The sequence below is a fragment of the Glycine soja genome, chromosome 1 (genome assembly GCF_004193775.1).
Source record: "Glycine soja cultivar W05 chromosome 1, ASM419377v2, whole genome shotgun sequence".
Classification (NCBI taxonomy): domain Eukaryota; kingdom Viridiplantae; phylum Streptophyta; class Magnoliopsida; order Fabales; family Fabaceae; genus Glycine; species Glycine soja.
In genome coordinates this window covers 15,063,720-15,135,808 of record NC_041002.1, presented here as the reverse complement: position 1 = coordinate 15,135,808, position 72,089 = coordinate 15,063,720, and positions in this window count along the sequence as shown.

Sequence of the window (72,089 nt, the reverse complement as noted above, 5' to 3'; positions counted from 1 at the left end):
AAAACTTTTCCACTTCCACACAAAAATGTAATTCTAATTCTATCACTTGTTTTTACTGTGGAAGAAGAGGACATGGCATATCAACTTGCTACTTCAAGAAAAATTACAGTAATATTAAAATGATATGGGTCCCAAAAGGATCCTCAGTTAATACTAACATGCAAGGACCCAATAAAATTTGGGTACCTAAGTCAAAAACTTGATTATGCAGGTATCTTTGAGAAAGAAGTGGTACATAGATAGCGGATGCTCAAAACATATGACTGGAGATGCATCAAATTTTACACACATATCTCCAAAGAAAAGCGGGCATGTAACATATGGTGACAACAACAAAGGTAGAATTCTTGGAGTGGGTAAAATAGGTACAAATTCTTCAAACTCCATTGAAAATGTTCTACTTGTTGAAGGCCTTAAGCATAGCCTGCTTAGCGTTAGTCAACTATGTGACAAAGGCTATCTAGTATCATTTGATTCTCAGAAATGTCTTATAGAACATAAGCATGACATTAATATAAAGCATGTAGGACATAGAGTCAATAATGTTTACATGATAGACTTAAGCATAAAACAAGAAAACAATCATTGCTTTCTTAGTAAAGATGATGATCCATGGTTATGGCATAAAAGAATTGCTCACATAAACATGGATCACTTAAATAAATTAATTTCAAAAGATTTAGTAGTTGGTTTGCCTAAATTGAAATTTGAAAAAGATAAATTATGCGATGCATGTCAAAAGGGCAAACAAACAAGAGTCTCATTCAAATCTAAAAATGTTGTTTCAACCACTCGACCATTACAGTTATTGCATATGGATCTATTTGGTCCATCTAGAACCATGAGTTTTGGAGGAAATTACTATGCTTTAGTTATAGTTGATGATTTCTCTAGATATACTTGGACATTATTTATTACACATAAAAGTGATTCATTCCATGCATTTAGGAAACTTGCTAAAGTCATACAAAACAAGAAAAATCTCAAGATTGCATCCATTAGAAGTGATCATGGGGGTGAATTTGAAAATAAAGATTTTGAATTATTTTGTGATGAACATGGTATTGAACATAATTTTTCCCACCAAGAACTCCTCAACAAAATGGAGTTGTTGAGAGGAAAAATAGGTCATTGGAAGAAATTGCAAGAACTTTATTAAATGATACTTCTCTTCCAAAGTATTTTTGGGCTGAAGCTGTCAATACTGCATGTTACATCATGAATAGAGCCTTGATAAGACCTATTTTAAAGAAAACCCCATATGAGTTATTTAACGGTAGAAAACCTAATATTTCTCATCTACATGTTTTTGGTTGCAAGTGCTTTGTACTTAATAATGGTAAAGATAATCTAGGAAAATTCGATGCAAAATCTGATGAAGGCATTTTTCTTGGATATTCTTTACAAAGCAAAGCATATAGAATATATAATAAGAGAACTATGAATATAGAGCAATCCATTCATGTTACCTTTGATGAATCTAATGCTATATTGTCAACAAAGAATATGCTAGATGACATTGCAGATTCTTTAGAACATATGAACATTCATGAACAAGATTCCAAAGGAAATGACAAAGGAAACAATGAAGATCCTCCAGAAGAAGGCAAATCCAATGATGCACTCCCAAGAGAATGGAAAACTTCAAGAGATCATCCCCTCGACAACATTATTGGTGATATCTCAAAAGGGGTAACAACTAGACATTCTCTTAAAGATTTATGCAATAATATGGCTTTTGTATCTATGATTGAACCTAAAAATATAAAAGAAGCCATAGTAGATGATAATTGGATCATTGCCATGCAAGAAGAACTAAACCAATTTGAAAGAAACAATGTATGGAAATTAGTAGAAAAACCTGAAAATTATCCTGTCATTGGAACAAAATGGGTTTTTAGAAATAAATTAGATGAACATGGTATAATTATTAGAAATAAAGCCAGGTTAGTAGCAAAAGGGTATAATCAAGAAGAGGGGATAGACTATGAAGAAACATATGCTCCTGTTGCAAGATTAGAAGCCATTAGAATGCTTTTGGCATATGCATCCATAATGAACTTTAAACTTTATCAAATGGATGTTAAGAGTGCCTTTCTAAATGGCTTAATTCAAGAAGAGGTATATGTTGAACAACCCCCTGGTTTTGAAATTTCTGATAAACCAAACCATGTTTATAAATTACAAAAGGCTCTTTATGGTTTGAAACAAGCCCCTAGGGCATGGTATGAACGATTAAGTAATTTTCTTCTTGAAAAAGAATTCTCCAGAGGTAAAGTGGATACCACATTATTCATAAAGAGAAAGCATAATGATATTTTGTTGGTTCAAATATATGTTGATGATATAATTTTTGGATCCACTAATGATTCATTGTGCAAGGAGTTTTCCCTTGATATGCAAAGTGAATTTGAAATGTCAATGATGGGAGAACTAAAGTACTTTCTGGGATTACAAATCAAGCAAACTCAAGAAGGTATATTCATCAATCAATCCAAATACTGCAAGGAATTGATCAAAAGATTTGGAATGGATAGTGCAAAACACATGTCTACACCGATGAGCACTAATTGTTACTTAGATAAAGATGAATCTGGTCAGTCTATAGACATAAAACAATATCGAGGTATGATCGGATCTCTTCTTTATTTATCTGCTAGTAGACCTGACATTATGTTTAGTGTATGCATGTGTGCTAGGTTTCAATCCAACCCCAAACAATCACATCTAAGTGCAGTAAAGAGAATCATGAGATATCTATTAGGAACAATCAATATAGGATTATGGTATCCTAAGAATTCAACATGTAACTTAATAGGATATTCTGATTCTGATTTTGCCGGATCTAAAACTGATAGAAAAAGTACAAGTGGAACTTGTCAATTTATTGGATCGGCTCTTGTCTCATGGCATAGTAAGAAACAAAACAGTGTTGCTTTATCTACTGCTGAAGCGGAGTATATCTCTGCCGGTAGTTGTTGTGCACAAATTTTATGGATGAAGCAACAATTATCTGACTATGGCATCATTCTTGATCGCATACCTATTAAGTGTGATAATACTAGTGCCATAAATCTATCCAAAAACCCAGTTCAACATTCAAGAACTAAACACATAGAGATTAGACACCACTTTCTTAGAGATCATGTCTTAAAGGGAGATTGTGTATTAGAATTTGTTGATACTAAGAATCAACTTGCTGATATTTTCACTAAACCTCTCCCCAAGGAAGTGTTTTTCTCTATTAGAAGAGAATTAGGTCTCTTAGATGTAAGAGATTTAGAAAAATAGGAATTGATTGGTTGATTGATTGGTTGATTGATTGGTTGATTTACTTTTTACCTTTTGATTGTAGATTATTTTGTTTGATCTTGTTTGAATTCTTGTTTTTATGATAGAATTTATGATTTCTTGTGTATATAGTAATTGAATGATTGAATTTAGTGTATTAGTAGTGAAAATTAGACATATAGGATGTATTTGAGCATAAATATAGATATTCTCTTAGAAACTAGCCTAGGATAGGCTCTGGTAATCGATTACCAATCAGTGTAATCGATTACACATGAACAGGCAGCCTGTAATCGATTACAACATCCTGTAATCGATTACCAGAAGGCTTATTGGGCATGTAATCGATTACCAATACCTGTAATCGATTACAATGCGTCATCTTCTATAAATACTCACGAAATCAGAGCTGCTGCGCAGCCAAAGCTTCCTCCACGTTTTCCTCCATACCTAGAACTTCAAACCTTCGATTCTCACTCAATTCTTCACCAAATCACGTCCCGTAAAGCCCAATCTTCCTCTTTTTCACTCCTCTTTCACTTCCACCGATCAAAATCCAGAAAAACTTCATCAAATGGCAGAGCCATCAAAGAAGAGAAAGGGATCATCCTCCACCGCTACCGCTGCTGCCCATCGCCGTCACGGCCCATCCGGAGCACCCACAGCACCTATTCCTCCTTCTTTGTCATCTCCAAGATCATCAACATTGTTTTCATCCGATGATCAACGTCTACGGTACCTTTCTCAGTTTTCTTCTAGAATAATCTTAGACCCTAAGTACCTAGACGTAGAGTTCTTTAATGATGAAACGTTTGATTGCTATCAAGTGTTTCAAAATTCTGGTCTTGTTGATTTCATGTCATTTAAATTGCCATATTATCCTGAACTTGTAAAGGTCTTCTACTGCAATTTAAAAATTCAGGATGGTATTATTATGTCTGAGGTGCATGGTACTTCTATGATCATTAATCAGTCACTTTTCTTTTCTTTGACTCATTTACCCAGTCAAGGTGCACCTTTTGAGGGCACCATTGTTGATGACTGGAAATTCGATTATTCGAGTCATGATGCTCGTCGCATGGTCTGCAATGATCAAGCTGAAATGACCGGTAGATTGTTGGCCGGGTCATTAACTTTTGATAATCGCATCATGCATTATATCATTGTTAGAATTTTGCTTCCTCGGTCTTCAAATTTAGCACAAGCCTCTGAGGAGGATTTGATTCTTATGTGGGCTTTTCTAACCGGTCGTCAGATCGACTGGGCCCATTTGGTTCGGTACCGAATGCATAAGGCATTACGGGCCAATGCACCTCTTCCTTATCCACATCTGATTACTCTGTTTTTGCGTCATTTTCAAATTCCGCTTGATGATGAACCCTTTGTTCAAGTCAAGCGTTCCTTTGCAATTGGTGCTGGAGCAGTGACCTCCTTTGGGTATCGTAAAGATCGGAATGGACAATGGCTGAAGAAGGATGCACTCCCTCCTCAAGATGAACGTACTCCTTCACCTCCTCCTCAACGTGAAGATTCCGCACTCATGAATGAAGTCCTCTCCGAATTACGGGGTCTTCGTTCATATGTTGGTGACCGCTTTGACTCGTTAGATTCACGCTTTGCCGGTATGGACATTCGTCTTACACAGCTTGAAGAGGATGTCGGATACATTCGTCAGAGTTTCGATCTTCCACCACCTCCTCCGTCTTCTTAGATTTTAGGTTCTGATTATTTATCTTTTATAAGCCGTGTATTTTGGCTTTTAGTTTTCTTAGAATTTACATTATTATGCTAAGTACTTTGCTTATTTATCTTGTTTTTTTTTAAATTTCAGTCTTGGATATTTTGTGGTTGTTGACATTTTATGTTATTTGAATTCTGGTTTGATTATTTCTTGATTATGAGTTTGGCTTATTGTATTTAATACTCTGATACTTATATCTTGCTACTCCATTGTTATAACTGTGTTGATTTCCGAGTTCTTTGGTTTTTTGATGTTGCCAAAGGGGGAGAAAAAGGTTGTAGCAAAAGCTTAAGAAAAAACTTAACAAACTTAGAAATCAAGTGATCATGTATTCCGAAATATAGGGGGAGAAAACGGATGCACATTTTTATCTATATACAATTGTTTGTTGTTTGCTTGAATCTTGATTTCAGGTATTGTATTGTCATCATCAAAAAGGGGGAGATTGTAGATGCAATTGGCTTTGATGTTTTGATGATGATCATGATGATGTGTTGCAATTGATGCAAATCGGCTTTTCAAGATTAAAATTCAAGACAATACTTCAAGATTACAAGTCACAACATCAAGATGATCACTAGAATATTAGGAAGGGAATTCCTAATTGAATTAGCAAAGGTTTGGCCAAGTGATTTAAAATAAAAAGTGTTTTTCAAAGGTTTTACTCTCTGGTAATCGATTACTAGAGGATGTAATCGATTACCAGTGGCCAAATACGTTTTATAACAGCTATAAAAATTTGAATTCGAAATTTTAGACTGTGTAATCGATTACACAATTTTGGTAATCGATTACCAGCAGTTAGTAAACGTTTTAATTCAAATTTTAAAAGCTGTAATCGATTACACAATTACTGTAATCGATTACCAGACAGGAATTTCAGAAAAATAATTTCAAGAGTCACAACTTTTCAAAGGCTTTACTCATGACCACCAATGGTCTATATATATATGTGACTTAAACACGAAATTGCTGAGAGATTTTCATAACAACAAAGTGTTTATCCTCTCAAAGAGCAAATTCATTTTATCCTCTTAAGAATTCCTTGGCCAACTTGATTGCAATTCATTAAGGAATTATTTGAGTGCTCAATCTGTAAAATCCATCTCTTTCTAGAGAGATTTGTTCCTCTTCTTCTTCTCATTCTCTAAGGGATTAAGAGACTGTGAGTCTCTTGTTGTAAAGGATCTCTAAACACAAAGGAAGGATTGTCCTTGTGTGTTTAGAACTTGTAAAAAGAATTTACAAGATAGTGGAACTCTCAAGCGGGTTGCTTGGGGACTGGACGTAGGCACAAGGGTGTGGCCGAACCAGTATAAAACTGAGTTTGCATTTTCTCTTCCCTTAATCTCCTTTATTTATTATTGCTTTATATTCATATTCAAGTTGCTTCATTTGAATTAACATTTAAGAAGATTGTCATTAAGGGAATTCATAACTTGTGTAAAAAGTGAAATAGATTTTTAATTAGGGGAAACAGCTTGCAATATCTTAATTCAACCCCCCCTTCTTAAGATATCTGAGGCCACTTGTCTAACATTTTTTTTTATTTCCAACGTGGTTATGGCACGACCGAACGGTCGGAATTCATTTTAACCGAAGTTAACGGACAATACAATTCAAACGTTCGGTGGAAATTGATTTTATTTTTAAGTTAAGCGAGAAATGACTTAAGTAAAATGGCTTAAGCACGTCAAGAGGGGGTATAAAAAGTAAACGAAACGGGAATAAAAATACACAAAACATAATGTGGACCACCGTGGGTACATAGAATGAATCGAAAAGCTTGGTTCAAGGTACTTACCCGTTGAAGATCGAAGAACGATGAAGAACGAATGAAGAATGTCGAAGAACGGTTGAAACCTTTGCGAATTTCTTCACGGAAAACGTTACGGAAACGTTTCGGAAGCGCCTCGGCTTAGATTTTCTTCACGGAAACAATTTTTCCAAGCAAATTCGAAAGAGAGAGAAATGCCTAAAGGGCTGAACCCTTTTCTTCTTCACTTCCTCCCCTATTTATAGCAAAATAGGGGAGGTGGTTGCCGCCCAGCTCGCCCAGGCGAGCCAGGTTGCTTCCTCCAGAAGCAACAGCCTTCTGGAGGAATATTCTGGAGGGCCTAAGTGGGCCTGGGTGCTATTTGCACCCCCATTTTTACTAAGTACACCCCCCCTCTGCTTTTTTTTGGTGATTCTTTTTCGTAAAGTTACGGAAACTTACGAATTTCGTAACGATACTTGTTTTCTTTCCGTAATGTTACGGAACCTTGTGGATTACATAATCATCCCCTTTTTGACTTACGAAATGTTACGGAACCTCACTTAATTACGCAACGATGCTTCCATTTGGTTTCCGGTGTATCACGGAAACTTACAAATTGTGCATCAATATTTTTTTGGTTTTCCGGCATGTCCTGGAATTTCACAAATTGCCTAATGATGGGTGCCAAGCACCTCGCAAGGACCAAAGAAAGGTCGCATGTCATCAAGCAAAGGTCCCCGGACGAAATTAGGGTATGACAGACACTAACCCAGCCTATAGTTGCTTGTTGGGCCGACCATGGATTCACTCGGTGGGAGTCGTCCCCTCAACGCTCCACCAAAAACTGAAATTTATTGTGGAGGGGCACTTAGTCATTGTTTTAAGGGAGGAGGATGTTCTGGTAAGCTGCCCCTCTTTTATGCCATATGTGGAAGTCACGGAAGAGTCTTTGGAAACGACTTTCCAGTCCTTTGAGGTGGTAAGCAACACCTCCCGATGCGGTCCCACATGTCTGGCGCGGCAATGATGGTGGCCCGGGTGATGTTAGGGCATGACTATGAGCCCGGAATGGGCTTGGGAAAGAATAATAATGGCATGGCCAGGTTAATGGACGTGAAGGAAAACCACGGAAAGTTTGGGCTAGGTTATATGCCCACCTGGACTGATGTGAGAAGGAGCATCATAGAAAGGAGGAGCAGGGGCACGAGCCCGCAACTAAGGCCACAAGCGAGGGAGGTCCCTCCTTTCCATATCAGTAAAAGCTTCATGAGTGCAGGCTTGAGACATGAAGAGCAAGTCACCGTGATATACGACGAGGCCCCTCGAGAACGTTTAGACTGGGTGCGGCCGTGCCTTCCTGATTTTCAATTGGGAAATTGGAAAGTCGTGGAACGACCCGAAGTTTCCATGGCGGGCACAATGTAATGCTTTAGTTTTAACCCTACAGCTGGGCCTAGGCTTTAGGGTCCTCTCCTTGTTAAGGCGTTATGTCTTTTGCTATTAAAGAATATAATATAAAGATCTTTCCTTCATCTGTTCTTGCGCCTCCACCCATTCTTATTCATTTGCATGTTTATTTCTGTCACATTTAAATGATACAGATCTGATGACGAGTCTTGTGAAGCTTTAATACCGAGGACCCTGCTGTCGATTTTGAACGAGAAGTGAATCGGCTTCAGGTTGAAGAAGAAGAAGGTATGGAATTTCCCCCTAAGCTAGAAAGGATGGTCGCTCAGGAAGACCAAGAGATGAAGCCGCACGAAGAAGAAACGGAAGTCGTAAACTTAGGTGTTGGCAATGAGAAGAAAGAGGCAAAAGTGGGTACGGGCATGACCACACCAATCCGAGATGAATTGGAAGTCTTACTGCGGGACTACCAAGATATCTTCGCATGGTCATACCAAGATATGCCTGGTTTAAACCCCGACATTGTGTAGCATTGTTTACCTCTGAAACCCGAGTGTTCCGCGGTCAAGCAAAAGTTACGGAGGATGAAGCCAGAGATGTGTTCGCGGCTGTCGCAACCTACCCTTCGGGGGGGGGGGGGGGCGACGCGAGACTCACGGGCGCATCTTCCAAGGAAGGAAAACGCACGGAGTCGCCACCAACGTTTATTTGAGGAAAACGTCGGAAAAACCAGAAAAGACGTGGTCTAAGAACTTTAAGTGAAAGGTTCGGGAGTTGTATTTACGCACGGGGAAGGTATTAGCACCCCACGCGTCCGTCACAAAGGACGGCAGCCTTTAACCGAGTGTGCAAAGATGACTTCAATTTGTTTTATGTTTCCTTTTACATCTTTATATCTTTTTGTGCCTTTTATATTTTTTTATCTTTTTGTGGTCAACAAGGGTGTTTTCCTTGCTCCTACGTATTCCTCAATTGTGATAAGGAAATCAGACATACGTAGTTCTTTGAGAACTAAACGTTGGTTAAATTGTTTTTATCCCTTTTTTTTGCAAGATATATATATTTTGATTGAATAAAAGGTCATTTAAGGCTTTGGACCATTAAACGATCTTTTGATTCTTTTTGAAAGAAGAGAAAACATTAAGGCATTGGACCATTAATGATTTCTTGGTTTCTTGAAAGTAGTGACAAAGTTATGCATTGGCTTTAGGCTTTCAAAAGTCCACGTTTAACCAAATAAAAGAAAAGATGACCATTTCAAGGCGTTGGACCTTTAAAAATGGTTTTTAGGTGATGACAAAAAGCTTGATTTATGAATTGATTTCATCCTTAGTTTCACTTTGGTTATTAGTCAATTCGATTAAGAAAGAAAATCCCAAAGAAAAAACGTCCGATTGATTTTTTTGATTATTTTATTTAAATATATTTTTTTTATTATTATATTATTATTTTGCCTTTTTTTTGGTTTTAAACGTGGTTACGGCGTGAAAGATCGGTCGGATTTTATTCTAACAGAAATTAAAAGGTGTTACAATTCAAATGATTGGTGGAAATTTATTTTATTTTTGATTCGGCGAGAAAACGACTTAAATAAATGACTAAAGCACGTCAAAAGGGGGTACGAAAAGCAAACGAAATAAAAAATAAAAACACGCGAAACAAGTGGGGACCACTAAGGGTACATAGAATGAATTGAAAAGTTTGATTTCGGGAACTTATCGGTTGAAGACCGAAGAACGACAAAGAATGATGAAGAATGGTGGAAAATCTTTACGAAATCGCCCACGGAAACGTTTCGGAAGCGTTACGGAAGCGCCTCAGCTTGGATTTTCTTCACGGAAACAATTTTTCTCACTAATTTTATGTACACTTAGTGGAGAATCTTGGAATTGATCTTGGATTAGTGGGCTGAACCATAACTAAAATTCACTAATCATAATTAGTGAAATTTTGGCTCCAAAGTTTGGCTCCACAAATTCAATTTCAAATTCAAGTGAAATTTGAATTTCCCTCCAATTTTGTGTGACACTTAGGCTATAAATAGAGGTCATGTGTGTGCATTTTTTTCAACTTTGATCATTTGAATATTAAACTTCAGATTTCAAAGCTCATTTGGAGCACAAAATTTCGTGCTCTTCTCTCCCTCTCCCCTCATTCATCTCCTTCTTCCTCCAAGCTCTTATCCATGGCCTCCTATGGTGGTGAGCTTCTTCTAGACTCATCTTCTCCTTGAAGTGGCGTCTCCTCTCTCTCTTCCTTTCTCCATTCCGCTGCCATTCATCTTCCAAGAAGCAAAGGAATCCATTGATGAAGAAGATCCTAGGCCTACAAGCTCCAATGGAGCTTGCATCATGTGGTATCAAGAGCATCTTCATCTAGGTGATGTTCTTTTACTTCCTCTATCTTTTTGTTCGGTGAATTCTCTTTAATTCCTGTTCTTCATCTTATTCTCCATGTATATCCTCCATTGTCTTTTGGTTTGGTGCTGTTTAGAGTAGATTCAAAAAAAAAATAAACCGATTAAATCTTAGATCTACACTTGTTCTTGCATTTCTATGGTTCAAATTTTGTAGATCTACTCTTGAATCTTGTTTTTGTGTTGATTTTAGGTTCTATGAATTTTCATTCATAATATTCTTGTGCTGAACCTTTAGATCTAAATTTTGTTCCAAAATATTGATTAGAAAAAAAAACACAAAAATCTAAGTGTAAATCACTTAATCCATGTTGTCTTAGAGTCATGTTTAGTCATAGTAATTGTCACATTATGTTCTAAGTTTGTGTTGAATTTTATTTTGTTGATTGAATTCTAGATAGATTTTTTCATGTATTCTTGTCATTCTTAGCCTATCTTTTGAATTTTGAGTCTAATTCATGCATGTTATTTAGTTCATAACATGTTCTAAATCAAATCCTAGAAGTAGTCTTGTTCTTGAACTTTTTTTTTGCTTTCTAAGTTTCCTACATGATGCCTATGATGAAGTTCAGTTGTGGTGCTGAGTTGTGGCTGGATTTGTGAATCAAAATAAGTCTTAAGCTCTCTTTAATTGTGTTATTCAAGATAATTGAGCATAAGCAAACACAAATTGTAACTATCCAAGCCTTAAGCAACATAAACACTACTTTTGATTTCTAGGCTGAAATCGCTGGTGCTGGCAGCTTGAACATACGAACTTGTATAAATTACTGGGAACTGGTAACTACGTTTTTTGAGGTGAAACGTTTACTGAATTTTCTAGACATCTGGACCAAAATTATAAAAAAAGAACCAAGCGATTTGGATTAAAGGAAAAAATAATAAAAATCTCACAAGTTGGCAGAAAAATCAGTGTCCAGGAAAAAAAAAGAAAAGTGAAAGGAAAGTGTGCTTGTTGTTTTGGCTCAAAATTTGTTCTATAATTGGTGCCTATTTTATACCAATCCTAGTTCTGAAATTTCAATTGAAAATTATTATGAAAACAAGTGCCAAAACTAGAGGTTTCTTGAGTCTTTTTTTTTTGAGTTTTTCTACTCTACTCTAGAGCCATTCTAGGTTTCTCTTTGAGTCCTAGCTTGCTTTTTTTGTGCTTTTCATTGCTTTAATTGTTGAATAATCCTTGGAAATTTGTCTTGTTAAAACTCTATTGGTTTAGCTTTCATTTCATTTTTTTTTTGTCTTTGGTTATTGCTTGTCTCTTTGTTTCCTTGCTTGTGAGTTGCCATATAGGGAATTGGAATGGAGGATTGGTGCCATATCTTGAAGAATTTGAGTCAAGAAGCAAGGGGCCAACCACCTTAAGAGCTATTGGACTAAGAAGCACTCCAAATTGAGTGAAACACTAAAGAGAGAATAGCCACCACAATTGAGGACTTTTTTTTTCTTTGTAATTTTGTAATTGGCAATTTGCTTTGCTTTCAAATTTTGTAACAAAAAGGCCTTTCATTGGAAGTAAGTTGGGAGCCTCTGCTAGGTCACCCTACTTCCATTTGTGTGTAATAATTTTAGGCAATTTTCCCTTAGGATAGTGAGTGTTTTGTTGGGAACCTTAAATGAGGTCATCCAAACACTCTTAGGATCCGCCTAGTTTGCATTTCTTGCACTTTAATTTCTTGCTTACTTTCATAGCTTATTTCCTTTTCCCTCCATTGTCAAACCGCCTAGATAGCTTTCCTTTTACCAATTAGTTTTTACCTTATCTTTCACACCTTTTTTAGTGTTTATTTTGGCTAGTTTCAACCATAGTTTCTTTTACCTTTTTTTCAAACCCCCAACAAGAAAGAACCATAACTTAGGAACCAGCATGAGTCTTCATTCTTCATCTAGTGTTAATGGTGAGGGATCTACTCCTAAGGACCCCTTGTATAAGATATTAGATGAGTTGAGATCCCTTAAGTTGTGGAAAGAAAAACAAGAGAGAAAAGATAAAGGTAAAAAAAGAGTGGAAGAAATAAGTCAAGATGAAAGAGAGAAAATAAGAGAGGAAGAAAGAAGAAAAATAATGAAAGAAATGAAAAGAGAAAAACATGTCTCCTATAGTAGTCATAACTCTTGCAAGAGCCTAAGTGAAGAACTTCGTGACTATTATGAAGGAAGGCATAGGTCACATCTTAGACCTCACTCCCATAGGAGAGAAAATGAAAGAAAGCCTCAAGAGGTTAACATTAAACTCCCATACTTCCATGGGAAGGACAATGTAGAGGCTAATTTAGATTGAGAAATAAGGGTAGAGCAACAACTTAAAAGGAAGTCTACTTCAAAATCTTATGGCTCTCACTCTTATCCAAAGAAAGACCAAGGTCAAGGAATCTTAGGGGTGAGACCTTCTAAGCCCAAAGATGATAAGGGGAAGACAATAGAAAAGCAACCCCTTAAGGCTAGTATGCAAGAGAAGACTAGCTCCATGAAGTGCTTTAAATGTCTTGGAAGAGGACACATTACTTCTCAATGCCCCACCAAGAAAACCATGATTATGAGGGGCCAAGACATTTATAGTAGCCAAGATGAGGCTACTACTTCACCTTCCTCTAGTGAAAGTGAAGAAGCAAAGGGGGGAGAATCTAGTGAAGAAATCTATCCCCAAGAAGAAGGACAACCTTTAATGGTTAAGGAGGAGTGTAAGGAGGTAAGTGTCTCCTCCAAGAGGTTTGCTAAGAAGGAAAGACATTTTGAAATAAAGACAAATATTAAAGAAATTTCCCTTCTTAGACAACCTCCACATTTTCTCCTTTGTAAAAAGACACTTGTTAGCATTGCCACATCTCTTAGGCTTGAGTTTATTCCTCAAGTAAAGGAGTTGTTGGATGAGGGTTTGGTTCGCAAGAGATTAAATCCTTGTGCTTTGTTGGTGCCCAAAATAGGTATTATTAGGCACCAAATCCCTAAAATAGGTGGTGTGATGAATGTTTTGGGTGGTGCAACACTCTTTTGTAAAATCACTCGTGCACCCAACATCTTCATGATTTGTGTACATAGGGACTCATTAGGTAGGTTTGTTCTTATTTTTAGTTTCAATACAAACTTAGGCACTCATATGGGACACCTTAGGTTTGTCATACTTTTTGGTAGGAATAATAAACATGAAAATACAGAAAAAGGTATGTTCTATTGCTTTACTTTTCTTAATTTTTTAAATTGTGATCAAGGGGTTCCCATGAAGCCTAAGAGAATAAAGGTCATTCCTGAGTGGCCCGCTCCACCAAGTGTAAGAAAAATTTTGGGCTTCCAAGACTTAACAAACTTTTACAAAAGGTTTGCCCCATATTTTTCTATACTTGTAGCACCACTCATTGAGTTGGTGAGGAACCATGTTCCTTCATGGGAAGATGCCCAGGAAATGAGTTTTCAGACCTTACCTTACTTCAACATACTAAACACCACTAATACATATGTTTTTGTTCTTTTTACAGGTGTTGAGGAAAAAAACCCCGAGTTTCAAGAACCTCAAGATTTGAGGTCAAATCCTTTTCAAGGGGGAGGGAATGATGCAATCCTACCCCGCAAGGGCATTGGATAGAAAACTCCAAGTAGATTGGGCCAGAGATGCAAGAGAAGGCCCTAGGGTTCTTATGAGCCTTAGGGTAGATTTCGGGCCCATGGGCTAAGTATTAGCCCACTTATCTTTGTAAATATTAGATTAAGGTTTCATTATTTTTGGGCCTTGTATTTAGGGCTCCATAATGTAGGTAGGGTACCCTAGAAATATAGGATTTTTCAGCCCTTGTATTTTAGGGCACCTAGACTAGTTTTTGTATTAGGGGTAGTTTTGTAATTTCACATGCACTAAGTGGATATTTGATGTGTGTGGTTGGAAATAAATTTAATTGAATTGGTAGAAGCCCAATCCAATTAAATTTTAGAGGGGGAGGTGAGCATTTGCTTACTACACCCCATTGTCACATCATATAGTCACACTTTGTGCATGTCCTTCATGCTTTTCATGCCTCATGACACCTAAGCACACTTAGTGGAGAATCTTGGAATTGATCTTGGATTAGTGGGCTGAACCATAACTAAAATTCACTAATCATAATTAGTGAAATTTTGGCTCCAAAGTTTGGCTCCACAAATTCAATTTCAAATTCAAGTGAAATTTGAATTTCCCTCCAATTTTGTGTGACACTTAGGCTATAAATAGAGGTCATGTGTGTGCATTTTTTTCAACTTTGATCATTTGAATATTAAACTTCAGATTTCAAAGCTCATTTGGAGCACAAAATTTCGTGCTCTTCTCTCCCTCTCCCCTCATTCATCTCCTTCTTCCTCCAAGCTCTTATCCATGGCCTCCTATGGTGGTGAGCTTCTTCTAGACTCATCTTCTCCTTGAAGTGGCGTCTCCTCTCTCTCTTCCTTTCTCCATTCCGCTGCCATTCATCTTCCAAGAAGCAAAGGAATCCATTGATGAAGAAGATCCTAGGCCTACAAGCTTGAGCTCATTGTTGTTGCCCCACAAAGCTCCACGGAATTTGTCCCGGCCATGCTCTTCCTTGCGAGCCTTCTTGGTTTCTCGTTCTAGGGCTCTTGCGATAGCTGCATTTTCTTCTCGTAACCCGGCACACTCTTTCCGGACGTCTGTAACGACTAACTTGAATTTTTCTTTGGCAAGTCTAGCTTTTCCTAGTTCTATTTTTAGAGCTCGGACTTATTCATCCTCTTCCGGAGCTTCGAAGTTCTCCTCGTTGATAATTTTCAACATGGAGAGCCAATCTAACCCTCGTGTACAAACTTTAAGCCATTCATGATAACCACCGATGATGCAATTACGGATGCCCCTAAGTTCTTTATCTTTCCTTAACGGGCTTTCCCACGCCTTATGGACTCTTTGTATAATCTTGAGACTTTGCGCGCCGAAATCTCTCACAAGGAAAGGAGAGAGGCTCTCTTCCGCCGGTGCTCCCCTCATGGGGTACCCTAACTGTCTTATAGCAAGTTTGAGATTGTAGTTAATACAACCCCTCGTCCCTATCAACGGGATGTTTGGGTAGTCCCCACATGAAAAGAGAACTCCTTCCTTTCCTTCCTTCCATCGAGGAAACCAGTTGATCGTTCTGCCTCCTATCCTAGCCAAGTGTTGGTCCCAATCTACTCTTCTCCTTTTGACACACAAGCGATGGCTTTGGAACAGACATGGGTGTCTTATGTCTTGTTGGAATAGGTGCGAAACCAACCATACACAAAGAGCGGGTAAGCAGCAGATGATCTGTGCGCTACTCTTCCTGCACCTTCGGTCAAATGTATCAAATAAGTCCGCCAAGATAGCTACCACCAGGCTCTCTTTGCTATGGTGATATGCAAGGAAAGCATCAATCATGGCTAGGTCTACCAAACCGTCCACGTTTAGAAAGAGGACAACCCCAAAGATTAGCAATGCTAATATGTCCACAAACGAGACCCACTCCTCTCGATTCGCCATATCCCTTGCCTTGCCTTCCAAGTACTTCCGTGGTAGGCCCACTACGCCGTTTCGAGTTTTCTTTACATGATCCAACTCTTTTGCCGAATCCCTGACCACAACTGCAATCTTTCTCGAGGGAAGAAACCCGGAGAAAAGATACGGTTTTCTTCCCCCAAGAGGACATCCTAGAATCTCCTCAAATTCTTCAACAATCGGTACTAATTGGAAGTCTCCAAACATGAAGCATTTCAAAGGCTGGTCATAGTATTGGGTGAGCGATACAACGGCCTCCGTGAATATCTCCGCTATGGTCAAATCTAAAATATTTTCATACACCTTGCGGAAGGCTTGCATTTGGAGAGGTCCCATCAACCGCCCCAACTCCTTAAGGCTAGTGACATCTAGGCCCTTAATCTTGACTTGATAGAATCTTTTTCTGGTTTGATTTGTTTCCATGTTTTACTAAAGTGAAACAAAACCCAATGCGAATCAAAACTCCGACATCTATCATGGGTGGAGTGGATGAATGCATGAAGAAATGCATATGACACAGATGCAATTTTATGAATACGGGAGCCCGGGAAATTGTCCCCTTCTTAGATACATCGTTCGGGCAGCATGGCACCCGATGTATGTATTTAAGAAGACGACACGTATGTATTTGCCAAAGTGAGGGGATCAAGACAAAACCCGTGCTTGATGCATATGCGAAAGGCACAACACAGGGATGTACATAGTACGACAATATCCACAAACAAATATAATCAAAGGGGTACACGACATTTGACTACATGCATGGCAGTGTGAAAAATGGCACGCAGCGTGTTTGCTTCGTGCCCCTATTTTAGGGACCTACATGGGAGGGAGCTAAAAGGGCTTTTTAGTGATAATTCCCAAGGTGTTCATATCTCTCTTGATGGTCTCTAAAGGTATCATCCCCTTCGAAGAACATATTGCGGCAGTAGGGACTACTAGCAACAATATGTTATCAAAGAGAAAAACTCTAGATGAGGGTTCACTGTAATCAAGCAAGTCAGAGACCTAGCATGACCACAAATTCACCTCCACTCCTTATGTTCCCATGGACTCGGGTATAGGGCCCCTTTTCAACTCACTGTGTGTGCAAATAGTGTTGCTGTTTGTGTGCATCAAATGAATAAATATTTACCTCATGCATACATTTTAAAACATACTAAAAGCATCAAAAGAGTTTATATATACAAGAACATAAGAAAAAAGACAAAGAAAAAGAACAAAAGGGAAGTCATAGTAAGGAAAGCACATTGATTGATTGGCCTAACTCTCTAACAAAGGTCCCCAGTGGAGTCGCCAACTGTCACAACCTACCCTTCGGCGGGGGGGGCGACGCGAGACTCACGGGCGCATCTTCCAAGGAAGGAAAATGCGCGGAGTCGCCACCAACGTTTATTTGAGGAAAACGTAGGAAAAATCGGAAAAGACGTGGTCTACGAACTTTAAGTGAAAGGTTCGGGAGTTGTATTTACGCACAGGGAAGGTATTAGCACCCCACGCGTCCGTCACAAAGGATGGCAGCGTTTAACCGAGTGCGAAAAGATGACTTCAATTTGTCTTATGTTCCCTTTTACGTCTTTATGTCTTTTTGTGCCTTTTATATTTTTTATCTTTTTTGTAGACAAAGGATCAAGCTGAATGTTTTGATGATGCCAAAGGATCACATGTTTCTCAAAGCTTTATTCAAGACAAAGAAATTAAAGATATTCAAGATGGATGATCAAGACAGTCTCTAGAGTCTTAGGAAGGGTATATTAAATAGGAAGGGAATTCCTAATTGAAGTAGCAAAAGGTTTGGCCAAGAAATTTAAGTTAAAAAGTCTTTTTCAAGAGATTTACTCTCTGGTAATCGATTACCAGAGGATGTAATCGATTACCAGTGGCCAAAAATGATTTACAACAGCTATTAAAATTTGAATTCAAAATTTGCACTGTGTAATCGATTACACATATATGGTAATCGATTACCAGCAGTTATTGAACATTTTAATTCAAATTTTAAAGCTTGTAATCGATTACACACATACTGTAATCGATTACCAGAGGAGATTTTCAGAAAATATTCTCAACAGTCACATCTTTTCATTTGGTTCTTGAATGGCCATCAAAGGCCTATATATATGTGACTTGAGACACGAATTTGCTAAGAGTTTTCAAAACAAAAAGGTCTTATCCTCTTAAAAAGCAAAATCGTTTTATCCTCTTACAAATTCCTTGGCCAAAACACTTGTGATTCAATAAGGAATTATTTGAGTGCTCAAATTGTTCAATCTATCTCTTTCAAGAGAGATTTCTTCTTCTCTTCTTCTTTATTCTGAAAAGGGATTAAGAGACCGAGGGTCTCTTGTTGTAAAGAAATCTGAACACAAAGGAAGGGTTGTCCTTGTGTGGTTCAGATCTTGTAATAGGCTTTTACAAGATAGTGGAACTCTCAAGCAGGTTGCTTGGGGACTGGACGTAGGCACAAGGGTGTGACCGAACCAGTATAAATCTGAGTTTGCAATCTCTCTTCCCTTAAACTCCTTTAATTGCTTATTATTTATTCTTTCTTTTCAATAAGTTTATCTTGCATATTTTCTTAAGAGTTTACTGTTAAGGAATCTAGGGTTACGGGTTAAAATCAAAATAGAATTTTTTTAATTGGGAAAAGTTTGTGATATCTTAATTCAACCCCCCCCCCCCCTTCTTAAGATATCTAAGGCCACTTGTCCAACAAGTGGTATCAGAGCTTCAAGAATTATGGCCTCATCAAACTACTTGTTTCCCGAGGGAAATTCTATAAATAGACCTCCCATCTTTAATGGAGTGGGTTACCACTATTGGAAAACCCGCATGCAAATCTTTATAGAGGCAATAAATTTAAATATTTGGGAAGCCATAGAACAAGGACCTTATGTTCCCACCATGGTGGCTGGAAATACAACAACAGAAAAGCCAAGGGAAAATCGAAGTGAGGAAGATAGAAGACGAGTACAATATAACTTAAAAGCCTAAAACATAATTACATCTACCCTAGGAATGGATGAATATTTTAGGGTTTCAAATTGTAAGAGTGCTAAGGATATATGGGGCACTCTACAAGTTACACATGAGGGCACTACTGATGTTAAAAGATCTAGGATAAATACTTTAACTCGTGAATATGAACTGTTTAGGATGAAGACAAATGAAAGTATACAAGATATGCAGAAAAGATTCACACATATAGTTAATCATCTTGCATCATTAGGAAGAATATTTCCAATCGAGGATCTCATAAATAAAGTATTGAGATGTTTAAGTAGGGAATGGCAACCTAAGGTAATAGCCATTACTGAGTCACGAGATTTAACTAACATGTCTCTTGCTACATTATTTGGAAAGTTACAGGAACACGAAATGGAACTGTTGAGATTAAATCAACATGAAGAAAATGATAAGAATAAGAAGGGAATTGCTCTTAAAGCCTCAATCCAAGAAGAAAGTGATAATGAAGATTCAATTGACTTGGATGAAGATGAAAATCTTATTCTCTTTGTCAAAAGATTCAATAAATTCCTTAGGATGAGAGGAACTCAAAGAAAACAAAACTTCAAACCTAAAAGAGGATTGAAGAATCATCCCAAACTCCAAGATGCTATGAGTGCAATCAACCCGGACATCTGAGGGTTGATTGTCCAATCTTTAAGAAATGAATGGAAAAGTTAGAAAACAAGAACATTGGAGAAAAGAAGGCAAAGAAGGCCTACATCATATGAGATGATAATGACTTAGAATCGTCTAATGATTCTGAAAAGGAAGTGATTAATCTATGTCTAATGGGAAAAAACTATGAAAGCAACAAAGAGGTAACATCTTCTAACAAATCTATTTCTTTTGATGAGTTACAAGATGCATTTGCTGAATTACATAGCGAATCTATTAAACTTGCAAAAATTGTTTCTTCATCTAAGAAAACTATTTCAGATTTAGAGAAAGAGATTTCAAAGTTAAATAAAGAGTTAGATCATCTTAAGACTGAAGTGTCAATCTCTAAATCAAGTGATAAAGTTCATGCTTCTACTATGACTATTGAAAAAGAAAATTCATGTGAATGTTGTAGTAAATATGTAGAAGAAATTAAAAATATGAAAAACTCACTTGCCAAATTTCCGAGTGGCAAAAACAACCTAGATATTATATTAGGAAAACAAAGATGTATTTTTTATAAAGCAGGGATTGGATATAAACCAGAAAAACAACAAAGGTTTTATAAAAATTTCTTTTCTTCCATGCAAAAATATAATTCTCCTTTCATTACATGTTTTTATTGTGGAAGAAAAGGACATGGCATATCTACATGCTATTTTAAGAAAAATTGCAACAATATTAAAATGATTTGGGTCCCAAAAGGATCTGTTGTTCATACTAACACTCAAGGACCCAATAAAGATTGGGTACCTAAGTCACAATGTTGATCTTGTAGGAACCTTTGAGGAAAAAGTAGTACATAGATAGCGGGTGCTCAAAACATATGACGGGAGATGCATCAAAGTTCACACATATCTCTCCCAAGAAATGCAGACATGTAACTTAGGTGACAACAATAAAGGAAGAATTCTTGGAGTTGGAAAAATAGGTACAAATTCTTCAACCTCCATTGAAAATGTTCTACTTGTTGAAGGTCTTAAGCACAGTCTGCTTAGTGTTAGTCAATTATGTGATAAAGGCTATTTGGTATCATTTGATTCTCAAAAATGTGTCATTGAATATGGACATGATACAAATATAAAGCATATAGGTTTTAGAGTCAATAATGTTTACATGATAGACTTAAGTCAAAAACTAGGTGATAATCAATGTTTTCTTAGCAAAAATGATGATCCATGGCTATGGCATAAAAGGATTGCTCACATTAACATAGAACACTTAAACAAATTAATTTCAAAAGATTTATTTGTTGGATTGCCAAAACTAAAATTTGAAAAAGATAGACTATGTGATGAATGCCAAAAGGGAAAACAAACTAGAGTTTCATTCAAATCCAAAAACATTGTTTCAACTACTCAATCTTTACAATTACTACAAACGGATTTGTTTGGCCCTTCTAGAATCATGAGTTTTGGAGGAAGTTACTATGCCCTTGTTATAGTTTATGATTATTCTAGATACACTTGGACACTATTTATCACTCATAAGAATGATGCATTTCAAGCATTTAGTTGCAAAAGTGTATAATCAAGAAGAGGGAATAGACTATGAAGAAACATATGCTCCTGTTGGAAGATTAGAAGCCATTAGAATGTTTTTAGCTTATGCATCCATAATGAATTTCATGCTTTATCAAATGGATGTTAAAAGTGCTTTTCTAAATGGCTTAATTCAAGAAGAAGTATATGTAGAACAACCCCCAGGTTTTGAAAACTCAGACAAGCCTAATCATGTTTATAAATTGAAAAAGGCTCTATATGGATTGAAACAAGCCCCAAGGGCTTGGTATGAGCGTCTGAGTAAGTTTTTGTTAGATAAAAACTTTTCTAGAGGTAAAGTGGATACCACTTTGTTCATAAAGAGAAAGCATGATGATATTCTGTTGGTTCAAATATATGTTGATGATATAATCTGTGGATCCACTAATGACTCACTGTGCAAGGAGTTCTCTCTTGATATGCAAAGCAAATTTGAAATGTCAATGATGGGAGAACTAAACTACTTCCTGGGGTTACACAAATTAAGCAAACCAAAGAAGGCATATTCGTCAACCAAGCAAAATACTGCAAAGAACTGATCCAAAGATTTGGGATGGAAAGTGCAAAGCACATGGCTACACCTATGAGTATTGGCTGTTACTTAGATAAAGATGAATTCGATCAGTCTATAGACATGAAACAATATCGAGGTATGATCAAATCTCTTCTCTATTTATCTACTAGTAGGATATCATGTTTAGTGTATGCATGTGTGCTAGGTTCCAATCCAACCCCAAACAATCACATTTGAGTGTAGTAAAAAGGATCATAAGATACCTATTAGGAACAATCAATTTAGGATTATGGTATCCTAAGAACTCAACATGTAACTTAATAGGATACTCTGATTCTGAATTTGTCGGATCCAAAACAGATAGAAAGAGCACAAGTGAGACATGTCAATTTATTGGATCTGCTCTTGTATCATGGCATAGTAAAAAAACAAAACAGTGTTGCTTTATCCACTGCTAAAGCGGAATATATTTCTGCCGGCAGTTGTTGTGCACAAATATTATGGCTGAAGCAGTAACTATCTAACCATGATATTCTTCTTGATCACATACCCGTTAGGTGTGACAACACTAGTGCCATTAATCTATCCAAAAACACAATACAACATTCTAGAACAAAACACATAGAAATAAGGCACCACTTTTTAAGAGACCATGTTCTAAAGGAAGACTCTGTTCTATAATTTTTGGATACTAAAAATCAACTTGTTGACATCTTTACCAAACCTCTCCCTAAGGAAACATTATTTGCCATTAGGAGAGAATTAGGCCTCTTAGATGTTAGTGATTTGGATAAATAAGGATTGATTGGTTGATTCAAACATTCGTGTTTAATGATTGCTTGAGTTCGATGTTTTAAATTTCCCTGCACTTTGGCTTTTTGATGTTGCCAAAGGGGGAGAAAAACGGGCTTAGAAATTATAAATCAAGAGATACATTTCAGAAAAATTAGGCATAATCTCCAAAAGAAAGGGGGGGTATTTGTATATGCTATCTTGATTTCAGGAGTTGTCATCATTAACAAGGGGGAGATTGTAGAAGCAAAGCTTCAAGAATTATTTTGATGATGCCTAGGAATTTCAAAGATCATTTGAGATGGATTTCAAGGATGAAGAAAGCAAGATGTCAAGCAAAAGCAAAGATCTCAAGATAAGAATTAAGATTCACTCTTCGAAAAGTTTTTGAAAAGCACAACTGATTGGCCAACTGAGTTTCTATCTTAACAAAAATTTTACCAAGCATTTTAGTATCTGGTAATCGATTACCAAAAGGTAGTAATTGATTACCAGTGGCCCTAATATTTTTGAAAATGGTTTTTCAAAGGTGAAATCGATTACCATGGTATTGTAATCGATTACCAATGCTTATAACGTTCAAAAATATTTTGAAAAACCTTGTAATCGATTACACAAAACCAGTAATCGATTACCAGTGGCTCTGAATGTTGGAAATTCAAATTTTAAATTAAGAGTTACAACTGTTCAAGAAAAATAACTGTGTAATCGATTACACCAACATTGTAATCGATTACCAATGGAGACTTTTCAGAAAATCTGCCAATAGTCACATCTTTTCATTGGGTTTTTGAATGGCCATCAAAGGCCTATAAATAGGTGACTTGGGCACGAATTTTCTAGAGAGTTTTCCCAGTTCTCAAAAGGCATAATCCTCTCAAACAAAAATCTCTTATCATCCAACATTCCTTGGCCAAACACTTGTGTTATTCAATAAGAAATTGAGTGCTTCATTATAAACATATATCTCTTTCAAGAGAGATCATCTGAACACAAAGGAAGGGTTGTCCTTGTGTGTTTCAGAAAGTGTAAAGGATTTGTGAGATAGTGGAACTCCCAAGTGGGTTTCTTGGGGACTAGACGTAGGCAACAGACTTTGCCGAACCAGTATAAAAATTGTGTTTGCACTTTCTCTTCCCTTAAACTCTTTTATTTATTATTGCTTAACATTTACATTCAGATTGTTTAATTTGAATTATCATTTAGAAATTCATCTTTAAGGGAACTTGGAACTTGCATTAAAATCAAAGTAGAATTTTTTAATTGGGGAAATAGTTTGTAATATCTTAATTCAACCCCCCCTCTTCTTAAGATATCTGAGGCCACTTGTCTAACAGTGGAGGGTACATTCAGAAGATCCTTCCACCAAAGCATAAAGACCCTGGGAGTGTGACCATTCCTTGTTCAATTGGTGAAGTCTCGGTGGGAAAAGCTCTCATTGACCTGGGAGCCAGTATCAACTTGATGCTACTCTCCATGTGTAGAAGGTTGGGAGAGTTGGAAATAATGACTACAAGAATGATTTTACAGCTAGTTGATCGCTCCATAACCAGACCCCACGGTGTTATTGAAGATGTTTTGGTTCGAGTCAAACATTTCAGTTTCCTAGCTTATTTTGTAGTGATGGACATAGATGAGGATCTTGAAATTCCTATAATTTTGGGATGCCCTTTCATGTCCACTGCAAGTTGATAGTAGACATGGGAAAGAAAAAGCTGGAGTTAGCCATTGATAATTAGAAAATCAGCTTCGACTTGTTTGATGAAGAAAAACATTTGTCGGACCAAAATGTCTGCTTACAGGTGAAGGAGTTTGATGCGAAGGTTCTGAAGGAGAGAACCAAGATTGATCCAGGATAAAAGAATGATACATCAAGCTAATGAAGTTAAACGAGCGCTTACTAGGAGGCAACCCAATCATTTATTTTTAATTTTGTTTTGTTTGCATTGAGTGTAGTGGATTGCTTGTGATTGTGTGTGATTTCAGCTTGATTAATTTTGAAAAACAGGGTTCATAAGCTTTGATGAAAAGGTGAACAGAAAAAGAACTTAGAAAATTTTTCAGTTGTTCACTCGCTAAGCGCGCCTCTCGCGCTAAGCACTTAGACCCCTGATTAGTGGCTGGATGGTAGCGCTAAGCGCGCTTCGCAACACTAAGCCCAATTATCTCTCTGGAATTTGAATTTCTCGAATAGGGCTTAGCAAGGTGATGCGCTAAGCGCAATTCCCTCTCTATTTTGGAAATCTTTGGAATAGCGCTAAGCACCAGTTAATCGCTAAGCGCAAGCCATCACTGAATGGAGGAGCATGTTTATGCGCTAAGCCCCACCTTTGGCGGCTAAGCGCAGATTGTAGGACCAATTTGAGTTGCGCTTTATTTGTTTTATTTTGTATTAAAGTTGGAAACCTTAGGATAGAGGACTTAGTAGTTTGTAGGTTGAATTTCTGTTTAGGTTTAGTGTTATTAGGTTATTTATGGTTAGAATAAACTTAGGGTTTCACTATAAGAGTAATGTAGTTTGGTTTAGGGGCCTAATAGAGGCCTTAGTTGAAAGGGGTGAAAAACCCCTGGGCTTTTTTGGAAATCGCGATGAACGCGCTAAGCGTCGTGCTGCGCTAAGCGAGTTCATCACTTCTGATGAAGATTTCTGATTTCCAGATGAACACGCTAAGCGCGGCCCTCTCGCGCTAAGCGCGTTCATCTTCTCTGTTAAGCATCAATGGTGAACTCGCTAAGCGCATCTGTGCGCTGAGCAAGACTACTGTTTCAGACACTTAGAAATTTTTCAAAATTTTGTTCAGCGCTAAGCCTGGCTACTAGGCTGAGCGTAATTTCATCTCTGTTTTTCCTATTTGTGGAATAAGGCTTAGCGAGCTTGCTCGCTAAGCCTGTGCTATGATTTTGTGAGGTTGAGCTAAGCATGCCTTGCCGTGCTAAGCTCAAATCTCCCTTTGTTTGAAAAATTGTGGATTTAGGCTAAGCACGCCTGCTGCGCTAAGCCTATTCTGCAGAAAAAGATTTTCTAAGTTCTCTCGCTAAGCGCGTGGCTATCGTGCTTAGCCCATGAGTAAATTTTCATAGGGCGCGCTAAGCTCAGCTTCTGCGCTAAGCGCCCAGTCTTATTTTTAGTTTTATTTTTCAGTTTTTCAATCGTGAATAACTCCTGTTTAATACTATTTTATTGTCTATTTCTTTTTAGATGGCTTCCTGCAAAAGAAAGGCACCAGCCTCAGCATCTTAGGCCCACTATCATAGATCAAGATTCACATCCCAAGAGGCCTGGGATTGCTATTTTGAAATTGTGATTGGCAGGAAGATTCTTCCTAAGAGGAATGTAATGATATATCATATAGAATTTGATGAATTCAAGATTGAGTTGGAAAGAAGGAATTGGCACAAGGAGATGACTAATTTTCTAGACGGGAGCATCGATGTTGCTATAGTGAAGGAGTTTTATGCTAATTTGTATGACCCTGAAGATAAATCTCCTAAGAAAGTAAGGGTTAGGGGTCACTTGATAAAGTTTGATGAGGATGCCCTCAACACTTTCCACAAGACACCTGTGATTATTGAGGAGGGGGAGATCCTATCTGCCTACTCCAGGTTCTGTAGACTGAGGCCAGATCCACAGGAACTGGCAGCTCAATTATGCATCCCTGGGAGGGGATTTGAGCTAAATGCAGATGGGCTGCCTTTGAAGATTTTGTGGAAGAATTTGACCACACTGGCTCAGACCTGGAGCATTTTGTCATTCTCTAACTTGGCCCCTACTTCCCACACTTCTAATATTACATTGGATAGGGCTAGGCTGATATATGGCATAATTCAGAAGATGGATATGAACTTGGGGTACATTATCTCAAGTCAGATTTCTATGATCGCACAGCATGACTCCTCACGGCTTGGTTTTCCTGTCCTCATCACTACCCTGTGCAAGGCCAGAGGAGTCACTTTTGATTCATTATCTTTTGAAAGCCTCAGCCCAGCCATTAATTTGGCTTATGTGAAGAAGAATTGTTGGAACCTCGATGACCCCACAGTCACCTTTCGGGGGGCCCACAAGGCTAAGGGCAAGAGGTCAGAGACTCCACCATCTTCTGCTTTCCCTACCTCAGCTCCTTCTACTTCTAATGTAGCTCCATCTACTCCAGCTTCATCTTTACCAGCTCCAGCTTCAGCCCCAGTTTATTCCGGACCCTCCACATTCAGCTTCGAGACTTTATTTCCCATGTTGCAGAGCCTGCATAAAGGCCAGATTATAATCATGCAGAGCTTAGGTCAGCAGCAGCCAGTGCTGAGCATTGAGGAGTTCCTTAGTCAAGTGACTTGGCCAGGAGTCCAGCCTTCTCCTTTGGGAGGGGTGGAGGCCTCCGCAGCCTAGGAGCCTGTGCCAGAGGAGGAAGAGCCCATCCCTCCTGAGTCATTTGTTTATAAGACTGATCCAGCGAGTGCTTAAGAGGAGGTAGCATCACCAGAGCCCGTTCCTCAGTCATCTCCAGCTCTAGCTCTTGATGATCCACAGCCATTGGCACCAACATCGGTGCCTAATCAGCCCATTGTTCAGGATCCATCAGTTGCACCAGTGTTGGATCTTAATGAGCATTCACAGGATCATTCCTAGGACTTTTAGATTTCTGCATCTTTTGAACAATTATCTTTATTATGTTTTTAGTTTAGTTTATGTTTCAGTTTCAGCTTTTAAATTTCAGTTAATTTTAAACTTCAGTATGTTTATAACTTGTGAAAAGCATGATTGAACAGTGAATTGAATGTTATTCAGTGGTTTGACTTTTGATGTGAAATTCAGTGTTTTTGATTGAATTGAATGAAGTAATTGTATGAATTGAGTGAAGTGAATTCATAGATCTTTTGTCCTGAACAAGCATGCAGTCATTAGAAGAGAAAAAACATGTAATTAGGATTATGACTGAAAATGTTAGTTGGTTTGTCAGATTGATTATGAAGGAATGCGTTAACCGTAACCCGGTGAGAGTGTGATCTTTACTTTGAGAGAAACGACTAACATAGGGTAATGACTTTTGCATGAATCTCTGAATTATGGAATGAATGCATGAATCTGAGGATAATGAAGGCCATGTTTTGATTGTACATAGACACTTAGCCAAAAAGCTTACCATGTGTATGAATGAATTATCCTTTGCACCCAGTTTAAGCTGAAAGTATGTTTGATTGATTGAACCTTGAGCCTGCACAATTTATCTCCTGCTACCTTGTCTTAGTTTGTAGGAGAGCATCATTCATAAAAAGAATCTTGGTTCAAGGGAAATTTGTTCCAAATTTGGGGGAGTTATGTTTTAAGTCAAATTTGTCCCAAATTTGGGGGAGTTATTGGGTGAAAGTGTGAAATGGTAAGAAAAGAGCAGCACACACAGTTCTAAAAAAATAGTAATTATAAAATAAAAGTGTGTGTGTACTACCATTTAATAAAAAGAAAGCTGAGTGTAAAAAGGGGGCAAGTAATAGGGATGGGAATAAAAAGAAAAAGGTTGGTCTATGGATGAATGCTCTCCTAGAATCTAAGCTTTTGCATCCTAGAAAAACCATGAATTATTTGCAGCCCAGCCTCATTACAAGCCTAAGAAAAGTCCTTCTGATTCAATTTGTGTGTTTATAATTGTATGGCATGAGATGAATTGCAAAGGTTGAAATCCGTGTTAGTTGTTGATGATTAAATAAGCCTAAACACTTGTGCGTGAGTGAAACAGTGACCGTGAGGCTTTGGGTAATGATCCTTCCTTGATATTTGTCATTCCTACTAGTTTATTTCAGTTGTGAGTCCTAATAAAAATGTTCTTATCTTTAAAAAGTTGCATGTTTTGTGAAGGGCTGTTGATTGAAGCATTTTATGACATTCATTTCATGTGATTGAATTCTCTTGAGACAAACACAAGTTTTGTATAACCACTGTAGATATTGCCACTTGAGGACAAGTGATTTTTTCTTTCTTTGCTTGAGGACAAGCAAAACTGTAAATTTGGGGGAGTTTGTTAGTCGTCTTATACGACTAACTTTTGTATAGAAAACTTTTGCAAAATATGTATAGTTTTCCCCAATTTATACTTCTTTTGTAGGAATTGTAAATAAACTTTGCTATGTTTCAATCTCTGTCATTAGGGTCCCCTTCCTATGTAAGCAGCAATTTCTCTGTATTCTCTGTCTAATTGTAGAAAAGGCCTCCTTGTTATGGCTTGCTAAAACCCTAGTTAGGGATTTCTAATGAACAGTTGATGTAAACACTTTTCATATCTAATTAAGTGTGTTTTATGTGTTCATTGCTTCTATCGATGCTTCATTGTTGCATGCATTTGGTCTGATCACCCATTAGTGTGTATTGTTAGGAACTTTAGCACTGGGAAGTGTACTGTTTCCTTAGAACTTGATAGAGCAGGGCTAGATAACTGCATTGCTAGGGATAGATTGTAGTTTTTTTAGTTTTTTAATTATGTTGTGATTATAAAGCTGTTTAAATTAAGCCTAGTCCAACAAGAGGGATCTGAGGACGAAACTTGGTTTAAATTAGTCTAAACTTACGAGGGATCGAGGTTTAGTACTTTAGTCTTCAGCATAGAACACAAGAACATTCTTAATTAGAGAAATATTTTTATATGCATCAACTCGTTTATTAGAAAGACCCAACGTTTTTTAACCACTATTGTCACTTTTAATTGCTTGTGTTTATTGTTTTTCTAATTAGGATATATCATATTTTTACTTCAATTCACAATTATTATTTTATGTCAACAAAATGCCTGATTATTGAACAAAGCTTTGCCAAATAAACAAGTTTTGCTTTGTTCGATACTCGGATCATTCTGTTTTACTTAAATACTTGACGACCCATTGCACTTTCCGGTAAACCACTTCCGCGTAAAAAGAGTAATTACAAATTTTGGAAAAAGGAACTGTGGAAGAGGGTCAACGATAATAATTTATTTTCAATCATTATTTTTAAAAGTTAGGAAATAATTAAGTACTTTGAAATAATAAAGATACGATTTCATTAGCTAATGAACATGAATTTAAATATTACATTAACTTCAACATAGTTGAAACAAACAGAAAATGCATCAAAAACTACAATTAACGAATACTAATTTTGCATTGAATCATGGTGCAACCAAGACATGTCATCTTCCATTTTGATTACCGGTTTACTAAAAATAGTTAAAATTTCTATTAGGCCAAATTATTTCCATTAGTTAGACCGTACTAAGACCTTTAGCATGTCATCGTCAGTTTTCAGGTCAATAATTTTAAATTTGATAACTTTGTCTGAATACTCATAATGACCTGGTTGTAAAAAAAATCGTCTTGCCATTTGTGATTCATGAATACCATAAGGGGGAATCCCTTGAGGTGCAACTTGCTTGATCACATCCTTCAGTCCATTGATGGTACATCCTGAAGGAATGTCAAATTTTTTTGGATTTTATCCTGTGAACGAGTAACCCACAAAGTCGTGTTGGCGTGGCATGTTCCACCTCCCGTTGTAATATAGCAGGACATCATGAGTAGGGGTCATAGTGGCTTGAAGTAAGTTTAATATACCATCCGGTGTTCTACAAATAGTACATAATAACTCAATCGGGCCAACACACGAGTATTGATTATTACACATTAACATTGTGTTAACATCATTTTTCAATTGAATAGATTGAAAGCCAAATTGGTTATGCAAATGACTGCCAGTAGTAAATTGCTTTGCGCACCTAATATTTTTTCTTATACACCCTACAACTTTTGTTATTTCCAAAATTACCCCTAGAAAATTTATGGATTCGTAATCCACATGGACCCATTACGGATTCATAATCCGTATACATGGATCCATTACGGATTTTAGGTTATTATGAAGCCATAAATTTATAGATTACGAATCTGTAAGTTTGTCAGGGATAATTTTTAAAAAATTGAAAAGGTGTTGAGTGCACAAAAAAATTACTAGGTGTCCAAAGCAATTGCCTTATTTGGATCTCATACTAGCAAATCTACCAAGTTAGGGACCATACTCACCTATCCAAAGAGAGCCAATGGATGAAGAGTTTTCATCATCTCAATCTTCTTCTCATAGTTAAAATCTTTTTCTTCTATCACGAATAATTTGGAACTTTTATTTAGTGTTTAGTATTTTATGTTAATGCTTTCCAGACATTTGTTTTGTACTTTACTATTATTATAATTATAATGGTGTGTAATTTTTTACTTTTATTCATATTTCATGTTATTCATTTATATTTATATTTTTACATTTTAAACAGAATGCTATACTTATGTTTACAAAATTGAAAGTCCGCAAAAAGATTTTGCATTTTAAACAGAATGCTCACAAGGATTTGATTTTATAATTATGCTTATATAAAAGATTTTGTTTGAAGAGACACAATTTTGTTTGATGATCTCAATGGTTAAAGTTAGTTTCATGACTTTCGGATATGAGAAAAAAATGGATAGTCATGATTATAATGCCCATAAATTTGTAATTTTTTTTACTTTTAGATCCATATTATTTGCTTTTAATTTTATTTTATTTTATTTTAATCTAAATATATTTTAATCAAATTTTTCTATTACTTGTTGTACATTAATTTATCAAATTTTTTATATTGCTATAATCGTTTATATTTTTGAATATTTCGGGATGTAACACCCATGAATATATTAAAAAAGATAGAGAAAATTCTGAAGAAAATAAAAACTTTCTAATCCATTTTTATAAGACGTCACTTGAACTTTAAATACCGCATAATTAAACATAGTAACCGCTTAACACATCAAAACTTCAAGTCAGCGAATAAAAGGAAATGTGAATAAACCATACTCAACTCAAATAATCACTACTAGAAAAAATGCTTATCGATTATTTTAGACATTCAAGTTTTGGTTTTGAACCGATGTTGAAACTATCGACATTAAAAGTATCAATGTTAACATTGATTATAAAAAAAATCGATGATACACAATATAACATCGATTTTTAAGAAAACTGATGTTGTAGAGTAAGAAATATACAAAAAAAATGCAAAAAATAAAAAAATAACATCAATTTTGACCTAAACTGATGTTGTATGGTACGTTGCAATATCGGTTCTTCTAAAACCAATGTTGCTTTTGCATTTTTTTAATATGCTTTCTATTTTGTTAATTAACCAAAACCTGCAAATTAAAAACATAATTAATTCACGCAGTACATATATATATATATATATATATATATATATATATATATATATAATAAATAAAATTTGTTAAGTTTATACTATTATTGTATAAAATGTTAGTATAAAGCTCTAAAAAAAGGAAAAATAGAAAGTAATAATAATGTGCCTTTAAAATGATGTCGCAACCTACCCTTCGGCGGGAGGGCGACGCGGGGCTCACGGATGCGTCTTTCATGGGAGGAAAATGCACAGAGTCGCCACCAACGTTTATTCGAGGAAAACGTCAAAAAAACCGGAAAGGTGTGGTCTACGAACTTTGAGTGTGAAAGGTTCAGGAGTTGTTTTTACGCACAAGAAAGGTATTAGCACCCCACGTGTCCGTCACAAGGGACGATAGCCTTTAATCAAGTGTGCAAATATGACTTCAAAATGTTTTATTTTCCCTTTTTTACGTCTTTTTGTGTTTTTATGTTTTTAATTTTGGTGTGGTCGACATGGGTGTTTCCCTCGCTCCTACGTATCCTCAATTGCGATGAGGAAATCAGACCTACGTAGTTCTTTGAGAACTAAACGTTGGTTAAGTTGTTTTTATCTTTTTTAGCAAGATATATTTTAATCGAACAAAAGGTCATTTAAGGCGTTGGACCATTAAATGATCTTTTGATTTTGAAAGGAGAGAAACGTTAAGGCGTAGGACCATTAACGATCTCTTGGTTTTTGAAAGTAGAGAAACGTTAAGGCGTTGGACCATTAACGATCTCTTGGGGTGGTCGACAAAAGTGGGGCTTTTGCTCCTATGTATCCTCAATTGCGATGAGGAACTCAGACCTACTTAGTTCTTGCAAAAGCGGTAAAGTTACATATTGATTTCATGCTTTTGAACTGTCCATGTTAATCGATAAAAGCAAAGAGAATCGTTTAAGGCGTTGGACCTTAAAACGGTTTTTAGTGATTTTTGCGGACAAAACTTGATTTGTGAGTTGATTTTAGCCTTAGTTTCACTTTGGTTATTAGTCATTTGATCCAAGGAAACTTCCAAAGAAAAACGTCCGATTGATTTTTTTGATTATTTTATTCAAAGATATTTTGACTATTTTATTATTATTTTTTCTAGATCTTTTGATTATTTTATTATTATTTTTCTGTTTTTTGGTTTAATCGTGGTTACAATGTAAACGATCGGTTAGATTTTGTTTTAACAGTGATTAAACGAGATTACAACACAAATGATCGGTTAAAGCTCATTAAAAATGAAAGAAAAGAAAACCGAAAGTGAACGAAATGAAGATGAAAGCTAAAAAAAAACAAGAAATGAATTGAAAGTCTCAGATTCGAAAACTTACCCATCGACGAACGAAGAACGGATGAAGAACGGTGAAGAACGATGGAAAACCTTCACGGATTTGTTCACGGAAACGTCTCGGAAGCGTTACGGAAGAACCTCGGCTTGGATTTTCTTCATAGAAACAATTTTTTTCACCCAAAACAGCTGAAATGCATAGCCAATGGGTTAGGGATATTTGGAACAGTCTCCCTTCGCCTATTTATAGGAAAAGGGGGGAGGAGGTTGTCGCCCAGGCAAGCTGGGTTGCTTCCTCCATAAGCAACCCCGTTTCCAAAATGTTCTAGAAGGCCCAAATTCGAAATTTTAAAAATTGCTATTTGCACCCCCCATCTTGATAAGTTCACCCCCCCAATCTTTCGTACTTTACGGAAGCCTTACAGAAGCATATAGGACTTGACTTTCTTCTTTTTTTCTCTTCCTTCTCACCCATATTAGGTGAAATATGCTTATTTAGGGTTATGGGAATTTTACGGAAGCATATAGGACTTGATTTCCCTCTTTTTCCTCTTCTCTTTCACGAATATTAAGTGAAATAGGCTTACTCAAAGTTTTAGGAATTTTACAGAAGCATTACGAAAGCCCCGGAAGCCCTGGAAACCATTTTCCAACAAAACATGGAGGATCTTGATAAGTTTACCCCCCCCCCCCCTTTGCTAAATACACTCCCATTTATTTACACACACCCCACTTTGCTAAATACACTCCTGTTTTCGTGTTTTTGACCGGTTTCTTGCCGAAACGTTACGGAACTTTACGAATTATGTAACGATACTTTTTTCCTTTCCGGAATGTTGAGAAACTTTACGAATTACGCAACATGGCTCTTCTTCACTTTCGAAATGTTGCGGAACTTTACGGATTGCGCAACAATGCTTTTTTTTTTTACTTCCAGAATGTCGCGGAACTTTGTGGATTACTTAACGATGGATGTTAAGTACCTCGAGGCGGTCAAGTGAAGGTTGCATGCCACCAAACAATGGTCCCCAGACGAAATTAGGGTATGACAAATGACATGTCAATGTCCTAGCTCTCCTATACAATGGTATTTGTTCCTTCAAGAAAATAGTGTGTGCTTATAAGGGTGGGTATGTCAACATGTCATATTGTCACCCATGTTGGTAGCAGCAAAATTGGAAACTAACTAAATAATTATGTTTTTGGTGATAATAATATAGTCATCAAGAATTAACATGTGGATAACACTTACCAGGAAATTTTGCCACACCAACCCGTTTTTGAATGCCAGCATTTTACGACGCGTGTTACCAAAACCCGTTGTAGAATCATAACATTCAACGACGGGTGTTAACTAAAACCCGTCGTAGAAGTGTTTCAATTTATGACAGGTTTTAAGTAATAACTCGTTGTAGAATTGTACCAATTTACGAAGTTTTCTGGTTCACACCCGTCATTGAATTCTACAAGTTGTTTGGACCATAAATTGGATATTTAAGTACCTAAATGTGAATGATGTGCACAAGTTGTACCTTTGCATATACAACACAAATCACATCAATACCCCTACATAGAATAGCAGTGCAAATACTAACACTATAAGATATAACATAATCCATTAATTACAGAACCCAATCTGCTTAGAATACTCCTTCTCCTGCTGGTTGGAACAACGGTCACCGCATAGGCAGGTTCCTTGCACACATTCAATATTAAGAATCCGATTTAGACATTCATCCCCAAATCCCAAGATCGAATACTCCTCCTACTGCTTGCAATGACAGGCCATTATCTGATACAAGTCCAGAGGAGCAATGAATCAGAAATATAAATCTGATGCACAAATTTGCAAATTCCAAACATGCTTAATTGAAACCTAAGTACTATCCATCATATAAACCATAACATAAAATAAAACTTTAATAACTGATGTAAAAGCAAAAGAAAGGCATATATGTAGCAATTGGAAGCAAGGCATCAAAGTATACAATTCCTCATCATACATAAGAGAATAACATAAGGTCAACGATTTATCCATCCTCTGCAGAGCACATCCACTACATAAAAGTACAAAAAAGTTCAATTCATATTTAGGCAGGGGGGTCATGGCCCCATCAAATTTTCTAATTGCAAGAGGCATGTGCAAACATGCATGTAGAAGACCTAGTTGGGAGAGTTAAATACTATCACTTGAAAATCCAGTAGCAAGTTAGGTTCCAAAATTTGCAAATGATAATGCTTGCACAGGAAAATCCAGAATAGAAAAGACAGTGCTACAGTAAAATCCTTTTCCTTGTGGAGCGTCAAGAACTGTAATACATGTTTAGCAGTAGAGCATAATTCAAGGGGTAACACTTTATTTTTTCTGCATACATATCTTAGTTTGGACAAGTAGCACATATGTAGAAAACAACTTTAACTAAGAAGCTAGCCTTCCATGATGGCAACAAACATCTAGGGATCACCTTCACTTTCTGTTTCTGTGAAAAAATGGAAATTTCATCCACCAGAGTGGGTTTTGAGGTCATAAATGCGAACCTATTAAAGTGATTAAAGCAAAGGAAGTAAGTACAAAACAAATATTGCATTGTGTCAGATAGACTTACATAGTATGAAAGATATGTGACAAGACCACATTCATTGCCCACAGCCAACAGTAAAGAAACAGATCAGAAGTCCAATTTTGTCACTTGAGCATCTGAACCAGCCACTTTTATACCATTCACCTACCAAACACACAGGAGAACAGGAGATCTGTGTGATATTTTATATGTAGAAAAGTAATGAAATTGTCCTTTTTGTGTGTGTGGACAATATAGATGTGGAATGCTTACTTCTCCCTCTATGTAGCAAATATAAGATAAGACTACATGTTTGGCATCACACACAAGGACAGATCCATTAGAATAACCCACAAAATAAACTCTCTCAACCACAACACCTTTAGTTGTTGATGACAGACTGGGAACACCCCCAGTCAAAGGCTAATTTGAAGGAGCTGATCCATGCCTTGAGCCAGTTCTCAAAGTTGAGGCTACCTAAGATAAATTAAATAAGTTGATTAAAAACTCATAATACACAAATTCACTACCAGGTTTCACAGAAACTACAGGCAGACAAACAAATTACCTCAATGAAAATTTTTGATGAATTTGAGTTACTAGGCAACCTGATAAGTGCTATTGCAACAGTCAAACATGGATAAAAAATAGGTACTAGCACTGGAATCCATGAAATTACCAGGGTTTGTCAGTACAAAAATTTTATCTTTGCTGCTCAACCCCATCCATGAAATCCATGAAATTACCTATTGGCTACCATTCCAAGCTATCTAAAAGACCATATATATACACCTTCAATTCTTATTTAAGAACTGCCAACATCATACTCATTGTCAAACACATCATGGAATATAACTACCCCCTGATTAAAAAAAACATAAAAAAAGAGGAATAAATTGTTATAGAAGAATAAGGATTATTTTATTGAAACACTAATAAAGACATGATTGAAAATCTAAAAAAATTCACTAATATAATGTTATTATTCTATAGTGAGATGAAAGGGTAACTTATTTGGTTTATGATCAGACTGTGATGAAGCTTCATAACCATGTTCCCTCATACTACACGCCTGCATAACAAACAACTTTATGCATTCAACATTAACACAAAATTAACATCCTAAACATCAACATCAACCATAGGTATATTGCCACAAACCTATCCTTATTCCCCATATATTGACGTTGAAGTTACAATAGTTTAGATAAACATGTGCCTCTGTCCAATAACGAGGCACTAGGTGCACTTAGAAATGCATACACAAGGCTCCATCCATGCAGCATATTAGTAATTTTGACGTAGGAAGCAAATGATAACATATAATTTGTAGTATGAATTAGTTCAATAATTTGTAATAAACACAAATTACAAATAACAATTGCATATTAAGATACATGAATGTAGTTGTCGAACCTCATATTTGTTGATGTCAATTGGTCTATCATCAACACTATGGACATTCGAAGGTACAGAATGACCTGCAAAATGGGCATTTCGATCGCACAACAAAAACTTATCCTATTGACGCACCTACCAATTGCGATAGCAATCATTTGACCAATGGCTTTGTTGTAGAGAAAATGAAATAAAGAAATACATATATTAATTGTCACATCAATAAGTGTACAAAATTGTTTATAACAACTATGCCAAACATCGATTACACCACAGTGGTCCTTCCTATCTCATCTAAAGCTATGTACATTACACGTTTTTAACTTTTAAAAAATAGGCTGCCCATTTCTTGCGAATTGTTGTGATGCTCTCCATGTCTAATGAGGTGCCATCAACAAACCACTATAATATTTAAAGTATAGATATTAGTGATGTACATGTAACATGAATAAAAACTGATACTGAACAATGAATTTTTTCTTAAAAGTAAATATATCATGCTTCAATCATTCTTCAACCCCCCACTTACTGTGTTCCACATCCAATGCATGACATAATAACCAAACTCACACCTACCGATTTGAACATGACTCTACATTGAATAGAAAAAAGGATTGAATCAGACAATTACAAACTTACCAAACATCACTCGTCGAAAATAAACATTCATTATATTACTAACCTTTATTTCCACCCACTGCGATGCAACTTTATCAATATGGCCATCCAAACTACTCTTTAATGTCTTCATTGCACTGATTAATAAAAAATGTGAACATAAAAATGAGGACTCTCCATGTGTAATGTGTCGATGTTTACAATATATTAAAGTACTTATGATATAATAATTAACTTGTTAACGGCAACTTTGATATGAATATCCGGCTTCTTATGCAACGAACAGAACCAAACGACAACATCCTTCGCAGGACACAAAGCAATCAGCTGCCAATGGGCCCTACATTTGAAAACAATTAGGTAAATAAAATACAAACATTCTATAGATTCATTTGAAAACTTTTACTTACTGATTCAAGTAAGCTCCTAGGTAGACCTCGTGTTGGGATTCCTTACCCTATGCCTCAATGTAATGTTGACATTCTACACGTCTGTCCTTTGCATTGTGTATGGATTGGGGCTCAAGGAATCCATACACTGAACCATGACCCAAGTTCGAACTCCACTCATCCATAAACCTATGTTCATCATTTTAAATGAAAAAATAGAAAATCATGTATGTTATAATCAATATTAATCAATAGTCAATCATATAGAATGTACTTACATCATCCACAACTACAGTGTAGCTATGTTCAGACATTTGTCACCTATTACTATTTCATTGACATTAGAAAATGTTAAGAGGAAAGAAGGATCCGCATTTCAAATCCCATATTTACTCCCATCCCATAACAACTGAACAGGCTTGTCGTAAATGTGATACAACATCCTAATCAACTGTCGCAACGAATCCTCTGCACCAACATCATTCTTTCTTTCAACATGTTCATCCACTTTATTAGGAGTAAAATGTGAATCCTATATTAAGAATGAAAAAGAAGATTTAAAGTAATGTTACTAACTAATTTATATCGATGTACGATTGTCATAATACATGTTACACATAATAAAAATTACCTCATGTGATACAAGTTTTACAAGATTTGTCGCCCATGCAATGAATGTGTCAAGGGTCTGCCTGACATACTTAATTTTTGATGTAGGAAATAGGACTTCAGCGTCACTGTCATAAATTTTCAGAACACTAACCCTTACCACATCATCTGCGTAAGCGACGTTGTGTATGGTAAACCCCCCCCCCCCCCCCAATCATATTTGTTTCCCAAGGCCACCAAGTGTGTAAAATTATCACCTTGCACATACAACCCCATAGTTGGAATAACATTACCATAACATTACCATCTTATTCTTCCTCTGATGTGTGGACAACAATTTCAGCATTGCTACCCTTTGTGCTAACACGTGCACCTAATACCTAAATATCCACGTCAATTGGGGGTGTGTAAACTAATCCCCTCTACGACAACTCTATTTTGATGGCCTCCTTCAACTCTTGTTTCATTTTTTCTAGAGTCTGCTTGTTTTCTTGTTCAATTTCATGCCTCATCTCATTCCTCCACTCTTCTTTAAGGGTTCCAATTATCTCAGCCAACTGTTGTTGGTTAATGTATGTGGAGGAGGTGCTTGAGCCACGTGATGCCCTTCCATAGTATTGAGAAATTGTCACACCAGCTCCCGCTGCACGAACACGACCTCCATGCTCCAGCCAGCCAATGGCAGTGTTCAGTACGTCATCGCGACCTTGGGGAACAAAGGATCACTATGTTGTTTGTTCTTCTAACGAGTCCTGTATCAACCATCAAGTCACAATGACCATGTTTTTTTAAAATACCAAATTAGTGAACTAAAATATGAAAGATGCAGATGCACTCATAATTCTATCAGATATTTCCTATGTTGCTTGAGATGTCATCTGCCCATATCACTTTGTGCGGGCCAACTTCCACTTCACATGTCTTTCGATGGGAGATGGGGGTCATCAATCTCTGGCGTATTCTTAGTCAGTAAGGCCTCCTGTTGTCTTTTCTTAATTTTTTTGTCTAACAACTTTTTTTCAAGCAAATCATATCCCCCACGAGACAGTAAATGGGGACAGTCATTGTGTTTTTGAATTTCCTATGCTCTCTTCCTAATTCCCTGTCATGCATAACATATAATTTCCATCAAATTTATTAAAATGAAATCAAATAATTAAATTGAAAATAATAGTTACAGACATCCACATCTAACCTGCCAATTAGGTGTCTTCCGGGTAGCAGCAAATTCCTCCCAAATTTGGGGATCTATACAATATTTTTCAAAAGGATCGCTTTTATGTTGTCCATCATTGTTAGCATACAGAAATTTGGTGGTCAACTGAGACTTAAATTGCCTCCATCTAGTGGCCACTGTTGACATCACCTTCTTCTTGGCATTTGCTGCTTCTGGGATATCAAATTTTGCCTACATACGAAATTTGGATGTCAACATTTTTAATTGTTCAAAAAATAAAATTAAATTACACATAGTGTCCGTTTAAGTGGACTTACCAAGATATCGTCCCACACTAACTCCTTTAGAGATTCCGATACATCTATCCAATTGTTATGTACAATTGGGATCTTTTCTCGAGCTTCTACCCCCAGATAGTTGTGGAACTTATCTTGCACTTGATGTAGAAGCAAAGCTTCATGATGAATCAAGATTGATATGTGTCGCAACCTACCCTTCGGCAGGAGGGTGACGCGTGACTCGCGGGTGCGTGTTCCAAGAGAGGAATATGCTGTTAGACAAGTGGCCTCAGATATCTTAAGAAGGGGGGGGTTGAATTAAGATACTCCAAACTATTTCCCCTAATTAAAAATCTATTTCACTTTTTACTCAAGTTATGAATTCCCTTAATGACAATCTTCTTAAATATTAATTCAAATGAAACAATTTGAATATGAATATAAAGCAATAATAAATAAAGGAGATTAAGGGAAGAGAAAATGCAAACTCAGTTTTATACTGGTTCGGCCACACCCTTGTGCCTACGTCCAGTCCCCAAGCAACCCGCTTGAGAGTTCCACTATCTTGTAAATTCCTTTTACAAGTTCTAAACACACAACGACAATCCTTCCTTTGTGTTTAGAATTCCTTTACAACAAGAGACTCACAGTCTCTTAATCCCTTAGAGAATGAGAAGAAGAAGAACAACAAATCTCTCTAGAAAGAGATGGATTTTACAGATTGAGCACTCAAATAATTCCTTAATGAATTGCAATTGAATTGGCCAAGGAATTATTAAGAGGATAAAATGAATTTGCTCTTTGAGAGGATAAACACTTGTTGTTCTGAAAATCTCTCAGCAATTTCGTGTTTAAGTCACATATATATAGACCATTGGTGGTCATGAATAAAGCCTTTGAAAAGTTGTGACTCTTGAAATTATTTTTCTGAAAATCCTGTATGGTAATCGATTACAGTAATTGTGTAATCGATTACAGCTTTTGAAATTTGAATTAAAACGTTTACTAACTGCTGGTAATCGATTACCAAAATTGTGTAATCGATTACACAGTCTAAAATTTCGAATTCAAATTTTTGTAGCTGTTATAAAACGTATTTGGCCACTGGTAATCGATTACATCCTCTGGTAATCGATTACCAGAGAGTAAAACCTTTGAGAAACACTTTTTTAATTTAAATCACTTGGCCAAACCTTTGCTAATTCAATTAGGAATTCCCTTCCTAATATTCTAGTGATCATCTTGATGTTGTGACTTGTAATCTTGAAGTATTGTCTTGAATTCAATCTTGAAAAGCCCATTTGCATCAATTGTAACACATCATCATGATCATCATCAAAACATCAAAGACCATTGCATCTACAATCTCCCCCTTTTTGATGATGACAATACAATACCTGAAATCAAGATTCAAGCAAGCAACAAACAATTGTATATAGATAAAATGTGCATGCGTTTACTCCCCCTATATTTCGGAATTCATGATCACTTGATTTCTAAGTTTGTTAAGCTTTTTCTTAAGCTTTTTCTATAACCTTTTCTCCCCCTTTGGCAACATCAAAAAGCCAAAGAACTCGGAAATCAACACAGATATAACAATGGAGTTGAAAGATATAAATATCAGAGTATAAAACACAATAAGCCAAACTCACAAAGAAGAAATAATCAAACCAGAATCCAAATAACTTAAAATGTCAATAACCACAAAACATCCAAGACTGAAATTTAAAAACCACAAGATAAATAAGCAAAGTACTTAGCATAATAATGTAAATTCTAAGAAACTAAAAGCCAAAATACATGGCGTATAAAAGACATATAATCAGAAACTAAAATCTAAGAAGACGGAGGTGGTGGTGGAAGATCGAAACTCTGACGAATGTATCCGACATCCTCTTCAAGCTGTGTAACGCGAATGTCCATACTGGCAAAGCGTGAATCTAACGAGTCGAAGCGGTCACCAACATAAGAACGAAGACCCTGTAATTCGGAGAGGACTTCATTCATGAGTGCGGAATCTTCACGTTGAGGGGGAGGTGAAGGAGTACGTTCATCTTGAGGAGGGAGTGCATCCTTCTTCAGCCATTGTCCATTCCGATCTTTACGATACCCAAAGGAGGTCACTGCACCAGCACCAATTGCAAAAGAACGCTTGACTTGAACAAAGGGTTCATCATCAAGCGGAATTTGAAAATGACGCAAAAACAGAGTAATCAATTGTGGATAAGGAAGAGGTGCATTGGCCCGTAATGCCTTATGCATTCGGTACCGAACCAAATGGGCCCAGTCGATCTGACGACCGGTAAGAAAAGCCCACATAAGAATCAAATCCTCCTCAGAGGCTTGTGCTAAATTTGAAGACCAAGGAAGCAAAATTCTAACAATGATATAATGCATGATGCGATTATCAAAAGTTAATGACCCGGCCAACAATCTACCGGTCATTTCAGCTTGATCATTGCAGACCATGCGACGAGCATCATGACTCGAATAATCGAATTTCCAGTCATCAACAATGGTGCCCTCAAAAGGTGCACCTTGACTGGGTAAATGAGTCAAAGAAAAGAATAGTGACTGATCAATGACCATAGAAGTACCATGCACCTCAGACATAATAATACCATCCTGAATTTTTAAATTGCAGTAGAAGACCTTTACAAGTTCAGGATAATATGGCAATTTTAATGACATGAAATCAACAAGACCAGAATTTTGAAACACTTGATAACAATCAAACGTTTCATCATTAAAGAACTCTACGTCTAGGTACTTAGGGTCTAAGATTATTCTTGAAGAAAACTGAGAAAGGTACCGTAGACGTTGATCATCGGATGAAAACAATGTTGATGATCTTGGAGATGACAAAGAAGGAGGAATAGGTGTTGTGGGTGCTCCGGATGGGTCGTGGCGGCGATGGGCAGCGGCGGTAGCGGTGGAGGATGATCCCTTTCTCTTCTTTGATGGCTCTGCCATTTGATGAAGTTTTTATAGATTTTGATCGGTGGAAGTGAAAGAGAAGTGAAAAAGAGGAAGATTGGGCTTTACGGGACGTGATTTGGTGAAGAATTGAGTGAGAATCGAAGGTTTAAAGTTCTAGGTATGGAGGAAAACGTGGAGGTGGCTTTGGCTGCGCAGCAGCTCTGATTTCGTGAGTATTTATAGAAGATGACACATTGTAATCGATTACAGGGATTGGTAATCGATTACAGGCCCAATAAGCCTTCTGGTAATCGATTACAGGATGTTGTAATCGATTACAGGCTGCCTGTTTATGTGTAATCGATTACACTGGGTGGTAATCGATTACCAGAGCCTATCCTAGGCTATTTTCTTAAGAGAATATCCATGTTTATGCTCAAATACATCCTATATGACTAATTTTCACTACTAATCCACTAAATTCAATCATTCAATTATTATATACACAAGAAATCATAAATTCTATCATAAAAACAAGAATTCAAACATGATCAAACAAACAAAATAATCTACAATCAATAAGTAAGAGTAAATCAACCAATCAATCCCTATTTTTCTAAATCTCTTACATCTAAGAGACCTAGTTCTCTTCTAATAGAGAAGAACACTTCCTTGGGGAGAGGTTTAGTGAAAATATCAGCAAGTTGATTCTTAGTATCAACAAATTCTAATACACAATCTCCCTTTAGGACATGATCTCTAAGAAAGTGGTGTCTAATCTCTATATGTTTAGTTCTAGAGTGTTGAACTGGGTTTTTGGATAAATTTATGGCACTAGTATTATCACATTTAATAGGTATGCGATCAAGAATGATGCCATAGTCAGATAATTGTTGCTTCATCCATAAAATCTGTGCACAACAACTACCGACAGAGATATACTCCGCTTCAGCAATAGATAAAGCAACACTGTTTTGTTTCTTACTATGCCATGAGACAAGAGCCGATCCAATAAATTGACAAGTTCCACTTGTACTTTTTCTATCAGTTTTAGATCCGGCAAAATCAGAATCAGAATATCCTATTAAGTTACATGTTGAATTCTTAGGATACCATAATCCTAAATTGATTGTTCCTAATAGGTATCTCATGATTCTCTTTACTGCACTTAAATGTGATTGTTTGGGGTTGGATTGAAACCTAGCACACATGCATACACTAAACATAATATCAGGTCTACTAGCAGATAAATAAAGAAGAGATCCGATCATACCTCAATATTGTTTTATGTCTATAGACTGACCAGATTCATCTTTATCTAAGTAACAATTAGTGCTCATCGGTGTAGACATGTGTTTTGCACAATCCATTCCAAATCTTTTGATCAATTCCTTGCAGTACTTGGATTGATTGATGAATATACCTTCTTGAGTTTGCTTGATTTGTAATCCCAGAAAGTAATTTAGTTCTCCCATCATTGACATTTCAAATTCACTTTGCATATCAAGGGAAAACTCCTTGTACAATAAATCATTAGTGGATCCAAAAATTATATCATCAACATATATTTGAACCAACAAAATATCATTATGTTTTCTCTTTATGAACAATGTGGTATCCACTTTACATCTGGAGAAATCTTTTTCTAGAAGAAAATTGCTTAAGCGTTCATACCACGCCCTAGGGGCTTGTTTCAAACCATAAAGAGCCTTTTGTAATTTATAAACATGGTTTGGTTTATCAGGAATTTCAAAACCAGGGGGTTGTTCAACATATACCTCTTCTTGAATTAAACCATTTAGAAAGGCACTCTTAACATCCATTTGATAAAGTTTAAAATCCATTATGGATGCATATGCCAAAAGCATTCTAATGGCTTCTAATCTTGCAACAGGAGCATATGTTTCTTCATAATCTATTCCCTCTTCTTGATTATACCCTTTTGCTACTAACCTGGCTTTATTTCTAATAATTATACCATGTTCATCTAATTTATTTCTAAAAACCCATTTTGTTCCTATGACAGGATATTCTCAAGTTTTTCTACTAATTTCCACACATTGTTTCTTTCAAATTGGTTTAGTTCTTCTTGCATGGCAATGATCCAATTTTCATCTACTATGGCTTCTTTTATATTTTTAGGTTCAATCATGGATACAAAAGCCATATTATTGCATAAATCTTTAAGAGAATTTCTAGTTGTTACCCCTTTTGAGATATCACCAATAATGTTGTCGAGGGGATGATCTCTTGAAGCTTTCCATTTTCTTGGAAGTTCATCATTGGATTTGACTTCTTCTGGAGGATCTTCATTGTTTCCTTTATCATTTCCTTTGGAATTTTGTTCATGAATGTTCATATGTTCTAAAGAATCTGCAATGTCATCTAGCATATTCTTTCTTGACAATATAGCATTAGATTCATCAAAGGTAACATGAATGGATTCCTCAATATTCATAGTTCTCTTATTATATATCCTATATGCTTTGCTTTGTAATGAATATCCAAGAAAAATGCCTTCATCAGATTTTGCATCGAATTTTCCTAGATTATCTTTACCATTATTAAGTACAAAGCACTTGCAACCAAAAACATGTAGATGAGAGATATTAGGTTTTCTATCATTAAATAACTCATATGGGGTTTTCTTTAAAATAGGTCTTATCAAGGCCCTATTCATGATGTAACATGCAGTATTGACAGCTTCAGCCCAAAAATACTTTGGAAGAGAAGTATCATTTAATAAAGTTCTTGCAATTTCTTCCAATGACCTATTTTTCCTCTCAACAACTCCATTTTGTTGAGGGGTTCTTGGTGCAGAAAAATTATGTTCAATACCATGTTCATCACAAAATAATTCAAAATCTTTATTTTCAAATTCACCCTCATTATCACTTCTAATGGATGCAATCTTGAGATTTTTCTTGTTTTGTATGACTTTAGCAAGTTTCCTAAATGCTTGGAATGAATCACTTTTATGTGTAATAAATAATGTCCAAGTATATCTAGAGAAATCATCAACTATAACTAGAGCATAGTAATTTCCTCCAAAACTCATGGTTCTAGATGGACCAAATAGATCCATATGCAATAACTGTAATGGTCGAGTGGTTGAAACAACATTTTTAGGTTTGAATGAGACTCTTGTTTGTTTGCCCTTTTGACATGCATCGCATAGTTTATCTTTTTCAAATTTCAATTTAGGCAAACCAACTACTAAATCTTTTGAAATTAACTTATTTAAGTGATTCATGTTTATGTGAGCAATTCTTTTATGCCATAACCATGGATCATCATCTTTACTAAGAAAGCAATGATTGTTTTCTTGTTTTATGCTTAAGTCTATCATGTAAACATTATTGACTCTATGTCCTACATGCTTTATATTAATGTCATGCTTATGTTCTATAAGACATTTCTGAGAATCAAATGATACTAGATAGCCTTTGTCACATAGTTGACTAACGCTAAGCAGGTTGTGCTTAAGGCCTTCAACAAGTAGAACATTTTCAATGGAGTTTGAAGAATTTGTACCTATTTTACCCACTCCAAGAATTCTACCTTTGTTATTGTCACCATATGTTACATGCCCGCTTTTCTTTGGAGATATATGTGTAAAATTTGATGCATCTCCAGTCATATGTTTTGAGCATCCGCTATCTATGTACCACTTCTTTCTCAAAGATACCTGCATAATCAAGTTATTGACTTAGGTACCCAAATTTTATTGGGTCCTTGCATGTTAGTATAAACTGAGGATCCTTTTGGGACCCATATCATTTTAATGTTACTGTAATTTTTCTTGAAGTAGCAAGTTGATATGCCATGTCCTCTTCTTCCACAGTAAAAACAAGTGATAGAATTAGAATTACATTTTTGTGTGGAAGTGGAAAAGTTTTTATGAACCTTTTGTTGTTTTTCAGATTTATACCCTAGTCCATTTTTATTAGACACATATCTTTGTTTACTTAATATAACATCTAAATTATTTCTACTATATGAAAATTTTGCAAGTGAATTTTTCAACTCTTTAATTTCTTTTACATATTTATCACAACAACTACAAGAATCTGTTAATTTCTTGTCATTAATAGTGGAGATATTAACTTTTTCATTTGTTTTAGAGATTGAGACTTCATTTCTAAGAAGATCTAATTCTTTGTTTAATTTCGAAATTTCATTTTCTAAATTTGAAATTGTTTTCTTTGATGATGAAACTAATTTTGCAAGTTTAATTGATTCTTTATGCAAATCAGCAAATGCATCTTGCAATTCATCAAAAGAAATAGATAAGTTGTTTGAAGATGTTACCTCTTCATCACTTTCGTAACTTTTGGCCATAAGGCAGAGATTTATCTCTTCATTTTCGGAATCTTCAGAGGATTCCAAATCATTTTCATCCCATGTGATGTATGCTTTCTTCAGTTTCTTTTCACTATGATTTTTCTTTTCATATTTTTCCATCTTTTTCTTGAAGATGGGACAATCAACCCTCAGATGTCCAGGTTGATTGCATTCAAAGCATTTTAGAGTAGAGGATGAATTTTCTGTCCTTCTCTTTGATTTAAAATTTGGTCGCCTCTGATTTCCTCTTACTTTAAGAAACTTGTTGAATCTTTTTACAAAGAGACTTAGATCATCATCATCATCTGGATCATTATCCTGATCACTTTCTTCTTGAATTGAGGATGATGCTTTAAGAGCAATTCCTTTCTTTTTCTTGTCATTTTCTTCATTTTGGTGCAATCTCAATAGTTCCATCTCGTGTTCTTGCAACTTTCCAAATAAAGTGGCAAGAGACATGTTAGACAAATCTCTTGATTCAGAAATGGCCGTTACTTTGGGTTGCCATTCTCTACTTAAACATCTTAACACCTTGTTTATAAGATCCTCATTTTGAAATTCTTTGCCTAAGGCTGCTAGATGATTTACTATATGTGTAAATCTCTTTTGCATACTCTGAATATTTTCATTTGCATTCATTCTAAATAATTCATACTCATGAGTTAGTGCATTTATCCTAGATCTTTTAACATCTGTAGTTCCTTCATGTGTTAATCGAAGAGTGTCCCACATTTCCTTAGCACTCTTACAATTTGAAACCCTGAAATACTCATCCATTCCTAGGGCAGATGTTATTATGTTTTTGGCTTTTAAGTTGTATTGTACTCGTTTTCTATCCTCTTCAGACCATCTATCTCTAGGTTTTTCTATGGTTATGCTTTCACTTGATGAACTACCATCTATTGAAACTCTTTCTACTGTGGTGGGTATATAAGGCCCTATTTCTATGGCTTCCCAGATATTTAGATCTATTGCCTCGATGAAAATTTGCATTCGGGTTTTCCAGTAGTGGTAACCCTCTCCATTAAAGATTGGAGGTCTATTGATAGAATTCCCTTCTGGAAATAAGGAATTTGTTGAGGCCATCTTTTTCTTGAAGCTTCTAAACTTTATACAAGAATGAAGCTCTGATACCACTTGTTAGACAAGTGGCCTCAGATATCTTAAGAAGGGGGGTTGAATTAAGATATTCCAAACTATTTCCCCTAATTAAAAATCTATTTCACTTTTTACTCAAGTTATGAATTCCCTTAATGACAATCTTCTTAAATATTAATTCAAATGAAACAATTTGAATATGAATATAAAGCAATAATAAATAAAGGAGATTAAGGGAAGAGAAAATGCAAACTCAGTTTTATACTGGTTCGGCCACACCCTTGTGCCTACGTCCAGTCCCCAAGCAACCCGCTTGAGAGTTCCACTATCTTGTAAATTCCTTTTACAAGTTCTAAACACACAAGGACAATCCTTCCTTTGTGTTTAGAATTCCTTTACAACAAGAGACTCACAGTCTCTTAATCCCTTAGAGAATGAGAAGAACAAGAAGAACAAATATCTCTAGAAAGAGATGGATTTTACAGATTGAGCACTCAAATAATTCCTTAATGAATTGCAATTAAATTGGCCAAGGAATTCTTAAGAGGATAAAATGAATTTTCTCTTTGAGAGGATAAAACCTTGTTGTTCTGAAAATCTCTCAGCAATTTCGTGTTTAAGTCACATATATATAGACCATTGGTGGTCATGAATAAAGCCTTTGAAAAGTTGTGACTCTTGAAATTATTTTTCTGAAAATCCTGTCTGGTAATCGATTACAGTAATTGTGTAATCGATTACAGCTTTTAAAATTTGAATTAAAACGTTTACTAACTGCTGGTAATCGATTACCAAAATTGTGTAATCGATTACACAGTCTAAAATTTCGAATTCAAATTTTTGTAGCTGTTATAAAACGTATTTGGCCACTGGTAATCGATTACATCCTCTGGTAATCGATTACCAGAGAGTAAAACCTTTGAGAAACACTTTTTTAATTTAAATCACTTGGCCAAACCTTTGCTAATTCAATTAGGAATTCCCTTCCTAATATTCTAGTGATCATCTTGATGTTGTGACTTGTAATCTTGAAGTATTGTCTTGAATTCAATCTTGAAAAGCCCATTTGCATCAATTGTAACACATCATCATGATCATCATCAAAACATCAAAGACCATTGCATCTACATATGCGCGGAGTCGCCACCAACGTTTATTTGAGGAAAACGTCGGAAAAACCGGAAAAGACGTGATCTACAAACTTTAAGTGAAAGGTTCGGGAGTTGTATTTACGCACGGGGAAGGTATTAGCACCCCACGCGTCTGTCACAAGAGACGACAACCTTTAATCAAATGTGCAAACATGACTTCAATTTTTTATGTTCCCTTTTACGTATTTATTTCTTTTTGTACTTTTTATATTTTTTATCTTTTTGCGGTCGACGAGGGTATTTTCCTTGCTCCTACGTATTCCTTAATTGTGATAAGGAAATCATACCTACGTAGTTCTTTGTGAACAAAATGTTTGGTTAAGTTGTTTTTATCCTTTTTACAAGATATGTTTTTGTTGAATGAAAGGTTATTTAAGGCGTTGGACCATTAAACAAACTTTCGATTCTTTTGAAAAGAGAGAAGACATTAAGTCATTGGACCATTTAATGTTCTTTTTATTTTTTGAAAGAGGTAATAAAGTTACATGTTGATTTTAGGCCTTTAGAAATCTACACTTAACTAATAAAAGCGGAAAAGACCATTTCAAGGCTTTGGACCTTTGAAAATGGCTTTTTTTAGGCGATGACAAAATTTTTGGTTTATGAATTGATTTTAGCCTTAGTTTCACTTTGGTTATTAGTCGATTCAATTAAGAAAGAAAAATCCCAAAGAGAAACGTCTTATCGATTTTTTTTGACTCATTTTACTAAAAGATGTTTTTGATTATTATATTATTATTTTACCTCTTTTTGGTTTCCAACGTGGTTATGGCATGACCGAACGGTCGAATTTCAATTTAAACGAAATTAACGGATATTACAATTCAAACGATCGGTGGAAGTTTATTTTATTTTTGATTTAGGCGAGAAAATGACTTAAGCAAATGACTAAAGCACGTCAAAAAGGGGTACGGAAAGTAAATGAAATGAAAATAAAAGTACGTAAAAACAAATGAGGACCACTAAGGGTACATAGAATGAATTGGAAAGTTCGGTTTTGGGAACTTACCAGTTGAAGACCGAAGAACGATGAAGAACGAACGAAGAACATCGAAGAACGGCTGAAAATCTTCGCGAAAATCCCCACGAAAACATTACGGAAGCGCCTCGGCTCGGATTTTCTTCACGGAACCAATTTTTTTCACAAATTTCATGTGATTCTTGAATTACCATGAGGGCTGAATGAAATTCCCCTTCACTTCTCCCCCTATTTATAGGAAAATGGGGGAGATGCTTGCCACTCAGCTTGCCCAGGCGAGCAAGGTGGCTTCCTCCAGAAGCAACCGCCTTCTGGAGGAATCTTCTGGAGGGCCCAAGTGGGTCTGGTTGCTATTTGCACCCCCATTTTTTACTAAATACACCCCCTGCCTTTTTTTTGTGATTCTTTTTCCGTAAAGTTACGGAAACTTACGAATTTCGTAACGATACTTGTTTTCTTTCCGTAATGTTACGGAACCTTGCAGATTACATAATCATCCCCTTTTTGACTTACGGAATGTTACGGAACCTCACGAATTGTGCAACGATGGGTGCCAAGAACCTCAAAATGGTCAAATGAAAGTTGCATGCCACCAAGCAAAGGTCCCCGGACGAAATTAGGGTATGACAGTTGCCCCTCTTTACTTGTCTTTTATTGGAGTAAAAGGGAAGTAAAGATAAGACACTAATTTCGTTCGAGCGAAACACCTTTCGGCCAGTGAACCTTCCTGCCAGCGGAACCTGCAAAAATTTGAAAATGATCAGTACCGACACATCATCCCAATACTGTCAAACTTGTTCCTCTCGGTTGATACAAGACGCAGAATGACCATAATTTGTCTCTGCGTTTTGTTGGACACGATCGAGCCTGGGCGGCAAGACACAGAATGACCATAATTTGTCTCTGTGTGCCACCAGACATGATCGCCTCTGGGTGGCGAAAAGGTGTGCGAAATGACAAAGGGCACAGAATTTGTCTCTGCGCATTTATCACCCAACTTGCGAAATCTGAATGATAAAGGGCGTAGAATCTATTTCTACGTGTTTACCCACTCAGCTTGTTTGTTCCTGAATGATAAAGGGTGCAGAATATGTATCTGCGCGTTTACCCACTCAGCTTGTTTGTTCCTAAATGATAAAGGGCGCAGAATATGTATCTGTGCGTTTACCCACTCAGCTTGTTTGTTCCTGAATGATAAAGGGTGCAGAATATGTATCTGCGCGTTTACCCACTCAGCTTGTTTGTTCCTAAATGATAAAGGGCGCAGAATATGTATCTGTGCGTTTACCCACTCAGCTTGTTTGTTCCTGAATGATAAAGGGCACAAAATATGTATCTGCGCATTTACCCACTCAGCTTGTTTGTTCTTGAATGATAAAGGGCGCAGAATATGTATCTGCGTGTTTACCCACTCAGCTTGCTTGTTCCTGAATGATAAAGGGCGCAAAATATGTATTTGCGCGTTTAGCCACTCAGCTTGCTATCATGCTTTGAGTCTTAGAGATAGCAACAAAAAGTTTATACGGATAACCACTCGGGTATCTCCGCCTGTCAGTGTGACTCAAATGTCAATATGACAGATCTTGTGAGCGCGGAAGATGACGTAAATCTCCGCGTGCCAACGGGCTTGTTGGGCCGCGATTGACGAAGGGTGTAGAAGACGACGTTAGTCTCTGCATGCTATCAGGCTTTTTGTCTTACAGATAGCAAAATAAAGTTTTGAAAGTGCGGACAACCACTTGGGTATCTCCGCATGTCACGTGACTCCAGTGTCAGTATGACAGAAATTGTGGGGCGGCCGACAAAAGCGAGGCTCTTGCTCCTACGTATCCTCAAATGAGGAATTCAGACCTACGTAGTTCTGGATAACTTGTGAGACTAAAAATAGTCTCAGTGTTTTCTTCACTAAAATGCGAACATACTTTAGTAAAGAGAGAAAACTTCCAATTAATCCAAGCAACGTATGCTTCTCGGATGAAAAACAATGTGTCTACCGGGGAAGGGAAGTATACTGATGAAATCTTCTCATAACCATAAATGAGATTTTGGATGTTAGCATTTCGCTTCTAAATGAGCATTTGGAGGAAACACTGGGTTCAACAAAAACAGAAGAAAATCACTCAAAGTGTATCAATCTCACACAGGTAAGTGTTTCATCCTAATTCCGAACCATAGATATGCCATGACTTGACTTTGCAAATCATTTCCTATCAAATCAAAGATTACATGCGCGATCATGGATGACTTTTCTTGGGAATGGGTTCTTTTGGTGGGAAATTTGGCTTTGAGTTTTCTGGCCTTTTTCTTTTCTGTTTTTGTTTTACGCGAGGCGAACAAGTCACTGATGCACAAGATTTTGGTTGGAAATCTAAGGGAGAAGACCACTTTAGATCGTGGTTTCCTTTCCTTCCCTTTGTTTATTTGGTGACAATTCTGTATTGTTCAGATATCGTCTGGTCCAACGACCTTTCTGCACATTTCCTCTGTTTTCCTTCGATCCTTGATCGGGAATTTTCTTTCCTTCCTTTTCTTTCTCCCACTCTTTGATTTGGGAATTTTCCTTCTTTTCTTTTTTTGCTTTCTCCCACTCTTTGATTTGGGAATTTTCCTTCTTTTCTTTTTTTGCTTTCTCCCACTCTTTTTCTTCCGAGGGTAAGGATTGACATTCTCACCCTGGGTCAAAGTTTATGGTAAGTTAGGATTTTTGGCTCAAGGCTTGTAAAATGGCTAGACATGACACATGTCAGGGTTTGGTTTGGTTCAAGGATAAAAGGGATGCCCCACATTAATTCCATGACACAAATGCAAAAATGATGATTTGGAAATTTTATGCAAAACTGGTCATGCATGCACCTATGTGGACACTCAAGTGTCAAATTTTTATGGTCATGTGATGCTAGGGCTCAGGATTCATTTCCTCTATTTTAAGTCAACCCAATGTTTCCAAAATATGTTCTTTTATCAATTTGTGCATTTATCCGAGTCCATTTTGGGTTTCAAAAAACCTTCACAGCATTCATCCTTCAAGTGTATACACATTTTTTTTCAAAAACTAGTCATGATCAGTAAATTTTTCAAAGAAAAGTTGGAAGTCATCTCTTTTCAAAAGCATGTTGGTTTTTCAGCTAGACAACTTATTTTTCTCTTTTCTCTTTTTTTTTATCATTTGTTTATTTCTTTTTTTTGTTTGTTTTTGTTTTTTGTTTTTTTTTTCTTTTCATGAGGTATTTTGCTACGTAACATGTGTATATTTTTGTGAGGTATATTTGCTATATACATGCATATCCAACGTATCTTGCTACCTAAACATACATATATATGTTTTGTGAGGTATTTTTGCTATATACATGCATATCCAAGGTATCTTGCTACCTAAACATACATATATATATTTTGTGAGATATTTTCGCTATATACATGCACATCCAAGGTATCTTTGTACCTAAACATACATATATATGTTTTGTGAAGTATTTTTTTGATACACACATGCATATCTAAGGTATCTTTCTACCTAAGCATACATATATATTTTGTGAAGTATTTTTTTGTTACATAAATGCATATCCAAGGTATCTTGCTACCTAAACATACATATATATATTTTGTGAGATATCTTTTTGCTACATGCATGCATATCTAAGGTATCTTGCTACCTAAACACACATACATATATTTTGTGAGGTATGACTACCTTCTAAGCTTGTGCTTGTTTTATTTAAATTCCCAGGATCCTGAGCAACTAGGTGTGTCCTACTATGACTTGAGAAACAAAGGTGATCAAATAACAAGCAGAGATTTAAAAGGTACTAGGTTGCCTCCTAGTAGCGCTTCTTTAACGTCTTGAGCTGGGCGCTTGATGACTTGTCGGTCACGGACCTAGTACTTTGCTTACCTTTGGCTTTGGACTTGGTCGCCTATTGGTCGACCATGTGTCGTAGGCAATACTCAAACCTTTTTGTGGATGAGCAGAGGTGAACTCTAGAGGTGGTGGTGTCTCGCCCTACGCCTGTCTGGGGGCGCAGTACTTCTTGATGAAAGCCCGGTTAATGCGGGGCCTAATGACCTTGTTGGGGCGACCGACACTCCGTAGAACTGACAGAGGCCCATAATCAGAGTTAGAAACCCTAAGACCCTGTCGGACTTCTCCGGGTCCACTGGGTGTCTTGCGGGCACGATCCCTACAAACAATAGATGACATCAGAAATCAGTTTGAACCATATGCATACTTACCTATGTCGGGATGGCATGACCTTGCCGGGGGGGTACGGGCACCCTGTAGGACTGATAGAGGCCCGTAACCAGAGTTGGAAACCCCAGGGCCCTGTTGGACGTCTCCAGAAATAGGACCACACAATCGAATCTCCCTCACAAGATGAACTATTACGTGAACCATTATGTCAGAAAATGATGGAAGGAAATACATCTCCATTTGACAAAGGACAACGACAGCCTCATTCTCCAAATCATCCAATTGTTGAGGGTCAATAACTTTGCTACATATAGCATTAAAAACAAAGCCCAAATGAGTTATGGCTACCCTAACTTTGTCAGTCAAGATACCACAAATGGCTACAGGCAATAGTTGTTGCATTAAGACATGACAGTCATGAGATTTCAAGCCAACCAATTTCAAATCATTGACGGATACGAGACTCTTAATATTTGAAGAGTATCCTTGTGGGACTTTTAGAACCTGCAGACATTGACAAAAACTTTGCTTCTCTGTTCTTGACATTGTATGACATGCTGGTGGCAGGTACGTTCGTCGATCGTGTGATATCGGATGCAACTGATCTCGTATGCCCATTTCAACCAAGTATTGACGACACTTCCAACCATCCTTTGTCTTGCCTTTAATGTTAAGAAGGGTGCCAATTAAACTATCACAAACATTTTTCTCCGCATGCATCATGTCTATACAATGTCTAACATCAAGATCGGACCAGTACGAAAGATCAAAGAACATTGACCTTTTCTTCTATATGTTAGTCTCAGATGATGCCTTCTTTTGGTTCTTACCAAAAATAGTTAGGATATCCTTGACTCAAGCATAAACTTCTTTTCCAGCTAATGGTTTCGGCGCACTTTCATTTTCCTGACTCCCATTAAAAGCTTTCTTCAATTGGCGATGTGGGTGATAAGCTTTGAGAAATCTTCGGTGCCTAGTATACACTATCTTCTTTCCATGTTTTAGTTGGATGAAGCTCATATTTTCCTCACAGATAGGATATGCGTGATGTCCTTTGACACTATACCCACTCAAATTTCCATATGCTGGAAAGTCATTAATTGTACAAAAAACCATTGCGCGCAACCTAAAGGTCTGCTGCAAATACCCATCCCACACATCAACCCCTTCTTCCCATAATTTTCTCGAGTCTTCAATCAAAGGAGTCAAATACACGTCAATATCATTCCCTAGATGCCTTGGACCCGCAATCATCATACAAAGCATTATGTACTTTCACTTATTCCACAACCAAGGAGGTAGGTTGTAAATCATCAACAAAACAGGCCATGAACTATGGTTACTGCTTAGGTTACCAAAGGGATTCATTCCATCGGAAGCAAAACCTAGCCTTAGGTTTCTTGGCTCGGCCCCAAAATCTAGATGTAAACAATTGATTGCCTTCCATTGCGGAGAATCAGCCGGATGTCGCAGTAATCCATCACTTTTCCTCCCGTCAGCATGCCATCTAAGGTTTTTTGCATCATGTTCATTAGCAAACAACCGCTTATACCTTGGTATTATTGGAAGATACCAACACACCTTTGCAGGATGTTCACTGTTTATGGTTCGCTCATCACTGCTTTCGTTGTCCTTCACTTTGTACCGTGATACACCACATGTGAGGCATTTACACAATTCTGCAAACTGATTTCTATACAATATGCAGTCATTACGGCATGCATGGATTTTCTGGTACTCCATTCCCACTGGACATAAAATCTTATTCGCCTCATAGTGATTATTCGGCGACGTGTTATCTTCAGGAAGCATAATTTTCAGCAACATAAGCAACTCAGTGAAGCTTTTGTCACTCCACCGAAATCGTGCCTTCAAGTTGACCAAACCTAACATGACAACCTTGTGAAAGTTGGGCACCCCGAAACAGGGCCCTCTTTGAATCATTTTTTATTTTTTCATACAACGGTGCATGCGCTTGTTCAAAACCATGTTGGACAAAATAGCAAATCATGTCTTCTATACCATGTTCCATCTGTACATTAGCTGGCTCAGCGTGAGAGATTGTTGGCCTTTCTGGCAGTTCCCCGTGCCATATCCATTTTGTGTAGTTAGGAATGATGTTGACACATATAAGATGTGACCTTATTTCATTTAAAGATTGGTGTCTCCCATTGGCACAGTTAACACATGGACAAAAAAAATTCCACGCAAAGATGGTGCATTACGTTCAGTAAATTGGAAGAAGTCTTCAACACCATTCTCACACTCTTCAGTAATGCGTGATGCTTTCATCCAAGTTTGATCCATGTTTCCCATTTATTGTCACACTTCTTTAAGTTATACAACATGCATGAAAACCTCACTTTTATCATTAGAGGTGTGGCCCTATCCCATTCAACAAGACTCATTTTTAATAGTTGATTCGTACGTATAGGTGAATTGTTTATTGTTAAATTTCATAAAATTTCGGCAGCATTACGCATTGGTCTCCAAGTACGCGACATGAAAGCGGTGACGTTTCATCGTCCACGGCATTCAAGAATGGACTTGAAGAACAAATTGAAATGCTGGACATCAAAATTTCGTAAAATTTAACACAAGACAATTAACCAATACGTAGGAATCAACTATAAAAAATGAGTCTTCCCAAAGTATTCAAACGAACAATTCAAGATTCAATACATTAATTAATGCAAACTATCCACATTAATCAGTGTATTGATTCTCAAACGAGAAACTATGATTCACTTGCACATAATCGTTTAAGTAAAACAATAGTCATATATAAATAGCCATGTAATAATGACAGGTATGGGACAATCCAATACTAACCTCGTAAGATGGTCACTGACGACAGCAACGATTACGATGAGGGTAGTCCTATATTATACACAATTGTGGACTCAAGTACAGTGCTTCAAAAACAGGACTTAACTTGGTTAAAAGAAACACTTCCCACTGATTTGCAAATGCAAACAAATTATTGTAAGTTACTTAGCACGTACTGATTTTGTTACCTATATGCTATTTTTGAAAAGGATAAAGAATAAATCAAGTTGGCCCCTTTAATTTATTCAGTATAGAATTGGTTAAAATAATTATGTATTTATTTGTTGTTTCTCTAATATTCCTTTCTTTGTTTCTCTATTCAATTTATAATTTTGAACTCGGAAAATAATGTATCCTGACTGGATTTATATTCTGGATGGAACAAACCAATCGAAAGGCCAAATTTTTCAATATTCATTATAACTTTGAATTGATTTGAAACAATGAATCAATTGTTTGTTCAACTTTGAAAAGAACCAAATCTTTGAAATTCTTAGCAACAAATATGTTGTTATGCAACCTCTTTGTAATCAAGGCTCGGGATGGATATGATAGGGGATCTTCTATACTGTCTCTCAGCTGCAAACAAGGTGCGGGTGGTGATGCTGACATTGCAAAGTTTGCCTGGGACTAGTCAAAGGGATGGTGCACAGTCAACTTGCATTGACATTTTTTGCATACCAAGCATTCTCTTAATGATATGTTTCCCAATAACTTTAAGCGTTTAAAGTTTATTACCTTTTCTTCTCTAAATTTGTCTTCTTTTTCCTTTAAGCCATGTTAAAAATTTCCTTTGTCATTGTGTAATGCATTTTCTCACATTTATCTACCTGATGAAATTATAATTACATTCCAAGGAGTGGTTCAAAATTAAATTGAGATATCTACAAGGCATCATTTACCTACTATATCATTAATCAAATCATTGCCTAAGCATTATTTTGTCTAAATAGCTTCCTTTTATTAAATCAGAGTCAATTGAGTAACTCATGTTTAACTGTTCAAGTCCTAAAGAATGAGATAGTAATTGGACAATCACCTCATTCAGAGTTGGTACTAATATTTTGATTTAGCTTCCAAGCTTATGATGTTACACTATTATTTTTCTGTTTCAGAATTGTTCTTTAGGTTGCAGTATTGATATAGTCAGCGCTACAACTTTTGTTCCTTTTATTTCTAGATATATGTCTGGCTTACTATTGTCAAGGGTTTTGGTCAGTAATTTACTTCACTCCCCCCTCCCCCAATGCATACTTTCTTCTTTACAGATTTAATGCCTACTTACTTGCAAGATTCCTCCTTAGCCTTTGTTATTCTTTTTCAACACTACTAAGCTCTTCCCTTCCATTGAATATCTAGGTTGGGATAGGCAAAGGTGTTTCACCATCTGCTGCTACTGATCTCATTGCCAGGCATGTAAACATCCAAATATGTTGCCTTCAACCTGAATTTCTGTTGGTTTGTTTCTTACTTATCTTTTGCTTACTTTTCTAGTCAGTGAAACTCTGGATTTTTCGTTTCAAGATAAGAATCAAAAGCAACATAAAGATGCAAAACACTTAGATCAATTGTTTGGAGCTGCACAAAAATCTTTTAATTTTAGTCACCTAACCTAGCTCCCTCCCAATATTGAGAAAACATCTTGCTTTAGAAGTTTAGGGTTAGTTCCTAAGTGAGAACATTGTTTTCTCCTTACAAGGATATTAAATATGAAAAATAAGTCCATATGCTAACTATGAATGTGAGTGGAGAAAATTCTTGTTTTCGTAAAATCCAACTTCTGACTAAAATAGTTGGTTCCTGCCTCAACTTACTATTTTGAGAAATACTATACATTTCAGTCAATTATAATATTTTGGTTTTTAACCTTTTTGATTGGTAAGGTTCACTGCCATTATGCAGGTCAACACCATTGGAAGAGCGCTCACGAGCAGTAGCATTTGTTTTTGGTGGTTTGAGTGTTGGAAGTGTTATGGGGTATGCATTTTCTACCATGTAGTCAGATATGAATAAGAACGGGAGTCACACAAGATTGTAATATTTTTTTACTGTCTACACACAATTGTAACACTGTAATATCTGTCAGGCTTCTTTTGGCTCCTCCCCTTATCCAAAATCTTGGTTGGGAATCCGTATTCTATATATTTGGCCTCTTGGGGGTTGCTTGGTAAGTAGAAATGACTAATCTATTTTCCACTACTCTATTATTTTAAAATAGTGAACTTCTTCCGTCTTGAGCTGCAAATATGGTTGTTTGATTAAAATTATGAATTGAGTTATTGCCATGATTTTTGAAGTTTTTGGGGTTTCAAGTTCTTCAAGGAGGTGAAGCACAATTAAATGCAGAATCTCTTTCATGTGAGATCTGTAGAAGCAAAGCTTCATGGTGAATCAAAGGTGTTTTGATGATAACAATGATGATAACAAAAGATGATGACAAAGGTGATGACAAATCAATCAAAGAACAACTCAAGTGATCAAGTTAGAATCAAGAACAATTAACGAGTTCAAGATAAAATCAAGAAGAATTCAAGACTCAAGAGGAAAGTTAAGAGTCAAGAATCAAGATTCAAGGTTCAAGATCTCAAGATTCAAGACTCAAGATTCAAGAATCAAGAGAAGGCTTAATCAAGATAAGTATGAAACGTTTTTTCTCAAAAATTGAGTAGCACATGATTTTTCCCAAAACATGTTTACCAAAGAGTTTTTACTCTTTGGTAATCGATTACTAGATTGTTGTAATCGATTACCAGTAGCAAAATTGTTTTGCAAAAAGTTTTCAAATTGAATTTACAACAATCCAATTAATTTCAAAAAGTTGTAATCGATTACAATGTTTTGGTAATCGATTACCAGTGCCTTTGAACGTTGAAATTCAAATTCAAATGTGAAGAGTCATATCTTTTCACATAAAAGCTTTGTGTAATCGACTACACTGATTTGGTAATCGATTACCAGTGATTGTTTCTGAATAAAATCAAAAGATGTAACTCTTCAAATAGTTTTTGACTTTTTCAAATTGGTTTTTAAGTTTTTCTAAAAGTCATAACTCTTCTAATGGTTGTCTTGACCAGACATGAAGAGTCTATAAAAGCAAGGCTTTGTTTTGCATTTCAATAATCTTGAACACTTTTCCAATCAATCTCTTACAATCCTTTACAAGCCTTGAATCTCTTTGAACTTCTTCTTCTTCTTTGTGCCAAAAGCTTTCTAAAGTTTTCTGGTTTTCTAAACCTTGAAAACTTGTGCTATTCATCTTTTCATTCTCTTCTCCCTCCGCCAAAGAGTATTCGCCAAGGACTTACCGCCTGTATTCTTTTTGTGTCTCTCTTCTCCCTTTTCAGAAAGAACAAAGGACTAACCGCCTGAATTCTTTTGTGTCTCCCTTCTCCCTTGTAAAAGAATTCAAAATGACACAGTCTAAGAATTCTTTTGATTCTTCCCTTTCCCTAATACAAAAGTGTTCAAAGGACTAACCGCCTGAGAATTCTTTTGTATCCCCATTCACAAAGTATCAAAGGTTTAACAGCCTGAGATCTTTGTCTTAACACATTGGAGGGTACATCCTTTGTGGTACAAGTAGAGGGTACATCTACTTGGGTTTGACTGAGAACAAGAGAGGGTACATCTCTTGTGGATCAGTTCTAGTGGAGGATACATCCATTAGGGTTTCAAAGAGAACAAGGGAGGGTACATCCCTTGTGGATATTTGCTTGTAAAAGGATTTTTATCAGGTTGAAAGAAATCTCAAGGACCGCAGGTCGCTTGGGGACTGGATGTAGGCACGGGTTGTTGCCGAACCAGTATAAAAACTCTTGTGTGTTTGTCTCCTTCTTCCCTACTCTTTTACTTTCCGCTTTTAACTTTCTGTTAAGTTTCTCTTCTACTCCTCATTCTCTTAACAATTTAGTAAAAGCCTTAGAAGAATAATTTTTTAATTAGTAAAGGTTTAAGAATAATTAATTCAACCTCCCCCTTCTTAATTATTCTGAGGCCACTTGATCCAACAAGTGGTATCAGAGCAAGTATCTTGTAGAAAGTCTAACCACTTCAAGATAAATGGCCTCCTCAAATCCCTTGTTTCCTGAAGGAAATTCCATTCACAGACCACCCATTTTCAATGGTGAGGGTTACCATTATTGGAAAACCCGCATGCAGATATTCATTGAAGCCATAGATCTAAATATTTGGGAAGCAATATAATTAGGACCACACATACCCACTTTTGTAGATGTAAGCACAAGCACTACAACCCAAAAACCTAGAGATAAGTGGACAGAAGAAGATAGGAGAAAAATCCAGTACGATCTCAAAGCCAAAAACATCATCACTTCAGCCCTAGGAATATATGAGTACTTCAGAGTGTCAAATTGTACTAATGCCAAGGATATGTGGGATACTCTCCAATTAACCCATGAAGGAACCACAGATGTAAAAAGGTCTAGAATAAATACCCTTACCCATGAATATGAATTATTTAGGATGAACCCAAATGAAAATATCCATAGTTTGCAAAAAAGATTTACTCATAGTAAACCATCTTGCATCTTTAGGAAAAATCTTTCCTAATGAGGATTTAATTAATAAAGTCTTAAGATGTTTAAGTAAGGAATGGCAGCCCAAGGTAACTGCTATTTCTAAAAGTAAAGACCTTTCTTCCATGTCTCTTGCCACTTTATTTGGTAAATTGTAGGAACACGAGATGGAACTTCAACGCCTCAATCAGAATGAAGAAAATGACAAAAAGAATAGAAGCATAGCCCTTAAAACCTCATCTTCAATACAAGAAGAAAACGAAGAAGAAGATTCAGATGATGAAGAAGATTTTTCCTTCTTTGTTAAGAAATTTTAGAAATTCATCAAGAAAAGAAGAATTGACAAGCGTCAGAATTTCAATAATGGAAGAAAATCACAAGATGATTCTCAAGTCCTTAGGTGTTACAAATGCAACCAAATTGGTCACATCAAGGCCAACTGTCCGTCAAATGAAGAATGGTCGAAGAAAAGTGAAAAGAAAAGATTTGATGAAAGAAGAACTAAGAAAGCATACATTGCATGGGATGACAATGATTCATCCGATGGTTCAGAAAAGGAGATTAATCTTCTAACCATAGATTATGAAAGTGATGAGAACATCTCTCAAGAATGAAAAACAAGAAGAAAAAACACGATCCTCATCTTTGAAGATCTTGACACTTTAATCCTGAAAAAGGTAATATCAAAACCATTATCTTATTTAAATTTCTCTTAAAGTTGAAATTTTTATTCAAACAATTTGATTATGATGACTAACAATTCTGTATTTGTTTGTTTTTTTATTGTTTGAAATCATGAGTATATGTTCTTGATTGATTTCATCTTATTTGCATGAAATATTCATTCATTTAAATAAAATCAATACTCTTCATACTTGTGTTGATTGTTTTGATAACATTGACTATTTACATCTTTTAATGTTCATGCATAATATGATATGTGAATTACTTGATTGAGAACTATTCATAAAGTATTTTTAAATATATTTCTTATAAAAAAGTATTTTGATAGTAACTCAAAACTTCTTCTCTCCTAGAAAGCCTTTTGTTTTTTATTTTCTAGCTAAAATAACCTCTGGTAATCGATTACCATAATAGTGTAATCAATTACAAGCAGTTATTTCTGGCTATGTTGCTCTCTGGTAATCGATTACCATATTTGTGTAATCGATTACAACACGTCCCTGCACCTATATATTCAGATTTCAAATTCTGAAACCTGCAACAAGCCTCTCTTTCGAAAAACCCTCGCCCCCAATTTTTCTTCCAGCCGTATCTCACTAAATTCTTGTTGTCCAAATCACTCCCCACAAAGCCCAAACTTCATCTTTTTTCAATCTCTTTCATTTGAACCGATTGAAATCCCTAAAAAACTCCTCAAATGGCGGAACCATCGAAGAAGCGGAAAGGCACTTCGAGTCGGAGTCAACGGCATTCCGGGGCACAGGAAACTCCAATTCCTTCCCCCATTCCCTCTGGATCATTGTTCTCATCAGAGGAACAGCGTATACGGTACACAAACCTCTTTTCCTCTCGTTCCATTATAGACCCAAAATTCATAGATATGGATTTCTTCTCAAATGAGAGTTTTGAATGCCTTCAAGCATTTGAAAACTCCAATCTTATTCCATTCATGTCTCTGGAATTACCTGTTTATTCTGAACTAGTCAAAGCCTTTTATTCTAATCTAGAAATCCATGAAGGTACCCTAATGTCTGAGGTTTATGGGACTAAGATGGTCATTGACCAGTCCCTATTCTATGATTTAACCCAATTGCCAAGCGAAGGTGTACCATTTGAAGGTGCACTGATTGATGATTGGAAGTTTGATTTCTCTGTACATGATGCCCGCCGATTGGTTTGTACCAATCAAGCGGATATGACCGGAAGGCTTCTTGCCAGTTCATTGGCTTTTGAAAGCTGCATCCTCCATTACCTTATTGTTTGCATCTTGCTTCCTAGATCTTCAAACCTTGCCCAGGTTTCTGAAGAAGATCTCATTGTCATGTGGGCCTTTCATAAAGGTTTACAAATTGATTGGGCACACCTTGTTAGATTTCACATGCATAAGGCATTGCGATTGAATGCCCTATTGCCTTATCCTCATCTTGTTACCCTTTTTCTTCAACACTTCAACATCCCTCTTGATTCTGAACCATATGTTCCAATCAAGAGATCATTCTTTATAGGCGCTTCAGTCATAGCATCCTTTGGGTATATAAAGGAGCATGATGGCTCTTAGGTGAAGAAGGGTGCTAGAAATGTTGGTGAAGAAGGACACGAGGGAGAAGATTCATCTCTTCTTTCGAAGATTATGGACAGGTTTGATGGTCTTCAAACCTTTGTTGGTGAGAGGTTTGACACTTTGGAATTGCAAGTGGATATGCGCTTCAATGAAATGGAGTCAAGAATCACAAAGGTTGAAGAAGATGTGTCTTACATTCGTTCAAGCTTTGATCTTCCACCACCGCCGCCACCATCATCTTAGATTTATATTTTTATATTATTAGTACTTTGATTTTCAGCCTTGTATTTTGGCTATATTATTATGGTATTTGAACAATTTACTATTTCCCTATTTGCATGGTATGTTTGAACAAATATTAAGTATGTTATTTGACTATATGGGTTTTATAGATAATCTATTTATGATTGTTGCTTCATGATTCTTGCTTCATGGTTTGGTTGTTAGTTTCTCAATGAATGTTGTATGGATGTTTAGTTTTATTTGATTATTTCAAATTTGTTACACACTTTGGCTTTTTGTTGATGCCAAAGGGGGAGAGAAATAGGGATTAAATCAAGAACTCACATGAGAAATCAATTTAATTTTAAGATATGCACAAATTCAAAAACAAAGGGGGAGAATTTATGTGAGTGATCGACTAGGAAAAAGTGTGTGTGTGTGTTTCTTGATTTCAGAAGTTGCCATCATCAAAAAGGGGGAGATTGTAGAAGCAAAGCTTCATGGTGAATCAAAGGTGATTCAAAGGTGTTTTGATGATAGCAATGATGATAACAAAAGATGATGACAAAGGTGATGACAGATCAATCAAAGAACAACTCAAGTGATCAAGTTAGAATCAAGAACAATTCAAGAGTTCAAGATAGAATCAAGAAGAATTCAAGACACAAGAGGAAAGTTAAGAGTCATGAATCAAGATTCAAGGTTCAAGATCTCAAGAATCAAGATCAAGATTCAAGACTTAAGATTCAAGAATCAAGAGAAGGCTTAATCAAGATAAGTATGAAAAGTTTTTTCTCAAAAATTGAGTAGCACATGATTTTTCCCAAAACATGTTTACCAAAGAGTTTTTACTCTTTGGTAATCGATTACTAGATTGTTGTAATCGATTACCAGTAGCAAAATTGTTTTGAAAAAAGTTTTCAAATTGAATTTACAACATTCCAATTAATTTCAAAAAGCTATAATCGATTACAATGTTTTGGTAATCGATTACCAGTGCCTTTGAACGTTGAAATTCAAATTCAAATGTGAAGAGTCATATCTTATCACATAAAATCTTTGTGTAATCGATTACATTGATTTGGTAATCGATTACCAGTGATTGTTTCTGAATAAAATCAAAAGATGTAACTCTTCAAATAGTTTTTGACTTTTTCAAATTGGTTTTTAAGTTTTTCTAAAAGTCATAACTCTTCTAATGGTTGTCTTGACCAGACACGAAAAGTCTATAAAAGCAAGGCTTTGTTTTGCATTTCAATAATCTTGAACACTTTTCCAATCAATCTCTTACAATCCTTTACAAGCCTTGAGTCTCTTTGAACTTCTTCTTCTTTGTGCCAAAAGCTTTCTAAAGTTTTCTGGTTTTCTAAACCTTGAAAACATGTGCTATTCATCTTTTCATTCTCTTCTCCCTCCGCCAAAGACAATTCACCTAGGACTAACCGCCTGAATTCTTTTTGTGTCTCTCTTCTCCCTTTTCCAAAAGAACAAAGGACTAACCGCCTGAATTCTTTTGTGTCTCCCTTCTCCCTTGTAAAAGAATTCAAAACGACACAGTCTAAGAATTCTTTTGATTCTTCCCTTTCCCTAATACAAAAGTGTTCAAAGGACTAACCGCCTGAGAATTCTTTTGTATCCCCATTCACAAAGTATCAAAGGTTTGAAAGCCTGAGATCTTTGTCTTAACACAATGGAGGGTACATCCTTTGTGGTACAAGTAGAGGGTACATCTACTTGGGTTTGACTGAGAACAAGAGAGGGTACATCTCTTGTTGATCAGTTCTAGTGGAGGGTACATCCACTAGGGTTTCAAAGAGAACAAGGGAGGGTACATCCCTTTTGGATCTTTGCTTGTAAAAGGATTTTTACAAGGTTGAAAGAAATCTCAAGGACCGCATGTCGCTTGGGGTCTGGATGTAGGCACGGGTTGTTGCCGAACCAGTATAAAAACTCTTGTGTGTTTGTCTCCTTCTTCCCTACTCTTTTACTTTCCGTTGTGCATTTAATTTCCGCTTTTACTTTTTGTTAAGTTTCTCTTCTACTCCTCATTCTCTTAACAATTTAGTAAAAGCCTTAGAAGATTAATTTTTTAATTAGTAAAGGTTTTGGAATAATTAATTCAACCCCCCATTTCTTAATTATTCTGAGGCCACTTATTCCAAGAAGATCTTGATCTATTTTAATTTTTTTTGCTTTTTAACTTGAGATAAAAAGTAAATTTTGTTATCAAATGAATGATGATTAATGTGTGTAAGCAATGCTTTCCAAGATTATTTTGATGATGCCAAAGACTCAAGTGAAGAATCAAGAGTCAAGCAAGTTTCAAGAATCAAAGAGTCGTTCAATCAAGATTCAAGATTCAAGTAAAGAATCAAGAGAAGACTCAATTAAGATAAGTATTAAAAGAGTTTTTCAAAATATTGAATAACACAATTTTGTTCAAAATAATTTTTCAAAGAAAAATATTTTACCAAGAGTTTTACTCTCTGGTAATCGATTACCAGAAGGCAGTTATCGATTACCAGTAGCCAACATTCTTCTCAAAGTGATTTACAAAGTTGTAACTAATTACCATAATCATGTAATCAATTACCAATGTTTTAAAACGTTAGATTTCAAATTTCAAGAGTCACAACTTGTGATAAAACATTTTTAAATCATTTCAAACTTGTATAATTGATTACACAATACTTGTAATTGATTACCAGTGTTTCTAAAAGTTTTGAATTTTAAATTTAAACATGAAGAGTCACATCTATTGATGTGTAATCGATTACACTATGATGGTAATCGATTACCAATGACTTGTTTTGAAAAATAAATTACCAAAAGTCACAATTCTTAAGGTGACTTGTTTCTAAAGATTTTTTCAAAAGCCACAACTTTTTAAGTGACTAGTTTTCACAAAAGTCACAACTATTAAAGTGACTAGTTTTAAAGAAATTGCCAAAAGTCACAAACTTTAACTTGAGTCATCAAATGATTATAAATATGTTACCATGGCACGAATTTCAAATACTGATTTCCTTTCATGCATAATAGATTTCTTTCATCCATTCCTCTTCATCTTTCTAAAAGTTTTTGTTCAATACTTTCTCTTTCAAGGACTAACCGCCTGAGATATCTTCTGTTTCTTCTTCATTCCTTCTCTCTTGTCAAAAGATTCAAAGGACTAACCGCCTGAGATATCTTCTGTTTCTTACAAAAGATTTCAAAGGACTAACCGCTTGAGATATCTTTTTCCCTTTCCCTTTAAACAAAAGATTTCAAAGGACTAATCACCTGAGATATCTTTTGTTTCCCCTTACAAAGATTCAAGGGACTAACCGCCTAAGAATTCTTTGTCTTAACACATTGGAGCATACATCCTTTGTGGTACAAGTAGAGTGTACATCTACTTGGGTTGTGATACTAAGAACAAGATAGGGTACATCTCTTGTGGATCAGTTCAAGTGGAGCGTACATCCACTTGGTTGTTCAAAGAGAATAAGGGAGGGACATCCCTTGTGGATCTTTGCTTGTAAAGGATTTTACAAGGTTATTGGAAATCTCAAGAACCGGTGGTTGCTTGGAGACTGGATGTAGGCACGGGTTGTGGCTGAACCAGTATAAATCTTGTGTTTGTCTTCTTCTTCCCTACACTCTTTAATTTCCGCTGTGTACTTTTTATTTCCGCTTTACTTATGTCTAAGTTATCTTTTTTTGTTCTTTACTTTCTCATAACTTAGTAGTAAAGCCTAATTGAATCTAGTAACATTAAGAAGGATAAATTTTTAATTCATCAAGACACGTTCATAATTAATTCAACCTCCCTTCTTAATTATTCCGAGACCACTTGATCCAACATAATGATGCCTTTCTAGTCAATTTTTTTACAATATATTAGGCTTGATAAGTCGTCGGCATTGGATGCAAGTTAGCTACATAATTACTTAGGTTATTCCTTGTGTATGTTTTTGTGGTTATGCGTGTTTCAATAATTAATGTTGAGTGCGTCCTCAAATTAGTTTTGAACTACCCTCATGTAGTCCATGACTTAGTAGAAATTCATTCACTTAAGACCTTTTCTACGTCATTATTCATTGGCATTAAGGGCAAAAGTGAATGAGTTTAGAAAGTTCAGGGACTAAAATCTGTAACGCTTACAATCACATGAAATAAGGGGTTTACTGAATTTTAGTTTGGTACTTTGACACGTCAATATATATTTTCAGCATGTTAGGTCTTCAAGATCAAAAGAAGGGTTAAGAGGGAGAGAGAATCAAAGAACACCCTAAGATTTTCTCTACCAAGGGAGGAATTCCCCTTTTCAACTATGAAACAGATTTATTTCCATGACTAAAAAGAATCCTACTCATGGGTGCAATTGTGTTTATATGCCTTTCACCCTCCAAGTACTTCTAACCATTAACTATTATACCTAATCTAATACACTTCACTAACAAGGATATAAAGAATAACTACTGAGTGATGCAATCCTACTCCTTAAGGGCATTGGGTAGAAGACTCCAAGTAGATTGGGCTAGAGATCCAAGGGAAGGCCCTAGGGTTCTCATGAGCCTTAGGGTAGATTTCGAGCCCATGGGCTAAGTATGAGCCCGCTTATCTTTGTAAATATTAGAATAGGTTTTTCCTTCTTCTGGGCCTTGTATTTTGGCCATTCTAGTAGTATAGGGTTTTAGCCTTGTATTTCGGGGCATTTTGAGTAGTCTTTGTAGTAAGGACTTTTTTTTCTATTTTATGTTTTTTGTCATGGGGATGAGCTTAGCTATTATAGGGTGTGTATAGCTAAGCTCTAGCTTCTCATCTCAAGGAGGTGAGCTTAGCTATTAGAGAGGTATGTGTAGCTAAGCTCTAGCTTCTTTAGGAATCTTCTTAAGGAAGTTTCTCAAGGAGGTGAGCTTAGTTATGAGAGAGGTGTGTGTAGCTAAGCTCTAGCTTCTCAAGGAAGTTTTCTCAAAGAAGCTTCTCAAGGAAGTTTTCTCAAGAAAGCTTCTCAAGGAAGCTACCTAGTCTATAAATAGAAGCATGTGTAACACTTGTTGTAACTTTGATGAATGAGAGTCTTCTGAGACACAACACAAAGTTCAACTTCTCTCCCTTTTTCTTCCTTCAATTTCGTGCTCCCCCCTCTCTCTTTCTCTCCCTCTTTCTTTTCCTCCATTGAAGCATCCTCTCCAAGCTTCTTATCCAAGGCTCATCTTGGTGGTGAAACTCCTTCTTCCAAGGCTTATTCCCTAGTGGATGGCGCCTCCTCTCTCCTCTTCTCCTTTGTCTTCCGCTGCATCTCCATGGTGGAAAATCACCATTAAAGGACCTCATTGAATCTCAAAGATCCAGCCTCCATAGAAGCCCCACAAGCAAGCTTCCATCAAGTGGTAATCAGAGCACAAGAGCTTCAAGTAGGTGCTCCTTAAACCTCCATTAATTTTTTGCTTTACCTTCTCTTCCATTGTTGTTTCTTCATTTTTCTCCATGTATCTCCTCACATGTCTTGTGATAAATGTTTTTAACATGATTCTTTAGAGTTTCCACCGATTAAACTTGCTATAGAAGCTAGATTTTATTTTCTATGGTTCAAATTTCTTGTTCCTGTTCTTGAACCATGAATTGTGTTGAGTTTAGGTTCCTTTGAGTTTTGTCTTGTTATTTTTTGTGGCTGAAACCTAAACCATAAAATTCTTACAAAAATATTAAAGTAGAAGAAAACCTCAAAAATCTAGAGTGACTTGTTCACCTATTGTAGTTTTGTCATAGAAGTCATGTCTAGTCATGAAACTTGTCACATAAGATTTCTTATGTTGTGCTGAATTTTATTTTCTTGTTTCTTTGTCTAACTCATTTTCTCATGAGTGTATGAAATTCTTTTAGCCTATTATTTGATTTGAGTCAAATCTTTCATGTTAATTAGTCCTTAACATGTTCATGCAAAATTCTTAGAGAGTCTTTGATTGTGAACCTTTTCTTGAACTTTTAGGTTTCCTTATGATTGTGTCTATTGTGAATTTGAGTTTTGGTGATTGCATTGCTGGCTGAATTGTTGATCCTAAGTGAATATTGAACTCCTAAAACTGTGGTAAAAAATCCTAGTGAGTTCAATATACATAGGAAGGTTGAAAGTAAGCCCAAGGCAATCAATATACCATGCTTAAAAAACAAAATCGCTGGTGCTGGCAGCTTGGACATACAAACTTGTAAAAATTACTGAGAATTGGTTACTTCGAATTTTGAGATGAAATTTTTACTGAACTTTCTAGACATCTGGATAAAAGTTAGAAAAAAAGAAAAAAGCTAGAGGTTTTTTGAGTCTTTTTTTTCAGTTTTTTTACTCTACTCTAGAGCCATTCTAAGTTTCTCTTTGAGTCCTAGCTTGCTTCTATGTCCTTTTCATTACTTTAATTGTTGAATAATCCTTGAAAAATTGTCTTGTTAAAACTCCATTGGTTTAGCTTTCATTTCATTTTTTTTGGTCTTTGGTTATTGTTTGTCTCTTTGTTTCCTTGTTTGTGGGTTGCCATATAGGGAATTGGAAGGAGGATTGGTGCCATCCCTTGAAGAATTTGAGTCAAGAAAAAAGGGCCAACCACCTTAAGAGCTATTGGACTAAGAAGAATTCCAAATTGAGTGAATCACCAAAGAGAGAACAACCACCAAAATTGAGGACCGTTTTGTAATTTTGTAATTTGCAATTTACTTACCTTCATTGCTTTCAAGTTTTGTAACAAAAATGTCTTTCATTGGAAGTGTGTTGGGAGCCTCCAATAGGTTACCAAACTTCCATTTGTGTGTAATAATTTTAGGCAATTTTTCCTTAGTATAGTGAGTGTTTTGTTGGGAACCCTGAATGTGGTCATCCAAACACTCTTAGGATTCGCCTAGTTTACATTTCTTGCCAAACCGCCTAGATAGCTTTCCTTTTACCAATTAGTTGTTTACCTTATCTTTCACACCTCTTTCAGTGTTTATTTTGGCTAGTTTCAACCATAGTTTCTTTTACCTTTTGTTTTCAAACCTCCAACAAGAAAGAACCACAACTTAGGAACCAACATGAGTCATCATTCATCTAGTGTTAATGGCGAGGGTACTAGTCATAAAGACCCTTTATCTAGAATCTTAGATGAGTTGAGTTCCCTCAAGTTATGGAAAGAAAAACAAGAGAGAAAAGAAAAAGGAAAAAAAAGAGTGGAAGAAATAAGTCAAGAAGAAAGAGAGAAAATAAGAGAAGAAGAAAGAAGGAAAATAATGAAAGAAATGAAAAGAGAAAAACATGCCTCCTATAGTAGTCATAACTCTTGCAAGAGCCTAAGTGAAGAACTTCGTGACTATTACGAAGGAAGGCATAGGTCACATCTTAGACCTCACTCCCATAGAAGAGAAAAGGAAAGAAAGCCTCAAGAGGCTAACATTAACCTCTCATACTTCCATGGGAAGGACAATGTAGAGGCTAACTT